General features: G+C 49.3%; 4 protein-coding genes across 16 annotated transcripts; 2 read left to right on the top strand and 2 right to left on the bottom strand.

Annotated features, from left to right (window-relative positions):
• Window positions 1–1,908: 1,908 nt before the first annotated feature.
• LOC137928662 (mitochondrial disaggregase-like) lies at window positions 1,909–9,173 on the bottom strand. Of its 6 annotated transcripts, none has more exons than XR_011108658.1 (7): window positions 8,662–9,104; window positions 8,159–8,210; window positions 6,178–7,060; window positions 5,929–6,100; window positions 5,115–5,415; window positions 2,247–4,867; window positions 1,909–2,089 (listed from the first exon to the last, which is right to left on the bottom strand). XR_011108658.1 is itself a non-coding variant. In XM_068771578.1 (7 exons), the coding sequence occupies exons 2-7, from the start codon at window positions 8,819–8,821 to the stop codon at window positions 4,666–4,668; spliced, it is 1,770 nt and encodes a 589-aa protein (XP_068627679.1). In that variant the 5' UTR covers window positions 8,822–8,858; window positions 9,145–9,173; the 3' UTR covers window positions 1,909–4,665. The 6 variants fall into 6 exon arrangements, 4 of the variants coding, with proteins under 4 accessions (XP_068627679.1, XP_068627678.1, XP_068627676.1 ...); XR_011108657.1 differs by having other exon boundaries at window positions 1,909–2,291; window positions 2,389–4,867; XM_068771578.1 differs by adding an exon at window positions 9,145–9,173 and having other exon boundaries at window positions 1,909–4,867; window positions 8,662–8,858.
• Window positions 9,174–9,442: 269 nt separating this feature from the next.
• Window positions 9,443–28,684, top strand: LOC137929024 (uncharacterized protein KIAA0930 homolog). Of its 5 annotated transcripts, XR_011108664.1 has the most exons (10): window positions 9,443–9,791; window positions 11,624–11,784; window positions 12,474–12,656; window positions 19,011–19,109; window positions 21,781–21,921; window positions 23,977–24,219; window positions 24,691–24,844; window positions 26,888–27,037; window positions 27,169–27,274; window positions 28,488–28,684. XR_011108664.1 is itself a non-coding variant. In XM_068772052.1 (9 exons), exons 1-9 carry the CDS (start codon window positions 9,683–9,685, stop codon window positions 27,207–27,209), a joined length of 1,281 nt encoding a protein of 426 aa, XP_068628153.1. In that variant the 5' UTR covers window positions 9,443–9,682; the 3' UTR covers window positions 27,210–28,684. The 5 variants fall into 5 exon arrangements, 3 of the variants coding, with proteins under 3 accessions (XP_068628153.1, XP_068628155.1, XP_068628154.1); XR_011108665.1 differs by lacking the exon at window positions 24,691–24,844; XM_068772052.1 differs by having other exon boundaries at window positions 27,169–28,684.
• On the bottom strand, window positions 11,201–56,054 carry LOC137929023 (phosphatidylcholine:ceramide cholinephosphotransferase 2-like). 3 transcript variants are annotated; one of them, XM_068772049.1, is made up of 2 exons: window positions 55,725–56,054; window positions 11,201–14,009 (listed from the first exon to the last, which is right to left on the bottom strand). In XM_068772049.1, the coding sequence occupies exons 1-2, from the start codon at window positions 55,804–55,806 to the stop codon at window positions 12,709–12,711; spliced, it is 1,383 nt and encodes a 460-aa protein (XP_068628150.1). In that variant the 5' UTR covers window positions 55,807–56,054; the 3' UTR covers window positions 11,201–12,708. The 3 variants fall into 3 exon arrangements, with proteins under 3 accessions (XP_068628150.1, XP_068628151.1, XP_068628152.1); XM_068772050.1 differs by lacking the exon at window positions 55,725–56,054 and adding an exon at window positions 43,009–43,131; XM_068772051.1 differs by lacking the exon at window positions 55,725–56,054 and adding an exon at window positions 14,412–15,601.
• On the top strand, window positions 32,384–40,843 carry fat-spondin (extracellular matrix protein f-spondin). Of its 2 annotated transcripts, none has more exons than XM_068772048.1 (15): window positions 32,384–32,686; window positions 32,964–33,155; window positions 33,410–33,662; window positions 34,079–34,202; window positions 34,297–34,451; window positions 34,662–34,840; window positions 35,034–35,164; window positions 35,598–35,820; window positions 35,900–36,071; window positions 37,420–37,610; window positions 37,806–38,060; window positions 38,282–38,452; window positions 39,695–39,796; window positions 40,006–40,115; window positions 40,670–40,843. In XM_068772048.1, the coding sequence occupies exons 2-15, from the start codon at window positions 32,990–32,992 to the stop codon at window positions 40,742–40,744; spliced, it is 2,307 nt and encodes a 768-aa protein (XP_068628149.1). In that variant the 5' UTR covers window positions 32,384–32,686; window positions 32,964–32,989; the 3' UTR covers window positions 40,745–40,843. The 2 variants fall into 2 exon arrangements, with proteins under 2 accessions (XP_068628149.1, XP_068628147.1); XM_068772046.1 differs by having other exon boundaries at window positions 32,385–32,686; window positions 32,977–33,155.
• Window positions 56,055–57,345: the final 1,291 nt, after the last annotated feature.

The following is a 57,345-nucleotide window of genomic DNA, read 5'->3' as shown; positions in this document are numbered from 1 at the left end:
TTTACTGTCTTGAACACTATGACCAAAAACTGAATGATTTCTATTGGTTTTTTGTTATTTTATTATTATACACTAACTGTGCTAATAGATAAAAAGTCAACAGTGTGAATAGCTTTTGCAATTTTTATTTAAAAAATTCGCAAATTAATTTATTTCTGAAAAACATGCAAAAAATATTATTTAAGCGCAGTTCAAACCTCTTGGGTATGAAAAAAATGTATGAATGTATGGGTGGCCAATAATTTTAAAATAATGTCGGTTTCATGTAGATTTTATAATGGTATAATTCATAAATGTATCTTCCATAAATAGTGACTTATTGCCATTAATGTAGAAAAGGAGAAAATTTGACTAAGTAACAAAATTTGTAATATGGGAACATTTTTTAAATTAAATTGTCTCTGATCATTGGGGATTAATAAAAACACATCAGGAGTTGATCATACATGAAAACAGCTATTTTTAAACAAATTGAAACCAAATTTTGTATTAGAAATTAACTTATTTCAATGTAATATAATAACCAATTTAAATGTTAAAATGGTTACTTTACCAGGGAGAAATGGGTCGTGTGACCTTCATATTTACTACCTGCTGTCTTTTGTACTTCGCATGTATTTATTTTGTTTCCGTTTGCGCGATTACTTAAATCAGTGTTAAAACAACCACGTGGCTATTTTACCGGACTATTCGTTTTGCTTACTGATTTGGACTTGTTTTGCGTTTGGTGACATTTGCGACGATTTGGCTTGTTTCTGGACTAAACTGGACTTTTGTGTACCTATCAAAATGCCACGTCATCAGTACACGGCACAAGAATATGCAAACATGCATTTTATTTATGGAGAATGCAGACGCAATGCAAATGCAGCCGCAGCTCTTTATAGAGAGAGGTGCCCCAATGCGCGCCACCCTGACTACGGCGAAGTCGAGCAACTCGAATGACGCACTAAGTCCTCTTTTACATTTAGCTCTTCTCTCTCCCTCTTACCCAATTCAGACCCCTCTTTGTCTAATAACACAAAAGACAGCAGGTAGTAAATATGAAGGTCACACGACCCATTTCACCCTGGTAAAGTAACCATTTTAACATTTAAATTGGTTATTTTTTTACATTGAAATAAGTTAATTTCTAATACTAAATTTGGTTTCAATTTGTTTAAAAATAGCTGTTTTCATGTATGATCAACTTCTGATGTGTTTTTATTAATCCCCAATGATCAGAGACAATTTAATTTAACAAATGTTCCCATATTACAAATTTTGTTACTTAGTCAAATTTTCTCCTTTTCTACATTAATGGCAATAAGTCACTATTTATGGAAGATACATTTATGAATTATACCATTATAAAATCTACATGAAACCGACATTATTTTAAAATTATTGGCCACCCATACATTCATACATTTTTTTCATACCTAAGAGGTTTGAACTGCGCTTAAATAATATTTTTTGCATGTTTTTCAGAAATAAATTAATTTGCGATTTTTTTTTAAATAAAAACTGCAAAGCTATTCACACTGTTGACTTTTTATCTATTAGCACAGTTAGTGTATAATAATAAAATAACAAAAAACCAATAGAAATCATTCATTTTTGGTCATAGTGTTCAAGACAGTAAAATAAGATAGAAAAAAAATCGACTTTTCCTTAAAAAAATATATCAAAGGTACTACTTGTGATATATTATGTTTCGTATTTTTTTCAAAACGGGCATAAGTTGTACTATAAGACATTTCAAGGTTATCCATTCATTACCGGACACCCTGTATATGTAAATATATATAGGTAGATACATCAAAATAATTTAAATATTCAAATAATACTGAATAAAATAAGGAGTTTAAAAAAAGCAAATTAGTTTTAAAATTTTAATATTGCAAGTTGATAATTCAAAATGAAAAATATTAACGACATCGGATTGTTTTCTTAGAACACGTTTATATTCTTTATTGCGTTTGATTGTAACAACACTTTACTATATCGTACCACGTCGTCTCGTCGCCGGAGCTGGCGTGGTGCTGGCGTGGTGCTGGCGTGGCGCTCGCGCGAGCCGCGGGACGCGTCGATGGCGTGAGCATATGAACTGCGATTCCAATAATTCCGTTATGGTACTCTTGGTTTGAAACGATATCGAGTATCGGGCAGGAAGCGGGCGAGCAAATCAATCTTTAGTAACCTGTGAAGGGGTTTCCCTTTCGAACGACTGGCGCTCTATTCGGGAAATTCGTTAAAATGCTTACCAAATGATGGCGCCGAGCCGCTAGATGAGGAAGCCACGGCAATATCTAAAGGGTAAAGCGCTAGCTGAGTCCTCAAGGGTAAACAAACTATTTTATTGTTTTTCACTTTATTTCACAAAGTATTTGACATTATCATGCTCACCTTCATGTTTTTTCACATAGCTCCCATTTACTTGAATTGGTGATTTCGACAAACCGAAAATATTGGCGCACTACATCTCCGTTGGTCTGAGGCATTTGTAACGCAATACAATATTACATTACTTATAGTCCGCCGTTGATGGCACCGTTTCAAAAAACAAAAACAAATCTGCAAATGCTCGCCGACTCCCGCTGCGCCAGAGCAGGAAACAAACATCAGGCGCTTATTGCGCCGGCGACTATTGACATAATTTATAATAATATAACTAATTAAATTCCGGTTCAGGCTTCAGCGGTTGGCGTGGTTTCGTACGGACCGCGCTCACTTCGATTCACACATTTGTTAGCGCTTATGCTTTGGTGTCCCCTTCGGAGGACTATCCCAGTCGACCGCTGAGGCTTTTTTTTACGAATCGCAAAAACTTCAATTGTCAATTGGGAAAACCGTTGAAAGGGTTTTTTTTATTGACCCCGTTATTGGGGACCTGTTCCTACCCCCGTCTGGTTTGGGAAAGAGTTATTTTTTACCTTTACTAATTTTTCAGTCTTTTTTATTTTCATTGTCAGCTCTGTCATTCTCCACATAGTCAATCATTCTTTCATTCTACAATTCGATCTGTCTTTCTCTTCCATTCTGATTTCCATTCGTTCATTACCTCATCCTTTTCACTCATTTATGTATATATTATTATATTTCCTTAGTTTTGAAAATAAAAATTTTACATTCGTTTTCTATTTTTACATACTATTAACATTATCACAGTATACCTATTTTCTAATTCATCACAGATTTTTGGGTTTTATGTTCTATTTTATTATCATTTAATACAAATTATTTCTGCATTTTGTTGTTTCTATAGTCCAATATTAATTTCATTTATTCATTTTTGTTACTTGTTTGACAATGGTTCCGCAAAACATTAGATATGCTAGCCTACCGTGTCCGTCATTCATTATTGAGGCGATGATTTCGTGGCTTATTTGAAAGCCCCACCGGCACTCGGTCTCGATTCGGGCCCTCCCGAATGCGGGACAGTCGGCGACCAGGTGGATCACTGTCTGGTGTGGACCGGTTCGTGCCCCGCGAAGAACCAAGACCGAGTCCGATGCTGCGGAGCACGCGATAGGTTGTGCGTCGTCAATGCCGTCGTACCTGCCATATACTTCCTAAGGGTTTTGAATGGAAAGCTTAGCTAATAGAATATCCAGCCCGATCTAGTCAGATCGTAAGAGTTCTTAATTGAGATGAAATATTGTAGCTTTTCGAAACCCGGGTAAAAATCCTCCAAAGGGATAGCGGGTTCGGTCCCTGGTATTGGACATAGAAATGAATAAAATCAGATTTGGTTGTTAATAACAGTACGCACATTACTAACCTTCAGCGTTATTTGAAATTCATCTTCTATCAAACAACTTGCCCATCGCATAAACGTATTCGAAGCCGGAACGGTGGAGCCCTCGCGAGGCGTCGCGTCCACCCCGAGGCTCGGACAAATGCGCACGTGCGCGCCGACACGCCTTATTTAATGTGTTACTTTATTTTATGCGAACGTCACTCGATAACTACACGCTGCGTGCAACATAACGGTGGCGTTTGATAGTTAATGGCAAAATAGTTAAATTTAATCCTCGAAGCAATGCCTGCATAGCACTGAGCGCCAGTGCACAGGCAGTGCCGTGTCGCGGGCCCGCACGCACGCCGCGGGGTGGCCGACTCGCTACTAATGTTAAATTTAATAATTAGTTAGGGAAACTCTCGTCGCAAATGGCAATGTCAACTTGTGATGAAATCTCATTTAATCTTAAATCTAAATATTTGTATCTGAATTGTTTTGATGTCAACGAAAAGGTTATTTATTTAAAAAAAAAACTGCCTAAAACTTTGTTTCGCTTGTTTTTATTTCAATCAATATGGGTGAACATACTAAAGAAATTTTAATATTTTGCTTCAAAAAAGTAAAAATGCGTCGCTAGCTGCTAAAAGAAATTGTCATATTTATAGACCTAAAATGGTAATGTCTGAATTTTGATATGAAAGGTGCGCCTGGCTCCGGGCGCGGGGTTACCATTTTTTAAAATTGAATCCAGATCACACATCGGTCACCACGTAACAGACGGCGTGTCTCCGGTGTCGCATGGAAGAGATTAGAAAAGGAAATTGATAGGGTACTTAGCTGGTGCTACTTTATTTGATACACCGAGAGCTTTGTTGCGTTGCGACCGAACGGTATCTAAGCTGATGCGCGGCGCTCCTGGGTCGGGCGCGGTGAGGGCGCGGTCAGAGCGCGGCGAGGTCGAGCGGCTCGTAGTCGTGGCCGCGGGCGGCGCGCACGGCCAGCTGCACGCGGCCGCCGCGCTCGCTGAGCAGCACGCCGCAGCCGCGCGCCAGCGCGCCGCGCTCGGCCGCCAGCGCGATCTGGTTGACGACGCGCCGCTCCACTTCGTGCTTGATGGAGCGCGCGCCGTAATGTACGTCGTACCTGCGACGCACGCGGCACCGGTCAGCGCCCACACGGGACCGATAATATTTTGATGGGAAAATGTATCCGAGTACCAACGAGCACCGAGTACCAACGAGCACCGAGTACCAACGAGCACCGAGTACCAACGAGCACCGAGTACCACCGGGCGCGCAGTCCCGTCGCCGTCGCCTGTACATTCGCGGCGGGTGTGGGAAGTGATGATGTACAAACTGCAGGCGCAAAGCCCAAAAGGTTCAGAGCTCACCCGTCGGCCAGAGCGCCGAGCACTCCCCCCTCCCAGCGGAGCTCCACGTCGTGCCGGCTCTTAGCCTTCTCCGCCCAGAGCTTGAGCTCCATGTTCACCAGCGTAAGTAGTTCTTGGCGCGAGAATGGCAGGAAGTAGACGATCTCGTTGATGCGACCCAGAAACTCGTCGCGGCCGAAGTGCTTCTTCAGGATGGGCCGCACCACACCGTCCTTGAAGTGGCGCGATACCTCTAACGTCTCCTCGGGGTCCTCGCGCTCGCCCTCCGAGTCGGCGGCGGGCGGCTTCTTGTCCACCTTTTCTGTTGCAGCAGACAGTCACTAATTAGGAATCGCACTGCGCAGCTCGCGAGGTTTGCCTCGGCACGCGTCACAATTGCAATATATTCGTGTACCGGACCGTACATTCTAAATGTATAAGACTTGTGCGATTTTTCTGTAGGACATAGAAAACAATGATACTGATTTTGGTTCATTTTTTATTGTTTCCTGATACTTTGAAGATCCTTATAAACCATGAGGACCACAAGGAAAAATAATGATACCAGAACTTGAAAAAAATCTAAAAACCTAATGCAAATGCACGGCCAGCTCGCACTGTGGATTCATTTTGACAAAGTTATTTCATTTATTTCACACTGAGTTGGTAACTAAAGATATCACCCTGAAATTTATTACACAAACCTATTTTTTTCCGTTGCGACAATGCAAAAGATCAATTAATTTTGGCGACACATAGCTGGCGTGACATTAAAATCAAAGCTAAGGGGAGAGGAGCTTGTTGGAATCATCCACTTATCAATGCGGGGAGGGACCTTTGGGCATGTCGGTCAGCTGCGGGCGCGTGCGGTGCGCGGCGCGCAGCTCGGCCTCGCGGCGCAGCTGCAACCCGTATTGCGCGATCTCGTCGGCCGCCAGGTTGGACGTCATCACGAAGATCGCGTTCTTGCATTCGATAAGCTTGCCCTTGCCGTCTGTCAGCCGGCCCTGGAAAGCCAGATTTCTCGATATCAACTCAACCGCCGGAGAGACTAAAGTGCGAGCGAAGCAAAGGTTCGGCGCACCTCGTCGAACAGCTGCAGCAGCACCGTGAGCACGTCGGGGTGCGCCTTGTCCACCTCGTCGAAGAGCACGACGGCGTCGGCGCGGCGGGCCAGCGCTCGCGTCAGCTGCCCGCCCTCCTCGTGGCCCACGTAGCCGGGCGGCGCGCCAATCAGCTTTGCCACCTCGTGCTTCTCCTGGTACTCGGACATGTCGAGGCGGATGAAAGCCGCGGGGTCGTCCCGATGCATGTAGCGCGCGAGCTGCTTGGCCAGCTCCGTCTTACCGATACCCGAACTGCCGAGGAAGAGGAAAACGAGCGGGTGCTCCTCGTCCGCCCAGCCGTTCTCCTTGCGGCGCACGGCGGCGGCGACGGTCTCGATGGCGACCTGCTGCCCCACTATGAACTGCTTGAGGCGCTGTTCGAGCGGGAAGCGGCGGCGCTCCTCGGCAGCGGCGGCGGCGGCGGCGTCCTCCCAGCGGCGCGTGTGCTCCAGGATGAGGTCGCGCGCCGGCGACGGGTCGCGCGCGTAATGCAGCGGTCGGCGGCCGGCGTGGTCGCGCGCCGTGGGGTCGGCGCCGTGCTCCAGCAGCTCGCGCGCGCACGACGCCGAGTCGGCCAGCGCGGCGTAGTGTAGCGCCGTCCAGCCCAAGAAGGAGGCGCGCGCGTTCATCGAGCCGCAGAACTCGTCCTCGCGGCGCTGCAGCGCCTCGAGCGGGTGCAGGCCGGCCAGCGAGGCGGCGGAAGAGGCGCCGGCATAGCGCTCGCGCATGTCGGGCCGCGCGCCCAGCCGCAGCAACTCGCGTACGGCGCCCGGTTGGTCGTTGGCCGCGGCCGCCATCAGCGCCGTCCAGCCTAGCGGGTGGCGCATGTCGGCCACGCCGTCGCCCGCTGCCTCGATCTGTCTAAAGTTTTAACATTTTCACGACTGAGGTATATAGATTGATTCATGCTTATGTCCACCTTTTTCCAGTTTCAACTATATTAGCAACAACGTACTGTTCTTCACTTTGTGCTCATTACCTGGGTAAACTCTCTGGATGTAAAATTCATCTACCTTAGTTTATAATTAATAAAGTAGATGCAAAAGCTTCTTCATTTATTTGCTTCACTTGTATTTGCCTTAACATGAAAACAGTCCATGGTTCAAATGTCAAGCGTTCGTGACATTTGGAACCATCAACTGTTTTCATGTCCGTTTCAATTTAGACGGATCTAATTCTTTTTAAAAGCTTTTAGGAATCATTATGTCATCCACTATGGCTTGTGTGCCAAGTGTTTCTTTCGACGACTAGAAGCATGACACTCTCTTCATGAAGTGCATTAATATCTGAGCAGACATATGTTTAGAATATAGTCTAACTTTCTATATAAAATAGACACTAGTAAAGTTAGTATCCATTGGATTGTATAAAAACACCAATAAAGCTTCTACCACAAACATAAAAAAGTACTTAAGATGAATAATAATATATTAGTTGTAGAATGTAATGAAATGTAAGATACAAGAGTTAAAACACAAAGCTAGGAAACAATAATGCAAGAAATAATCTGTGATACTTTAAATAGAGGAGAAGGATGAAAGGCGATGGTTGAATGACAATAATGCTTATGCAGTGAAAGATCTTATGACGGATGAAAGAAAGTAAAAGCATGAAAGATACTGTGAAGGAAGAAAGAAGACAAATGTTGACAAAGACAATGTATGTGAAGAACTTATTGTCTAAAATTGTAATGTCCCTATCCCACACCAAACAGGGTGAAGGATAATTAAATAAATTAAAAAAAAAGCTTTTATGTCTGTCCATAGTTCAAATATCTTTAGAAATGCCATGGTTTTGTGTATAACGTTGTCAAATGAAAGGACTATATAATGAGCAGCAGATGCAGGTAATATATCTGTTGTAGTCTTTTAAACCTTACTATAATTATTATACATGTTTATAAAATCACCACAGTGACAAATACTTTTAAAACCTAAAATTAACATTTCATACACATACTTGCGAATTTCCTGCACATTGCCTGTCTGAGCAGCTTTGAAGAATCTTTTTTCTGAAAAAACAAGGAAATCAGGTTGCTAGAGAGAATTGTGCTGTAGGCACAGCTTTCTGCCATTACTTACTTACAATGAACAATACCAGAATTAGGTAGAATTCAGTGTTTTTAGCTCAGTGACATTATTAATAAGAATTTTAATTAAACCCAAAATGAACATTTTATTGACCAATCAACATGGCAGTGTTACACTCCATGACAAACTACCACAAGGAGACCTGTCATCAGCAGGCTGTGTGCTTTGTGGAAACTACAGTTAGTTACATGTCAACTGTGAGATGTTGTAAATTCTAATAAACTTGACAACAGAAATATTAGTTGAACAAAGATCCAATTCAGAGTTATAAATGGCAAGTTTTTTTAACTTATTATATAATTTGCGAATGTGTGCGCGAATGTAATGTGTAATGCTTCCTTGCTTAACTCGAGTAAATGATAAATCACCAACCGTTAAAAACATAATCGGCTGCTAGCAAGGCTAAGCCTAGAGATGCCGCTCCGACGGCGTGCCGCAGCGGGCTGTAGCGTGCTGCCAGAGCCAGCTGTTCTAGCGCGCGACGGGAACCTGCACGTGCGACCGGCGCGCACACGACGCGAGTGGAGCCCATCACGAGCCGCACCCATCGATGAAATGATCTCGAACCTCTGAACATGACGACAAACTCAATTCTGGTATTTTTATTTCACTTGTTGAATTCAAAATTAAACAAAATTTTGAAGTTTTGAACGCTCATCGTCAATTTCTTTTCCTAACATTTTGCTTTAATAACTATCATATACATTGCGCAATTTATTTTTTTGGGTTTTCATTGCATCAGTATTGTTTACAATTTGTCATGAACGTATATGTCATGCCAAATATATCAACGCGAATGCTACCAGCTGTCTACAAGGAAGTTACTAACCACGATCACAAATTAAATTTACCCACTTGCATATTGAATTCTATAATAATTGACAGTATTTGGAGGAGTTAAATTACTAAAATATGATTTACAGATTTCTGCAAGGAATTTCTGGTTGCAAGTTTCAGAAAACTATTTTTTTTTTCAAGGCGGTTTTATCTCCTTAAAAATTCTCATTTCCGTTTTTATTACGTTTTTTACGTTTTTATAATGGTATGCCTTGGTAAAAGCAATAATTTCACTAACGATCACTCAACGTTAATAATGAATAATGTTTAATCTGTTCCAAGCCAAATTAAATTTTGACAGTTCATTGTATATTGAGGTGGAGATTTAGTCTCGACTTGTTTTAAGGTGAAAATAAATACAGTATAAGGATTCGAAAGCAAAATAAATAAAAGCTTCAGTCATTTGAAGTTCATAACTCTTTTTGTAATGAAACTGAATGGTAGAATCCAGTCATAATTGAGTGTTTGTCGGAGATCGCGGTGGTTTGAGGGCTGTGTTGATACATGAGCTGGTGGTGTGCGGCAGGAGTCCGGTGTGTTCGCTGCCTGTGCCGCAATGGCTCTAGGCGGTACGTCCTTCATAAAGGACGCCTCCGTGCTGGAGCAGCTTCTCGAGGAGATAAATTTTCAGAGAACCAAGGAAATGCGGCAACTAATGAAGGATGGTAAGTAACTTTTATTAATGGAATGCCTTGTGTCATAGATTAATTTAATGTTTTTTTTAAAATTAATTAGGCCTTAAAGGTATCACAATTTTTATTATTTTAAAAGATGATATAGGTTCTAAGCAAAGATTGAATGTTATTCCTGCCATCATGTCTAAATTATAAACAACAATAATAAGAGTGGAAGCTTCAGATTCATGTTCTGAGACAGCAATGTGTCAATATGTTTCCAAGTAGAATTAATTTTTTAACTTTTTAAGGAGCTTCATGTTTGTAATGAAGTCCTTTATATATTTGAAGCCACTGGTATTATATATATTTGAAACAGGCTGCTTTGGACAATTTTAAACAGAAGTGAAAGTTAAGAGAGTGTGTCAATACTTTCATGTTTCCTGTTAGAAGATAAAAGCTCTGGAAGGTTTACCTTTAGTAATATAAGGACAATACTGTGTAGCTGTTTAAAACCTGTTAGGGATAAGCTTCTGCAGTGCTTTTGGATATTACAGTAATTATTATAAATTCTTTAAATAATGAGAGGCAACACAATGTTCTTGGTGTAGTCATCTCCCTGTTTTTATTGTAAAAAGTTTCAAAGCTGTGGATGGTCAGTGTTGGTAGTATAATTATAGCACAATAAGTGTTGCTGCAGCTGTGCACATGTTTGTAGCCCCATACAAACTGTGTAATCTGTGTGCAAATACAGATTGCTGTATGCAGGGATATAAAAATATTATTGCATGTCCTCTCCAATCTTTCTTTTTTTCTGACTTGTGTGCACATTCTTAATTCAGTTCTAGAAATGATAAATGCACCAACCTCATGATGTATATGTACATATTTTTATGGTGGAAAAAGCTGTTTGTTTTTTACAAAAGGATGCCCTGATGTTGAGGGTTCCACTAGCCAACAAGCATTCTGTCTATTAATTTATAAGCAAGGCTTGCATGTGTATCTTTACATCAGATGATGGGCACCATTGCTCGCCAGGTGCTACCATGGTCCTAGGTGGTGGCATTAGGAAGTTTATTGGCAATGTGAGCAGTGACTGAAAATGAAAAATATTTTATGTGTGTGTGTTCATCATTCTTTTGTCATAAATTGTATTGGAATAAGAATTTGAACAGAAAGTATGGCATAAGAACACCACTGATTTTGTGTCCGGCACCTTAATTGTCAAGGGGCAGGGCAGGCCTTGCGTCTTTAGGTAATTCTGTTGCAAGGCAGATTTTAATGCACTAGCAGCAATGAAATATTTCAAATCATAAATTGTTTCTGAAGAAAATTGTTTTACATTACTTACAGGTTGCTTTTTAGGTTTCAATTACAAGTAGAGGTAAGGTTGCAATATAATAGATATGTTGATTTATTAACACTGGGAAAGAGTTTTGTGAGTGCATTAAATAAAAAGGTTCCCAGTTTCAAATTCAATATAATTAAACATCTGTGTACAAATAATATTACATGAAATGCAATGCACATATCATTTTATCAACAACTTATAACACATCTCATTGTACTGATGAAAGCCAAGGAAGTATTTCCATCAGCTGCTATTCACGAGCGGCAGCGTGCAGACACACAAATAGAGCCGTTTAAAATGCGGACAAAGAAGAGGGTGATCAATGAATCTTGGGAGAGTCAACAGCCAATAAAAATGCAAGGTTGCATAGACAACATAGTCATTAGAGCAAAGGGGAAGAATCTAGGATCGTGTCTCCGCACGCTGCGACCACTAGTCAAGTTTCCCGCAGTAAGGCACTTCACAATTCCTCTGTACGTCGCTGCGCCCGGTGGCCGGGGAGCACGCCTAAATATTTAAACAATTTTAACAGAGTCCGGCTTTGTGGTGCTGCAAGGAACGACGTACTGGACAGACTTGTTCGTGAGGCACTTTCTGTTTCAAGAGGAGCGCGCCGTCGACTGCGATGACCTGCTGTTCTTTGTGAGGAAGCGGCACGTCAAGGGCTCCTCGCGCTACCTGCCCAAATACGAGGTGCGTGGACCGAACGTGCTCGCTCGACGCTCATTCCGACTCGCGTTAACAGTCCAGAAATACACCTGCACTCGTATTTATAATTCATAATCACTACTGCCCAGCACTGCAACACGCGCAACGAGGACGAGCGCGGCCGGCATGAGCTCGCGGCTGCACACGATCGAACAAATCTTGTTGGACAAATTAAACCATACCATCAAAACATATACAACATCTCACAAGTTTGTCTTTAATGAACCACTATTATCCTTTTCACGAAAATGTTTTCGTTTCACCGCGCTCGTGCCTCCTCGTTTTCGAGCCAGTTTATAGATTTAGCACCATTCGGATTAGAGATCGGAGTTGCCTCGGACGAGTGGGGATACAAAAAGGTTTCGTATCGTAACAGCTGTACTTTATTGAAACATTATAAAAATAGTTTTTCTTAGCACACGTTCCTATTACAATTAGTATGTACCGAGCGGGCCGGCACGGGACGCGCACGAAACTAATCTCAGTACATTTTGTTAATAAATAGTATGTTCTCTGTTAGACTCCGAATTATACCTTCAATAACCACTTATAAAATATACAATACAATTTACAAAAACGAAAAGTCGTCGGGGAAATGAACCGTGCGTTGAATCGTACAACGAAAGCGAAGGTCCATCACGACGCCCAGACTCAGCGCCGCCGCTCCTTCACAGACGGACGTCGACGTGTTCCGCAAAGACTCGAAGAAGCTGCCCATCGGCGACCCGGAGATCGACTGGGAGGAGACCGTGTACCTCAACCTGATCGTGCACCAGTTCGACTACACGCTCACGCTGGCGATCTGCACGCGCACCAGCCCCAAGGAGCTGCAGGTGCTGAAGCGGCACTCGCAGAAGGTGAGCGTCAGACGCGCGCCGGAGGCGGGGCGGGCGGCGTGCGAGCGCGTCACTAGCTGAGCCGGCTGAACAGCTTGGTGCGTGGCCAGGGCAGTGGCCAGTCGTAGCGCCGCGGCACAGGCCCACGTACGTTGCGCTCCAGGTATGCGAACACCCAGTACCACCACTCGCGCTGTAGCATGTGCTGCCCGGAGCCGCCGCCGCGGTGCGGCGTCACCAACAGCGAGTGGAAGCTCCAGAACAGGCGCGTAGTCACGTAATACGCGATCACTACATCCACCGTGTAGTGCCCGTGCGCCAGCAGCACGAACGACACGCCCAGCAGCGCCGAGCCCCACATGGCCCAGTGTACTGGCCACAGCTTCTTGGGCGAATATTCCGCCACCACCAGGTAGCTCAGCACCAGCACCATGGTGTGCCCCGAGTAGATGTAGTCGCCGCAGTACGTGTGCTTCCCGTTGATGGACAGCCCGAAGCCGGAGATGAGGTAGAACATTCTTCTGATGACGAGCAGCGGCGTAGTGCCGTTGCTCTTCGGGCTGCAGTAGTAGGTGGTGCTAGAGACGGGCAGCACTGTTACGAACATGGTCACCGAACGGTACAGGTACAGCAGCCCGATTATGAAGAACATGCGCCGCGCCACGATGAAGCGGTGTTTGTGGAATACCACCACAAGCATCGCCACCGTCGTGGATATCATTATGAGGTACTCGGAGACGGCCAGGCCCCAGTCCCTCGCCGCCACGTTGTCGAGCACGATGTCGGTGAGCGGCGGCGTGGTGTCGCGATCGGGTAGCCGCTCGTGCACCAGTGACAGCGACATCATGTTGATGCATACGCAGACGAACAGGAAGAAGAAGGAGATTATTGTCTTCCATATCTCTTTGGGGTAGCGTTCCTCGCGCACAGCGCCCGCCGGTATCTCGAGCACAAAGTCGGCGGCGTGCCCACGCGTCGGTGAGTGCTCCTGGTCGGGGTCGGAGTCATCGGTGGCGGGCTGCGGCGCGTCGGGCTTGGGGGGGCGCGCGAGCAGCGGCTGGCGCTGCATCAACTCGGCCTGGCTGGGCATAGCGCGGCGCGATGCGTTGTTGTTCACGTCATGGCGCTGCAAGCGCGGTTCGAAGTTGATGCCCCGGATGTCTTCATGCGCTGTGTCGCCGCCTATATCCGCATGGCAGGCGGGCGGCGAGGCGCGCGGGGGCGGCGGCCGCTTTGCGCGCGGCTCGCGTGCAAGGTACGTGCGCACCGACTGCACCAGCGGCTCTGCGAACTCGATCTGCTGCGGCGGCGACTGCTCCTTGTCCGGGGAGCGGGCCGAGATCGTCATCCAATCACCATCGCTCCGGTTTGAACCTGGAATGGAAAGGAGAGCAGTGTGAGCATAAGTCTACCGCTGTCGGACACAACGCGCGGGGATTGGTCGATGTTCGCGGTCGTTGTGGCTCGTTCTCGACGCGTAATTAACAGCGGGCTGCGGCGCCGCGTGCGGTGGTCACGTCCATCGCGTTGCTCCCTGGCGGCACACCCGCGGCGCTAGTTGTTTATAGTAGGTATTATGGGAAAAAATCGAAGTGCCGGTGTACGGCGGTCGTTCCCGAGCTTTTGGTTTGTTTGAAGCGCTACACGATCCTTTGAAGCGAGCGTTTCGCTGAGGTAATCGCAAAGCAGCGGGCGGGCCGGCGCCGTGCAGTCGGGCCGCCGCTAGCCGCGCGGCGGATGTACGTTCCGACCGCGGCGGTGTCGTCGAGCACTTACCCGATCAATGCGCGAGCTGTCGGCGGGGCCGGCCGCGGCTTCGCATCGATTCGTCCCGTGCGCCCGATAGAGAGCCGGAGCGGCGACACCCGTCGGAGTCTCACGGTCGCCTAAACGAGGTCGCGCTGGGGCGGGCCGTCGGCCGTGGATCACTTCCGGCGCGCTAAACCACTTCACGGAATCGCCGATGCGTTCACTTCATCACGGCACTGCGCGTCGATTGCTTTCGGTGTTAATGTAATATTTTCGATCGGAGGTCGTCTAACGAGCGAGCCTGCGAAGCGGTGGCCGCGTACTAGAAACCGGAGGGGCACCGGTTGGCTTCGGTCGGCGGCGTTCGGTTGTGCTCGGCGCGAACTCGGCGCGCCGGCGCGACGGGTACGAGCGAGAGGCCTGTGACGTCAGTGCAGACGTCCCGCTCGCACGGTGCGGCTGCACTTGCAGGGCCCTACTACGCGACTCGTCGACTTCGAGCGTGACCGCCGTTTGAGATTAATTACCTTTTCAACTCGAAATTGTTGTCAACTTTACGATGTTTGGCTAAGATTATTTTATTGTTCCACACAATCGTCGCTATACACATTTAACAATTTAGTAAATGGTACGCTTTGCTGAAAAGTTGGTGCGCGAAGTGAAACGAACGGACCAGTTGCTTTATTTGCAATCACGGAAAAATGTTGTCGGAGACGATTGCGTGGGATAGACGCGCGGGGCGCGGGGCGCGGTACGGGGCGCGGGGTGAGGCGGGGGCCGTGGCGGGGTGAGGAGATCTGCCAGTTTGTCAACATTCGTTGTTGATGTCCATTATGTACAAATATTTGAATTGTCGACGAAAAAACTTCGGCCATGAGTCATTGTTTAGTGGATACAGGCGACCAGTTATGCGCGGGAGGTGTAGGTTAGCGGAACAATGGCGTTGTGATTTCTAGCGCGGCGCGGCGCGGCCCGGCGCGGTGCTGGCCGACGGATGATTCTTTGTAGGGGCGGCGACGCGTGTGCCGGCCCGGTGCGGCCGGTGCTCCGGTCGCTCGCAATCGTCACGAGTAGCGCCTCGCCTCATGGACTTTATTTAAAATTAATTTGTTTAAATGAATCATTAGCCGAGTCGTTACAAGGGCTCATTACAATATGAAAAGAAATACGACAACTGATGACTGATAACGGTATCCCTGGAGCGGTCACCAGATCGCAGGCGGGTGCGCGGCGCGCCGTGCGCCGTGCGTCGCGGGCGCCTGCAAAGCTTCCCGACCCCTGTGTTATCGCTTACCACCTACTACGGCGTGGCACCCGACATTTTTTTCGGCAACCCGTGATGAAAAGTGAAATAGAATGAGTTTGTTTGAATGACATAACTTATAAACATTACGGTCTTGTCGGCCGCTCTGTGATGACCTTGGCGTTCATGGCGCGCATTACTCAGTAAATAAAAGTAAAAAAAAAAACTATAAGTGGTATCTCGACGCTGCATCAGAAATATTGTGGCCTTCGCGTGGTGATGCGATCGGGGTTGTGTGCGTGTGTGGGGTGTAGTTATGCCGTCCGCGTCGCGCCGTGCATCGCGCTGCATCAATCTATTCAAGTAACCGGTGATCGCCCGGTGCTGCAATTGCCGACGCCCGGCCATTCAATGTTGAATCTGAAAGCTCCGCATTACAGACCAGTGGCTGAGCCGTTTCTGGCAGCAGGCAACAGCGCTCCGGCTCGAATAAGTTTCCATCTGGAACTGTGCCTTCATCGCTTTCACTTCCCTTGGCTTCGATAAGACTGTTTAATTCATCACTATGTGTATTTTTCCAGATGGAACTACTTCAAAATTACTGTTTCACGTTCTGTTGTTACTTCTACCTCTAGATATCAATATTGCTTCATTTAAATGTTTTCCATATTCTGGAGCATCGAGTTCTGCCCGTGCAATAAAACAGCGCTATCCGGAATAAGTTTCCCGAACGTGGGATTGTAACTGCGGCGCCGGGCGAGTTCGCTCTCCCTCGAGCGCTGTCGCGGAGCTGTGGGCCGGGCCGCGACCTCGCCGCGCCGCGCCGCGCCGCGCGCTTGCGGAGCGGTCGATGATAAGCCGCGCGTTCGCCGAGTCGCTCTTGTTGACGCCTTATCAATGTTATCGTCATCGGCGTCGGAAGCAAACGAAATTTTGAAGCGTTCGTTCGACGCGGCTTTCGTTTCCTTATCTGTTTATGCCGTTATTTTGGCCGAGGAAGAGAAGAGTGGCTCACGAGCACAAATAACCTAGCGGGCAGCGTATCGCGGTGCGCCACGCCCGCCTCTTTTTATTTAAAGAGACTTCCACTTCGAGTCCGGGCGCATTCGCCCAAGGCTGGGAGGTGGGAAGTGGAGCGAGATGGTCGCGCTCGCGGCGGGCTGAGGTAATTCAAATAAATAAAAATCCACAGCGAACGTTCTGGAGCGGCTTGCGAGCCGGTGCTTGCGCTTTGTGTGACGGCGGCCGCACCGTCCGTCCGTTACCCGAGCCGACTTTTCTCCAGTGACGTAATTCGGTGCGTTGTGTACAAAGACAAGCGTCCGGACCGAAGAGCCAAGTATTTTTTAGTATTTTTTGAGACAATCGTTTCGGAACAATTGTCAAATGTACGTCACATACATTTAAGCTGGCAAATAAAGTCCAGTCGAACACAACGAGTCTCACCGTTTGCAAGTCAGCCGACGCTGCGTACGCGCAGCGGGGCGCCGGCGGGCTGACGGCCACGTGCGCCGCGATACATTCACTTTGTGAAGGTCTTCGGTGAGGTGAAGCAACTGCTATTGTTTCGGACAGTTTCGATTCAGCTTCTATGATTATAAATGAAAACTAATCACGTTCAATGACAATTTTTACACGCCTCGCGTTGGCCTTTTGTTGGTATTGAGCGGGATCTGCCCGAGGCTCAATAATGCCACATCCTTCCACAATTCGACAACATTGTCTGCGGCATTCTTTTCCTCCGTGAAGTCTTCTAACAGCGCCTTGCACAGAGCCGACCCGCAGCATTTTATTTTCGAATGTTCCGTGAGTGTAAAGGCTCCCAGGTCCAACGTCGCGTGACGCAAGGCGTGGAGCGAAGCGTTAGTTACTGACGTTTGTGGAGACGTCGACGATCGGCGACGAGTCGAACGCGTGCCCGTCGGCGTGCCCGTCGGCGTGCCCGTCGGCGTGCCCGTCGGCGTGCCCGTCGGCGTGCGGGAAGCGCGCGGCGCGACTGCGGCAGGTCGCGGCAGGTTGCGGCCAATGATCAAAGGTCAATTTTGCCACTTAATAAACCAGCGGCGTGAGTGCCCCGCGCCACCGATGTTGAATAATCCAATGAAATGAAAAAATAAATTTAAACATTCATATAATAATAAAAGCATGTGCTGCAAATACATTTAAATGCCCAGTAAAATGTACAATGAGTGTCATAAAATAACCCATAAAGTATTTATTAATAAGGTGCTTTAGGCGGCGTCGTGCGAGGCGTGCGGGGCGTGCGGGTCGCACGGACGTCGCTGGGGGCGAGTGTTATCGAGCGATTTAGCCGGCGCCAACTGCGCACAGGGAGTAGCGCCGGACACTGAACGCTGCCGGCCTTTTGCAGCGGTTGGCTGCGTCGGTGCACGCGAAGCCGTGCGACGCAGCTTAAATGCAAAGCAGTAGCGTGTCCTGACAGCGAGTTATTGCACGCGGAAAAGCTTCGGCATTGAAGTCGTCCTACCGACACCGACCTTATCTCACGCGTGCTTCCGACGTCGAGCGCGTCGTCGCGCGCTGCCGAGTACGAAATGAGGGCACAGACAGCCACGCAGCGCTGACGTCGCAGGTTGGGTATATATGGGATATAAATGGGCACTCCCGGCATTCCCGCACAAACACGTTCCGAGCAGCCGAGCTCCCGGCGCGGACTTGTTCTTGCGCGGAATTTCAATTAGGTCGGTCGTTTAAATACCGTCGAAGGAATTTCACCAATTACCAAAGTGGAAACAATTTTTGAGGTCGAATTGTTCGCTTCGAGTTGCCTATTAGTCAGTACTCGTCGCGCGCACTGCGTCCTCGGTGATACTCGTTATACCTGCAGCGGCGCCATCCGATCGTCCGGCTGCCCCGCGCGTGTCGACACTTTGCGGGACTGCGGTTTTGGTACTTACCAGTCAGAATACAATTGTAGGAGTTAGGTTAGCTCCAATGTTGATGAATGTGCACATGGAACGAAGTACGAAGAGGATTTCTCCCAATTTAGATTAATCCCCTGCAGGCTCTTGCAGCAACACTCCACTTGGACTTGCGTTTGCGTAGTTTAAGTAGATCTTATATTCATCGAGCGAGTGCATAGTTCTCCTTGGGTACATAAATGAAATCGTCGGCGCGGGTGCGCTCTGCATTTTGGTTGCTTTAAGTAGAAGGACGCACTTGATCGAGGAGTTCAGTTTCATAGCCGTTCCTATCAAACCGGGCTCTTCCGGCCTTGTTCTCAAGAGTTACTCCAGGGACAACTATGAACGCAAGGTGCAGAATATTGTAAATAAATGTATAGACGGGTGGTGGTCGCCGACACTCGGCTCGTGAACCGCGTGCGCGGTGTGTGTAACGTATAGGAGTGTGTGTGTGTGCAGGTGTACGCGTCGCCCAGCCGCCGTAAGATGGACACCAAGGGCGAGGGCGAGGAGATGACCTACCCGCACATCTGCTTCATGGTCGACAACTTTGACGAGGTACGTTGTGAACGCTGGCTGCGCCTTTACACCATGGCCTGATGAGAATCTACGCACAAAAGGTCGCCTCCGAGTTCTTATGCGTAAATATATAACGAAACAGTGAGGGAAAGTGAGGGAAAATTTGTTTGTTTGTGATAGCACATCCTCTCTTTATTTTTGCAAGTGTAATCAGTGGTATGACGCGGGCTCGTCGCGAGCCTTGCGTCGGTGACGCTTGTACTGGATTCAGAGCGAACGGCATTTGTCACTGCAGCTGCGCGCGTGCGTACAGACATGCATCGGTACCGACGCGTGATGTTCTGGAACAATGTTACGCCGGTAGGTAAAGAGCGAGCTTGCAAAGAGCGAGTGTTTATCACGAGCACGCGCGGGTCGCGAGCTGCTCGGAGGAGCTGTTTGCTTGCCGCCGCGTGAGGGGCCTTCACGTCGACGACGACCACGTACACAGGTCGCGCGAAAAGCACTCCCGAGTCCATATAAAATTCACTAAAATATCGAAACCTTTTGCTGCTGCTGGTGAAGTTGTTTTTATCGTAATAGGTGTTTACAGAAACGTGTGGGATGTCAAATGTGCCCTATGCTTGCTGTAGCTGGAGATTTCGTCGAATGTAATCTAATTACGTCTAAAAAATCGCCCCCCCCCCTCCACAAGGCACCGCGCGCGGCGACCTGCGAGCCGGAGCTAGCTGGCAAATTTTCTTTTCGCTTATTTATCGGATCATTAACAGACTTAATTCCTCGACAAATAATATAACTTGGAGATAGGATTAAGTATAATATATAAATAGAAAATAAGCGGCTACAAACAAAACCTGTATATTTAGTGAAGTTTTTCAAATGAATCCGTTCACTGTAGTGTCCTGTACACAAATTATTTATGAATAAAAGTGCGAGTATGTCTAAAAATTGAGATAGGGCGTGAAGATGCCTCGTTGCCGTTCGCTATTGAACGACGCGCTCGCGGCGCGACGAGTTGCCTAACCAACTTTAAGTGGCTGAGGCTGCTTAGCGACGACTAAAGAGGTCGTCACTGCGATAACCAAATGGAAATTGATGTCCACACCGCCGTCCGTGTTATTTGATTTACTGACACGCCACAACGAGTCACAGGGTCGCGCGTCGGCTGACGGGCGTGACGCCTCCCAGCGCACAGACTTACACAGGCACTTCCCTGACCGAGCGTTAACAAGCGGCCACATTGGACGCTTAGTTAAGCCACTTCGCTGAGGCAGCCGCTTACGTAATTAAAAACAGCATCTAACCGGTGTCGCGTCCACGAACAGCTCGAGCTGCAAGTGTTTGTACGCGTGTAATTGAGATTTTGTTTTAGGAAGTCTAGAATTTGCAATTTTATTAGCATCTGTTCGAAAAAAAAAACGAACACGACGATAAGATACGCAGATGCGCCGGTGCTCAAACTTGCAGCTGGTGCAGGCGTATCGGAGCATGAATGCTTTGAAAAGTAATAGTACCGTATAGAAAAAACGCAATTTTCGAACTTGTGCTGTAGTTGGGGCAGGGATGACCAGTCCTTACGGAAGCTATTATAGGAAATAAAGAATCGGTCGGTTCTTCGCAATACAATGAATAGTTAAGGATCCTTGATTCGGTGCACGCACAATTCGGCCTCGTGTCTCGTGGGATGGGTGGACCAATCCGATGAGCGGATTGTGTGCAGGCGATGAGTTTTATAATGACGGAAGAGCTCAAAAAGGTAGGCTAAAGAGACCTGTGGACATAACTCGTCGGATCCTTGACCAAGGCTTTCCCGGATGGGCGCGACCTTCAGCAATGAAGATAAAGACCAAGAAGAGGCTTTAAAGGGTAGATATTCGGGCAGCACTTATTGAGAAAGCGAAAAGGAAGGTTATGAAGGCGTAGAACGGGTAATTTGCGCCAACGTACTTTCCAACTCTCTTTCGTTAAGGCAATCGAATTTTTCAGCGAATCCGATGCTTTGCCTCTGAATCATATTTGGAAATGGTCGCAGGTCGCAGCGCACGTCTGCAAACGAAAGAAACTTGAAGAGCGGCGGCGGGCCGATCAGTTTCGCAGAACGAACTTCAATCCTGGTTTATTCTTTGTCCAGATTCTCGAAGGTAGCCGCGCGCTTCGGCGTGGCGTCGCTAAAGCCACTGCTATCGCGCGCATTTTTTGGTTATCGTCGCGTTTCCGTCACGTTGTCCCTGCTTTATCGGAACGCTATCGCAGCATTATCGCGACGTTATCGCGATGTTATCGTTGCATTATCGTTCCTTTCGATAATTCCATTTTCAAATTTAAAATTTACAGTCGAACGATTTCGAGGGTATCGTAAATGATGAAGTCGTGGTTTTTGGAACTAGTTATGCCCTCACCGCGCTGGGACTTCGCTGCAGCATTTTTCACTTTTCGTAGAGCCCGATTATTGGTAGAGCGCGGTCGACAAAGAAAGATAAATGATTTTGGGATGAATGCAGCTAATGTATATACAATGCGTGACCTTTCAACAGGAAAGGCTCTTCAGCCTGTTTAATTTTTTCCTAAAACGTTGAAATTGTGCAGGGGAGGCAACCAAAACTAAATTATTAAAATGTGCTCGTGTGACGGATTGCATCACCGGCCCTATGTTTCTCGGGCTTATCCATGCCAAGCGCGTGCTTCGTTGTGATGCGGGTGTCTGTTGCAGGTGTTCTGCGACATGGTGGTGCGCGACGGCGAGATGGTGTGCGTGGAGCTGGTGGCGCGCGGGCGGGGCGGCGAGCCCTGCGCGGTCATCTTCTTGGGTTCCATCCGCTACGACGCGCTCACGCGCGTCTACGACGCCAGGGTGAGCAGCCGCTACGCTTGTTGTTCTTGCTCAGGGTTCAGTTTTGTCTGTTTTGTTTTGTTCGTCGTCCAGTCGCATACAGTTAAAGGGCTGCCTCGCCCGGCAAAACAGTTGACGGCAAGTGATCCCGGCGTCTCCGCGATCCGTCTCCGCTGCGCCGCCCCGCGCCCCCCACCGCCTCACGGAAGCGGTCCGGCACGCTACACCTCGGTGTGGTCGCTGGCCGATTGCCGTTGCCGATGCCGTTGTCGTCGGAAGTCGCGTTATACTTGGACGATACAATTGACCATGGGAAACATTTGTCCGAAGATTATTAGTTCTTAACCAGCATAGGAAACGAACCTTCGATTGTAGTTGTCGAGCACGAGCGGTGGCCGACGCCTGGAATAACCAGACTGTTTTCATTTTCTCAAATACTTTAATAACCGCCAATGATTGCTGTATTCATTAATACGGCATTACAGTGGACAGATTGGTGGATTCCAAGTGGATCCTTGCGTCTAGTAAGCAGCGCCAGCAGCGAAAGCGCTTTCAAAGTGAACCCACTTTTCACTACTCACCAAGGTCGCGACGGTCGCTCTAACGTCACTGCCAATTTAAACCACACCGCCGCTGTGTGGATAGTGAAATTTTTGCTCTAGGTTTTACAGCTTCCTAAGTATGAAACTATTTCATTTCGCGGGGACAGCGATGAGGCCGCACATGACAGCTCGGGCGCGCACCCGTCAGATAATGTAGTCGGGGTCGAGATCATGCTAAGTAAACATTGGGAGCGAGATGTCTGCCCCGCTGCCCCGTTGCCCCGCCACCCTGCCGCCCCGCCACCCTGCCGCCCCGCCACCCTGCCGCTTCGTCGAGCTGTCGCCCGGCATCTCCATTGACGTCGGCGCGCACAATGGCGAAGCAAAAACGGGGTTAACGAGTTGTGCGACGGGGCGGCGGGGCGGCGCGAACTTGGCCCCGTGCGATGTGGGTCAAACGCGTCAAATCTTCAAAATCTTCCCCGGAAATGCATTTTGTTAAAAACTCTCTAGAAATATTAACTCTCGGCCGAAGTGCGTGCTATTGACTGTTCATTTTGCTAATAGAACCAGGCGTTACTACAATTGAGTGTCGCTGGAGCTGTCGCCGCGTCCTCGCGTGTTAACTGTCGGCGCGGCGGTTTCCCGATTCGGTGTCGCGTGGTGATGCCGCGATAAAAAATAATATTTATTGAAAGCCTTCGTATGAGCGCAATGTAATACGTCCGTCCGTCTCGTATTACAATCAGTTCTTAGCCGTAGCTCGACAATTATCGGCATGGATTAGAAACCTGGCGCTTGCAAGACTTCCTGCGGGGGTGGCGGTGGCGAGGAGTGGGGGGGGGGTTATACACGGGGGCTGGTATAACAAGTTAACCCCGAGCGCGTTATTAATGTACTGGTTTTCGGTAGACCTCCGTCGCATGTCAAACCGAGAGGTAACCTGTGGCTACAGGGAAGACGGACTCTTCTCTGTCATTCCGCGAGTCTTAGCTAGCTAACGCCGCAGCGGCCGCCGGTACCTGCGCCCTGCGGGCGGGGGCGGGGGGACGCGCGCCACCCCGATGCCGCGGTCGACGCCCCCGCTCCTTAACCGCCCCGACGCTCCTCGTTGAACAAAGTAGTACAATTATGTTTGCCATTTGTCTGCGCTCGGATTTCCATGAATTATTCGTTGTTTTAAAAACGTTATTGGTTCCAATAGAAACGCGGCGCTAAAGATTGCACGTCGCATGCCCACACCGCGCAGCCGCCCACACAGCGAAACTCGATTAAAACCAATTTTTTATTAAGTTCAATTTTAATTAAAAATATTAAAAAAAACATGTAAATAGTATTCTATATTAATAAACTCTAAAATGTTTGAGGTATGACGAGAGATCATGATAAATATCTGAACTGTTTATTTGCAAAGACAATGGGTTATAAAGAGTTGATAGACGGTGCTCTGTCGGGGCGTCGCGGCGTCGCGGCGTCGCGGCGTCCGGTGCGCCGACCGGCGTCGACGCGAGTAACTTTGGGTGCGTTCGCGCAGCAATCGTCGCTGTCGACGAAGGTGGCGCAACGCATGTCTTTCGGGCTGCTGGGCGGCGCGGGAGCGCGCGGCGCGCTTCGCTGCGAGTTCGTGCGCATGAAGGGCCCAGGCGGCAAGGGCCACGCCGAGGTGGCCGTGTCGCGGCCGCGCGGCGCCGCCTCGCCGGGTTCCGCGCCGGGGCTCGCGGCGCCCTGGCCCGACGACGTGGACGACCCCGACGAGCTCTTCCTCTACCGGCACCAGGTACGACACGTCCTTTTCACTCATTGCCGAAATGCACTCGCAGCGCCCACGCCCGTCGCTGCTGAAGGTTCAGGTGGAGAGTCTAGCATTTCCTTAATGTCAGTGATTTGTACCTGTCTTGGCGACGGCCTATTAATATCATTTCATTTTTATATATAATTGATCGCCAACAAAATTTGCAAAGTTACGTACGAGTACTAATCATTGGAGAACATACAGGACATTGCAAATCCAGCGATAGGCACACAACGTGACAAATGTAACAAAAAAATTGGAAAAATTTAGTAGATTAATACTATTAATCTATTAAATTTTTCCAATTTTAAATTCTGTATGAATATGTTGTCCTCTGCTCGGAGAGGGACAAGGAATCGTGACAGATGCGTAGAGTGTTCATTTCGATCGCAACGGAACGGCGCTACGCCTGAGCGTTAAGTGAAACCGGGCTGCGAGTGTGTGCGTGCGTTGCAGCGCCGGCTGAGCGACCCCAGCGCCAACGTGGCGCGCTTCGTGCGCGGCGGGTGGCGCGCGCGCGACCCCTCCGACCACAGCCGCTCCGAGAACGACGGGCTCGACGCGCTCGCCGACGGCCTGGCCGAGGTCGAGGCCGGCGACCTGCGCGATGGTGAGTGCCTCCCGCACCCCTGCGCGCACTGCAGCACCGTGCCGTGCGACGCGCACTCCGACCTCACTGAGGCACCTTCACGAATGCGGGCAGAGTGCTGCGTCTGCTGCGATGTTCCCGTGCGAGCACGTCGGTGCTGTCTGTTTAAAACAAATTGACGACACGTAGTGACGCTTACACTCAAAAGTGTCGCGATTCAAATTGCGGACCCGCCCGCAATCCGCAGCGGACCCTCCCGGCGTGCGGCGACACTTGTACCTGGGGGTACGGCCTAGGTGCCCCTTCGCTTCCATGCACTGTACATTGTCGACACTGTACAGTGTGACGCGCGCCGGGTGCGACAGTGCTTGGCTGGTTTGGTCGCGATTGCTCCCCAGTCGCGTCCCAGTTGCGTCCGCTACTGAATGTGCAGTTCTCTTCCTACCGCAGCTTTTCTATCAACGAACACTTTATATATGTTATTTATATAGCATTAGAGTAAACCAGATTTAATATACGTAGTTAGTAAAGTTTGTGAGTGTTGTCATCCACGTAGCTAGTCCATAATGCATCCACCTTCACGTGCATCACCATCTGTCAGCAGCGTCGCCAACGCGTCGCTTGTCGCTTCATCTGTGTGTGCACGCACGCGTGCGGGGCGCGGGGAGCGGGGCGCGGAGGAAGCCGGCCGAAAGCATCGCCTTTAATACCTTTAATTACATTTCCGACCCGAACGCGCAGATCCTTATCGACATTCAGTCGTAGCCGTATGTTCACAGTTGTCATGTCCCTTTGTGTCTGGTTTGAATATTTTACACGAGCGCCGAGCGCAACTTGCTTAGTTCACCTTAAATAGTTACTGTATCATTCAAACTTTACTTGAAAGATCGCGTGAAACTGACACTCAAGTGAAAAACGTGTTGGCGGCTGAGGCGACGCCGACGCGCTTTGGCCGCGGCGGTAGCGCGTGTAGGGCGCCTCGCAGCGCGTGCGCGTCCATGTTTACTGTACAATGAAACAACAACCCCATGAGCGGGACGCGTCATAGGTTGCTCGGAATTGCACAGTAAACATGTGCGAGCGAGCAGGTGCGTTCCGACGCGGCCTGACGCCTATCGTCTGTCCGTAGCGCGGCGCGGGTCTCAGGCTTCCTCCGCGCGCTGGAGCTGCTGTGCGGGTGTCGGGGGCGGGGGCTGCACTGCGGGGCGCATGCGCGAGGTGTACGCGCGAGAAGCGCGCGACACGGCCACGCCGGCTTGCCTGCGCGAGGTGGCGTCGCCCGCGCGCGCGCCCCGCCGCGGCGTGCCCGCAGCGCCGCCGCTGCGCCCGCTTCCGCGTCCGCGCCGCCGCGCCGCGCCGCCCGCTGCTCCCGCGCTGGACGACGACTGCGAGGTCGCGCACGACGCCGCGCTAGACTGCGACGCAGGCCCGGTGGCGAGTGGCGCGGAGAGGGCTACGGCGTGGAGCACGGGCGCGCGCGCTTACGTGACGCTCCCGCGGCGGCAGCGCGGTGTGGCGGCGGCCCTGTTCCGGCGCGCGCGCCTGCCGCCGCGGCGCAGCACGCCCGACGGCACCGACATCTACTACTGGTGCGACCTGCCGCCGCGCGCCACACACGGTACCGCCCCGCCCCGCCCCACCCGCCCCACCCCCCGCGCGCACCGCACCACCCGCTCCGCACCTCACTGCTTTAGTCCCGCGCATGTGCCGCCGCTTGCTCAGGTGTAAAGCAATATGAGTGATGCACTCCAGAGATGAAATTTTAACTTTCTGTAATCATCCAATGAATAATAACGGACACGTCTACTCATCAAAACTAAACTTGCGCGCACTTGTTTTACATTGCACGGAGCGCACGCGCAGCGCAGCCCGCGTTTTTGCTTCCACCGGCGATCTTATTTAGTAATCAATAAAATAAAGTTTCAAAAGGCACTATGTACGAAAGATAAGACAAAATACAAAGGCATTAAACTCAGAGAATGTACATTTTACAACGTTAGTAACGTACATGGAGAGTATTTCCCACGCGTGCCGTGTCGTGCCGTGACGTGCGACGTGTTGCAGAGCTGGACGACGGCGCGTACAACCCGCTGTGGGCGATGCGCGGCTTCACGCAGACCTTTCACCTGTGGAAGGAGGGCAAGCGCCAGCAGTCCGCGCCGCTCAACGCCTACCTCACCTACGTCACTCTGCCGTGGTGGAGCATCGCCAAGGGTGGGCACCTTTTGCTTTTTGTTTCATTTTTACAGACATCCCGTCCCGCCGGCCATGTCGTAGTGGCGTTGTGCTGAACAAGTGAACTATTGGCAATAGTTTATATTTATGAATATCTCGTAATGTTTCAGACATCCTGGACCACCGCGAGGAGCCGATCCTGACTTTCTGAGTGGCCGCCCCCCCGGGCGGGCGCTGCGGTGACCCCGGCCCCCCCTCTCAACAGAACCTAGTCAAGTTTAGTTTGCGTCGCTGCGATTTGTTTTCGGGAGTGCTGTGTGATGAGTTTAGGCTTAGTGTGAAGATCTCTTGTAATTTTAGGTGAAAAAAAAACCCGCCCTCGAGCGCACTGTCATGCCTCGGGAATTTCTCGACTCGTCTCAGTCGTGGTCTTGAATTTCGTTACTTTTGTACAACACCGGCAACATATTTATTTGTAAAATGTAACGGCTCCGACGTACGCTCGGACCCCGACCCTGTCCGCCCCTCTCCGCCCGCGCCTGCCTCGCGCTGCAGTTGTATTTTCGTTACGCGTCTAGTCACGAGCACCGTGTACACAACACTCTGAATTGCTTTAACGATCTTTAATTATGTTTTAATTTGTGTCAGTAACATCTTCATACTGATTGGTAACTCTGTACGTGGAAATGTTGTGGAAGGTTTATTTGTTTATTTTTATCTTACGTCAGCCGGTGGCAAAGGAGCGCACGTCGCAGACGATGCGACTACTCGCCGACTAGGGAACGTAAGCCGCCATCTAATACCGCCAATAAGCGGTCACGTGCGCCCGTCATTGTTCCGCTGATTGGACCGGACTGCGGCCACATGTATCAACTGCAGCGTAAGTGGGGGAGCGCGTCGCAGAAATTCGGAACAAGAGTGACACCACCTCGGAATTCAAAACGACCCGGTTTCGTCTTTTGGAAGATTCTCAAATACCTCAACGAGGAGACCTGCTCAACTGTGCCGCCCCTTACGCACTCGAACAATCCGACTTCTGCCTTCCTGGATAAGGAGAGAACAGCCCAGAGGAGCAACGATCTCCAGTCTTCCACCCGTGAGTTGGAACTACCTACTAAAGGTGTACCGTGAAGACGAGAAGCGGTCCCAGGAGTCGTTACGCCCAGACCTGGTGCGTGCATGCCATGAAGTGCGCGCCAATACTAGCGAGCGTACGTCGCGACGGTGCGAGCGGCGGCGCGCTCAATGTCCCGCTCGTCACAAATACTAAAAAAAAAAACTTAAACTCTACAATAAAAGCAGCAGAATGACGGGCGATAAGAGCGGACCCAGCGACGACCCGGCGACGACTAGGCGACGACCGCGCGTTTGGTTCATATAACTAACTGTACGTGTTTTTGTTGACAAATGCATAAAAAAGTATCGGCAGGAAACATGACGGCGACGCTTCGGGACTCGGGCCGGGTACATAACTCCGATGCTCACTCAGGTCCGGGGTGCGCGGGAGGCGGGGAGGGGGTGGAGTGCCGTGTTGCGTGTGTGAGCTGCGCGCTGCCCGGAGCTTCTGTAGGCGTCGAGACAGCAGCGTGCGTGCAGCGTGCGTGCAGCGTGCGTGCAGCGTGCCGCTGCGGCGGCCCCGGGCAGCGCGCTGCGTCTTATTTGACTGAATAAACTGGTGCAGCTGGCGTGGGCTCGTTTTATTTGCTCGGCGCGCTCTTTCGAGTGCCGGAGTCGAGTGTTAGTTTAAGTTAGCTCATAGTATAACTTTACCTCCTACCTAAAATTACTTTAAATGCTAGCAGAGGTCCTCCGATATAATCCATGCATACGTGTACATCGACTAACTACAGGAAAAATTATAACACCGTCCGGGCTAGCAATTAGTTGAACAGCGCCCGCGGGCAGCACCTCGCAGACCATCCCGGCCTCAGCCCGGCCTCAGCCCGGCCTCAGCCCGGGCGTTGCGTTTGCGACGGCCGCGTTTGGTTTCGGCCGCGTCGACAAGTTTGCTTCGCTTGCCTAGTTCTCACGTGATGTAATGCTGTACGTGTGATGGGCGGAAGAGGAGAAATAAACAAAAGAAATAACTGAAAAAAATTAATAAACGAATAGAGTCCCTGCCCCACCCAAAATAGGGGTGAACGAGAGGAGTTGTTAGATGTGGGAAGAGAGAAGTGTTGAGTTGTTATTGGCTCCTAGTCGAACTCTATTATTTTGCTCGTGTGTAATCACCTGCAACTGCAAGTGGTCCGTGCAAATGAACAAGCAGTGCGACGGGCCGCGCGTGCTCCGGTGCGACCGCACTCGAGGGCTCCGCGCGGGCGGGCTCCAAGCGACTTACGGTCCGATCGTCCTGTACTTACAAATGTCATTGGTTGAAACGAAATAATATTTATTTACTTTGTATTATAGGCTTCTCGAGTGCTATAGTAAAACCGGCATCCGCCGGCTTCTGACACGTGCGTGCAATGGTCAATCCACTTTAAGAATAATTTACTAGGCAGTGTCTGACGTGTGAATGTGATCGGAGACGCCATCTAAACGTAGTAAGTGTTTGCACTGGCGTGTCGGTGAACGTGCGTTCGGCATCGAACTCTCTGCCGACGGTTCGAGAGGAAGACTTGGGCGCGGTGCTTCACAGTAAACTAACCTTTAAGATGAAATTAGAGTAAAATATTTAAAAAGCTGGGGCTCATCATCAAACGCGGCGCGGTTTTAAATCTTAAACGAGCGAACGTGACATTGTATCATTAATATCGCGATGCAGGAAGATCGCGGCCTGAACACACCGCCGCAGCTCGCGACTCTCAGGGCGAGGTGTGTATCGACCGTATGGAACCAACACGAAACAAATTTGTTAACTGCTTCAGCGTGAGTCACATTGAGATGGCTGCGCGGACGCCTTTATTAAGTAGTATTGGAATGAGTGGCAGATGTGTCCCGGATGTGGATTTCACATGAATTTATGGTACGGGCCCGCAACACTGCTGTAAAAGATTCAAATGAACAGGTTTAGGTTTTTAGTTAAAGTTAGTAGGTACGTGCCACACCCGGGTGCAGCCTGTCCTGCGTTGTCCTTGTCTTTAGACCAGAACGCAGTGCTTAACGATGCCGAACATCGAGCAGCAACATCGCCACGCAGCGCCGCCCGCCGGCCCCCGGCGACCGGCGACAAATAAAACTTGCTTCTGTTTTGCCGACGACGCTGCGTGATGTAAACTGGACTGGTGTTATGTCTAAATTATTTGTGTTTTCTTATTTATGTTAATATTTCTATCCTGTACCTTAATGAAATAAATATAAAATCAAAGTAAATGACGAGGAGGATATAACGAGAGCAGAGGTTTTCTTCAAAGAAAATGTCCGGTAAGGAAAGGTATTGGTGTAAGCGGCTCGCACGCGAAATGACTATGTTGTAACGAGGTGCGCCAGAACGAAGCCGGAGACGCCGCCGCCCCGTCTGCCGGAGCGGGCAGGTTTCATTCGGTTTTACTGTTGCTGAGATCCAGCGTAACGTTGCATGTTAGCGTCCCATACGTCTCAATTAAAATTTTAACAAAAATAATATTTGAACACAAGAAATGTCATATAATTTGGTAATACAATACAAAATATTTGAACAGTTGGAGGGGCACGGTACATCTCAAGTGGCGTGGGATCGTGGATGCGAGCTATCGGCTCAACCTACCTTTGTTCTTATAACAAATATTCCAATGCGCCCGCGCGCCAGCCACTGCAGTTGGGACCCATTGCCCGGGAGAAAGCCCGTGGCCTCGGTCGCGTGCACAAGTCGCCGGCGCTAATTCGAATGCACGTTATAAACTCTCGTCTCGGTCTCGGTCTTCAACTTCATTCTCGATATAAACATTGTTTATATCATTTAAATCAATGTTATATTATATATTAAACAAAACCATCGGTCACTGAGGTGGAATCTATTCGTACGCTACTGCCGGCGCTCCCCGCTCCGACCCGCTGTCGCCTGACCAGTCCCGGGAAATCGTGTGGTTGCTTACCACCACCATCATGGGAGTACCGAGCTGCGGTGTCAAATCGGACCAGGCCTTTAGCCCACTACCCTTTTAATTAAAATATTTTTTTCTTCTGTTACCGTGTCCGCTGTTTCTTTTTAACTTCCCCACCTTGGGCAGGCTATAAATAAGGATTCGGTACACCATTGGTGACCTCTAGGTTAAGAAGGCAGTGAGGATCTCCGTTACTAACGCAGCCGGAGGTCTAGTGACTCTGTACTTTGGCAACAAGTTTTAAGATGGTGCAACTCGAGAACGCACGGCTCCCGCCTCTGTTCTGCGCGCGTTTACAAAGGTAGTCACAAGTAAACGCGGCGGAGGTTTCTGCTGAGCAGTGCTGGCCCTGCGGCAGAGGACTGCTACTTGCGGTCGTAGCTCGCAGGTTGCAATCTTACATAATTCACACTTTGTGCATTAATCATATAGAATTGCCGCTGATCACCAGTTTCAAGAGTGACTAGCAACGTCCTCTGCGTCTCATATTAAATTATATAATAGAGTACATATGCGGATGTAATTATATATATAAATATCTAAGGTAATTTGAAAATCAAAATCGGAAAAAATAAATCAAAAATCCTATCCGTCTACACTTCGGCACGGACGCAGCGCGGACGGCTCGGAGTAGAGAATCGGAATGAGGCACTTTTAAATTGTCTTGTTGATAACTACGGCTGCAACGTCTCTCTACTTTAATAGGCGAAAAGTTATTGTTATGAGCAGATGTTTAGTGGGCCCACGCGTGGGCAGAGAAACGCGCGTGGGGCGGGCACGCGCCGCCGGAAGCGCCACTTGCGCGCTCTGTCCGCGGCTCATTAGGCGAGGCGCGGCGGAAGGTGAGCACTATTTCGTCTTCTCTAAGGAATGTTGTCCGTGTTTCGTCTGCGCCGACGGCGGTCGTTTCCTCGCGGCCAAGTCCTGCAGTCGCTCGTTACAACGAACACCGGTAGTGTAGTCTGGTAGTTATGCAAGTGTTTGTTGCAGCGGCGGGGTCCCTTGTGTTGACGAGGTGTCGGTCCGCTCCTTAAATTCGATCTTATGTAGCGGACGTGACACAACTTGCAGTTAATTATGGTCATAAAAGTGAATTCATTTAGATCTGCAATTAAAAGCCGACGCCTCGCGGGGAACAGGTCACCGTCCGCTGACGTTTTACTGTAACATGTATAGTATTCTGGTATCGAAGAAAAAAGACGGCGGGAGACTGTTCGGGCAGTGCTAGGAACTGGTAGACAACGTACCGCCGCGCGGCGTCGCGTTGGCCGCAATTACAAATCAAATGTTTTAGTGAGCCGGCGCTATCGGTTGCGCAGCCAGCAGTGCGGGTCGCGCGCGTCTCCGCCGACCCCGCGATTAAGTTGTTTATCTCGAGCCAGCGGCTGCGCCCGCGCTGTCCTTTGTCGACATTGCTGCGCGAGAGTCCGACGACCTGCGCGCAAAGCAAAAGGAGCGGAAATATCCCAGGACGTTAGGGCAGTTGTGAATTGCGTGCTTTACGAAATTCCGGGAGCGGCTGCTTCTCGGAACGAGTGGGCGCTTGCGGCCGGCTGACACTTGACACTCGACCTTTGCGCCGTTATCTGGGCCCGCGGCCCGCGCCGCCCGGGCCGCCCGCGCCGCCCGCGCCGGACACACTCGGCGGTCGGGCTGTCGTTCGGTGAGTTGCTCTGCACGCATTTTGTTTTAATAATTAATTATTACGTAATTCCCTGCGCTGGTTACTGGGGTACAGCCAGCATGGAAGTGCTTTCTTGGACACAAAACAGACCAAATGATGTAGACACGGTGCTCCCAAACGATCGTCTACAAACATTAAGGGTAATTTTTTAACGACTCATTAGCGCGCCGCAGCGGCGGAAATGTTATCTGGAGCGACGAATATTTAGCTGAATTGCTGGACGAACCAAGTCTGGGATCATAATGTTGAAGTGCAGGCCCCGTTTGCAGTTGCAGCTCAAGAATGCGTGCGACGCTGGTGGTGTGGCTTGTGGCGCTTTCGGGCGCAGCGCTCGGTTGCGAGCTGACGCCCGGGCGCGGCGGCGCCGGCAAGTCTCCCGGAGACAATTTCTACCGGCTGCTGCTCAACGGGCAGGTGGAGCGCTACGCGCCGGGCAAGCGTTACGTCGGTGAGTGAAGCTGACGAGGTGAGGCTAAGCACGGCATGTGGCCGGCCCGCGTGGCAGATGAGTTCAAACGAACGTGGCCGCGCTGCCCGCTACCGGGGAACGATAAGCGCACGCGACGCCGCACGCGACCTGATTAACGATCAGCGACCCGTGCGGGATTTCGTTTTACGCACAAAACATTTTATTTGATAGCACTATGAATGAAGAATAAATTATACATGAAAGCGCAGCTCACACCTGTCCGAACTTTGCAGTGACGCTTGTGGGATCGCGCACACACGACGTGGTGCAGCAGTTCACGCGGTTCAAGCTAGTCCTCGACCCTCTGGACCCGGCCGTCGCCCGGACGCCTAGCAAGCAGGGACAATTCCAGCTTTTTGCAGACACCCTAACTAAGTTTGACGAGGAATGTGTAAACTCTGTGGTCGAAGCCGATGATCTTCCCAAGACCGAGATTCAGGTCATGTGGAAGGCGCCGCCGGCTGGTTCCGGATGCGTGCTTTTGAAGTAAGTGACTTTAACGGTCAAGTCATTTATTTATTACATATTTCATCAATAAGTTCTTAATTATTATTATTTTTCAATGAAGAAAAGGGATCATGATGAATATCTAAACTGTTTATTTGCAAAGACAATGGGTTATAAAGAGTTGATAGAGAAGAGACCGGCGAGTGTCTTCCCATGTCGGTGCGAAAGCGACGGAGCGGTGCCAAGGGGCCGTTTCTGATTTACTGGGAGATGACACCGTGTATCTCGTGCCTGCAGGTCACGAGAGCAGACGTGGCACTGGCGCAACTTGGTCGTTCGGTGCATGAACACGTGACCCGTTAGTTGTCGGGCGCGGGCGCCATGTCAAGTGATTAATGTCCTGGTGTCCGCTACATAAAGTGCGAACACGCTTATAAAGCGCGAGTGTCCGACAGGGCCATGGTGTACGAGAACGCGAGCCGCTGGTTCGCGGAGGACGGGCAGCTGAGCCGGCGCGTCTGCGAGGACACCGCGCTGGCCGCGCCCGATTGCTGCGCCTGTGACGACGCCAAGTACAAGGTGCCGCCGTCGCCGCCGCCGCCGCCGTCACAACCCGCCCACCTGGCTGCTTCGTGGCACTCGGCGTTAAGCGTTTCTTTTTGTTTTGGTGCAGATGGTATTCGAAGGGCTGTGGTCGCCGCAGACGCACCCGAAGGACTTCCCGGTGCAGGCGCTGTGGCTGACGCACTTCTCGGACGTCATCGGCGCCACGCACCCTAAGAACTTCTCTTTCTGGGGCGAGGGGCAGATCGCTACTGACGGATTTAGGTGGTTAATTTGTTTTGAGTTACAATCTTAACCCGGGCTCGACGCGTCAAAGCCTGACCTGATATTACTAATTGAGTTTATAACTAAGACGATAACATTTCTCTAGGCCTTGCCAACTGCTTGTACGATTGTGTAAAAATAACATTATTAGCCAATGAATTGAATAAGTCTTCCGAGCCGGTGAGTAATAAGCGTGGTTGGGTTGCGCAGGTCGCTGGCGGAGTGGGGTTCAGTGGGTCTGCTGGAGCGCGAGCTGCGGCAGCAGGGCCGCCTGCTGCGCTCCGTGGTTAAAGCGCAGGGACTGTGGCACCCGCGCGTCAACACCAACACCTCCGCGGTCTTTACAGTCGACCGGAGGCGGCATTACGTCTCGCTCGCCTCCATGTTCGGTGCGTGCAGCCTTGCCTACCTACCTTTGTCCACCTATGACATGTATTGTCGCGGCATAGTCCAATACACCGTTCGACCAGTACTGATACAGCGGCGAGTGCTGATCAGAAATCGCGGAACTGTGCAAACTGTGTCCAGGCTGTGTTCTTGGTGCATATTCTCTTTTTATAAAAACACCGTTTGTGCGCCCAGGTCCGTCGCCCGACTGGGTGGTGGGCGTGAACGGGCTGGAACTGTGCAACAAAGACTGCAGCTGGGCGGAGTCCAAGATCATCGACCTGTTCCCATACGACGCCGGCACCGACAACGGCATCTCCTACATGGTAACCCGCGTGCAGCTCTCTCTGCGTCGCCATACCGACGCAGTTTCTGCTGCTTATTATTCAATAGAATACAGAACATCAGCCTCTTTCACAAACAACTTAACTCTGTACTCGAAATGCCTTGCTTGAGCTAGATGTCGGCTCTGATTTCGTAAGCGATACGCATATGTGTGCGTTGTTTGTGCGTTGCTGCAGATGTGTATTCTGCGCAGTCCGGCGCCGCTGGAATACGTTCCAGTTTAAAGCAATATATTATTTCAACGAGACATTCCATCGAATGTTTCTGGGTATCCCGTAGTTCAGTGAAACATTTTATGTTTCAAAATATTCGCACAGTGTCACTGCTCGAAGGTGAAGGCTATGTGCTTTTACTTCTCTATGGATTTTTGTGTATCAGTTAATTTGAGAGGAAAGGTTGTTTCTATATTTGCAGTCAGCGAACGCGGAGACGGTCCCGCGGGAGAAGATGTACCGTATCACAACTATGTACCCGGAGGACCCGCGCGCTCCCTTCTACAACCCCGGCGCCACGGAGATGAAGCCCCTGGCGCGGCTGTACCTCACCCGCGACAAGCTCATCCCGCGCGCCTGCGACGAGGAGACCCTGCAGTCCATGGTCGTGGAGGAGGCGGAGAACACGCAGGCGGCAGACCGGCGTAAGGTTCACTCGGTTTGTTGGTCGAGTGGGAGCGCGTGCGCGGCGGCCGCCTCTCATGCGCTGACCGCGTGTTGCAGCGGAGTGCGGCGTGTCGGCGTGGGGCGCGTGGTCAGCGTGCTCGGTGACGTGCGGCAAGGGGCTGCGCATGCGCACGCGCGACTACCGCGCGCCGCAGAAGGCCGCCATGTTCTCCTGCGACCGACAGCTCGTCTCCAAGGAGATGTGCGTCGCCGACGTGCCCGAGTGCCCGTGAGTGTCGCCCCCGCTTGCGTGCCGCATTTGTAGCTTTTGCTACCGGCACATCCGTATGTTTTTTCATTTAAATCTACCTCCGCAGACATTGTATGTCCGGGCTCTTTTCAGGGAGAGACGGCGATTTAATTCATGTTTTACTTAGTATTTAAGATTTTTAATAGTCATCTTACGATCTACTATGTGGTCCTGGGTCTGCCGCCAGTCAATTTACGTAATAAGTTTTTTTCTCTTTTTTTATACTTTAATATTACACCTATTAATAGTATTATACTTTTTTTTCTCTCTCCATTTGTTTCTTTTTTATTATTTTCGTGTATTTTTAGATGTTTTATCTTTTTTAATGTATTGCAGTGGTTTATAAATGTTAACCTACATAACATGCCGGCGTTACAACTGGCACTTATTTTCTGGTATTTTGTCTCATGCTATGGCTGTGTGTGGCTTTAATGCATATTTTTGAGTTATGTACTAATATTGTCTCCATCGGCCGGCAGATGAAATAGCTTATCGCGTCGTCGGCGTCGTCTGTGTATTAGACACAAATGTGTATCGTGTGTGTGTGTGTGTGTTTGTTTCGTGGCCGCGACCTCTGCGCGCGACTCGTTTTCATGGCTTCGGAGCTTGGCAAGTTTTTGTTGCAAGTTGCTTGAGAGAGTCCGTACCAGGGAGGTGCATGAGTCTGTTTGTAAGTATCCTGTTCTTTGAGTTGGTGTCGCCGAAGCCGACAATCGATGGAATGGCGGTTGAACCGTTTCCGCGTGAGCAATTGCTTCGTCGGATTTTCTCGCGAGTGCGAAGAATAGCGATCTGGTGGCCCCGTTCTCAATGATGGCGCGGAGAGACGACTGGCTAAGCCGTTGTCATAGAGTGTTTTAGCTCCGGTCGCTTCTAGTCAAATATTGGGTTTCAGCTACAGCGTGAAATGTCGTTAAGATTGAATCGGAACAGACACGACACGCCGCGCAGCCCCCGCGACCCACAGTAGCCCTGCTGCCGCCTCCCTATTGTTTGTTCGCGTATCTGTCTTCTGTGATTGACGTGTGATTTTGGACTCTATTATAGGCATGCCCGTAATGATGTAGTGCGCAGTGCACTGGTATTGTTTGACCAGTGGAACCTTCGCAAGTCACGTGTAACGAGCGGATAGTTTCCAATTGTGTGCTTATTTAATTGACTGATACTGCTCTACACTGATGCAGCCAGCGCATCGTCTACTCTTGCGGTAGCTAATTTCTGTATCTTTTTGTGTATACGATGGTTATTTGTGGTGTTTCAAGAGCGGCGGACGAGAGGGGGCTGGCTGCTTTGGGCAAAATGCAATTGTAAAAATCGTTACCGCCAGGGAGCAAGCCGCTGCCGTAGACGATGAGGAATCCAACGCGACACCGATCGAGGACGTGAGCGGGGTGTGCAAGACGACGGAGTGGGGGCCGTGGAGCGAGTGCTCCGTCACTTGCGGCATCGGCGTCAGCACCAGGAGGCGCACCTTCCTCAACCACATGGGCTTCAAGAAGTGCCCACTCGTGTCCACAGGTATGCGACCGCGGCTTGCTCTGCACTCTCTACACTTTATTCAGTAAGGATTCCTGGAGCTGTAATGCTCGCGTACAAGCAGCGTGTACCACGCGTCAGGATATAACGGGTATCCAGTTCGTTAATGTGAAAGTGTCAAAGCGAGCGGCGCGACCGTTGCTTGGTTTGGCTAAGGGATGGTCTTGTCGGGTACAGAGGAGAACCGCAAGTGCATGGAGCCGCAATGCGCGGAGCAGGAGAGCGCCATCTCGGACCCCGCGTGCCCCGCCACCGAGTGGTCGGGCTGGTCGCCGTGCACCGCCACCTGCGGGCGCGGCGTGCGCTTCCGCACGCGCCTGCTGCTCGTGCCGCCCGAGCGCCAGCAGGACTGCTCGTCCCGGGTCGAGCTCATGCAGCAGCGGCCTTGCCAAGAGCGCGCCGACTGCACCATCGACATGCCCACCGCCAAACGTGAGTACACTCTTTTGTCGTACAAAGATTGTCAAATGCATTGAAGAATACCATCGCCCCAAAAACAGAAGTCGGCCAGCGCGCCGCGAAAACGTTCTTTCAAAAATTAAACTGAAAGTATTAGCACCCGCACGCCATGCACCCGGTGAACAGTTTCACAAGTAAATAAAAAGCTTTCCCGCGTGATTTGTAACTTGTTCTTTTACATTTGGAACGCGAAGGCATCTGTATGGAGCCGCCGGAGCAGGGCCCGTGCCGCGGGCTATACCAGCGCTGGGCGTTCGTGGCCATGAAAGGCATGTGCATCCCATTCAACTTCGGCGGCTGTCGCGGCAACCAGAACAACTTTATCACCCGCGAGGACTGCATGGACACCTGCAAGGTGCTGCTCGGTACGTGCGTTCGCTAGTGGAGCTATTGTTTTGGGTCGACCGCACCGCCGGGACGGTCCGGGCGCATGCGGACTGCGACGTCACTGGTTGGGGGGCGTTACATAATTATATTTTACATTATCATTATATTATTATATCTTACGTTTGACATAATTATATTTCCAAAGCCGCAGGTCTGCAGTGCAGTAAGCGACTCGGCACTAAAAGAGGCGTGAATGTCCGCGTACCTTATTTTTTACGTTCGTTTTAAAAATGATATTTTGTCGGTACGGCGCCATTCGCGAGTCCAAAATTCTAATCAGTGGTTGGAGGCGCTGCCAATTTTATGAAATTCGTGCAGCAGAATGTGATGGATCGCAGTCTCGTGCGCAGTTCAAGTGCGTGTGGACGAGGCCCACACAACAGCGCCGGGTGCTTGTGCAGAACGTTATGAACACTTTTCGATCCAATACGCAGGAGGAGCACCGGCTCCTCACATTCTACAAGATTTTGTTCAATGATATTTTTACTTGGAATCTTCCGCAATAGCAGTTAAAGGACGACCAATTCTTTTTTGGTCCTTCGAATTGAATCGACCGTTCTTAAAGTCCTTATGTCAGCGGAACAAAGTCGCTTTAGAAAGCGCCTTCAAAAGTAGGTGGAAGTCGATTAAATGATTCATTAGTTTTCGAGTTGGACTCGAAGTCGTAAAAATTCTTTGTACCAAAAAAATTTTCCCTACGCTGTTAATCTTTAATCACATAGTGTCGGTAAAGAACTGAAAGAAATGCGTAAAGGCAAGAAAAAACTTTTAAAATATCGAATAACCAAAATTAACGACGACCTAGCGGGCCGCGGGTTGCTCACGCAAAAGCCTTCCCGTCGGAGTTGTGAGCGGATTATTTGACAGACGCGCGTCAGCCAAGATCCGAGTAAGATCTTGTAATCCGTATAAATCCAGCCGCTGGTCTCACGCGTGACGTCACGCGTGTCGAGCTGTCCGATACAGAGTCCCTGTATACACACGTCTGTTACTTAAGCGACAACCGCAACACTTGCACTCTATGCCTCTACATCAAGAAACCGTATTTAGGAGGGAGCTGGCGGTGCTGGGGTGCAGCGATGCGGCTCAAGCCTAGCTGCACCCTCACACGTGGCTTGTTATGTGATCGTTGGTGTGTCGTATACACGTCGACGGCGAACCGCGTGCCGCTTGTAACAACTCGACAATTGTGAACAATACCGACGTGTGGTGCTGTGCAGGTGCAGGCGGCGCGGGCCCGGCGGCCGCTGCCCCCGCGGCCGACGGCGCCGCCCTCGTCACCGGCGCCAGCTCCAACGCCCCATTGCCACCGAGTTTAAATGGTAAATAGTTTTCTTTTTTGTAACTCAACACTCATAGCGGCCAGGCCGGTTGCATTTAAAAGCGACGAGAGGGAGGCAGCGGGCGACAGAGCGAAGTTTAATGTACATCTAGACGCGAGGCTTTGGGTTCAAGCTTTGCTTCTTTATCGCACGGAATACAACCAGCCAGCCGTTCCGCGGAGTGGACTTGCAAAAGTGACTTCTTTTAGGGCTGGCGGTGCCCGCGGTCCGCGAGTGTCAGCTGAGCGCCTGGAGCGACTGGAGCCGCTGCAGCGTCACCTGCGGCGTCGGCTACCAGGAGCGCACCAGGACCGTGCTCGTGAGTCCTTCGCGTACAAGTTTAATTTTTCAGTTTAAAATATCTTTGAAGCATGTTGAACTTGACCCACGCGCCGTTCGTGGCGTTGCGGCCGCTTCGTCTCCACGAGATCGATACGGGGCAGCGGGCGACGGCGGCGCGGCTGTTGTCACGGTGACGCCGTGACGACGACGGTGGCGCGACCGGCGCAGACCGCCGCCCGTGACGCGGCGCACTGGCGGGCACGAGCGACGGTGCCCGCTCCGTCTGCTCGGTCTGTCCGGTCTGTCCGGTCTGCCCGGTCTGCCCGGTCTGCGCGGTCAAGGTCTATACTTTGAAAGGATTGTGAACATTTCATATTATCCGAAGTCTAATGTAATCACCATTAATGTCGAAAATTATTCCTTCTCTCGATAGTCAATATTTATTTGAATCCAGTTGTCTGGCGTTGCGCTAATATCTATATAACAATGGGTATAATCGCTAACACGGAAAGTACTGGTGCGTTTACACTGTCACGTGCTGTGCGCCGGCGCACGCGGGTGACTTTTTTAATGACGAAGTTGCGTGCGCAGGTGCCGCCGGGCGCGGGCGCTGCACCGTGCTCGCCGCGCCTCAGCCGCCGGCGGCGCTGCTCGCGGCTCTGCTAGCGCGCAGGCTTCTCCTTCCTCTACACATCGGCGTGAACCCTCACACCCTGTTGTATCACTACTTATACACGATACTTAAATATATTGCATTTGGAGAATAGTTACCGCGAGCCATCACCAAAAGTCTTTCACTAATAACATGAAGTGTGGCCCCCGCGCGTTGGCTCGCGCCTGCGGGGCGCGGGGCGCGGGGCGTGCGGCACCCGCGTGCGTCGCCGGGGTGTGCTCGTCAATTATGATTACTTATCGGGACTTGTATCTTTTAGTTTCTAAATAAAAACATTTGCATTTTTCCTGGTTTTCACATTATTGATGTAACTTTCTGCCTATACTTTTAGAAATACCGCAAAAAATTAGCTGCTATGTTTGCGCCTACGAAGCGTTCTAGATCTGGTGCGGTGAAGGTAATCTATGATATATATCAAGAGAAAGATACTGTACAAAAATAAAAAGAGAATTGAAAAAATTATTGCCCCAACAAAACTCTGTTCCCAACAAAATAGGGGGTAAAAAAAATCTTTGTTATTAGCTACAAAAGTCCTGGAGATTTATTTACTTAGAATAAACTCTACGATGCATTCGAACCCGACGGGCCTGCGTGCGGCGTGCGGCGTGCACGCGCGTAGCACGAGAACCAATTCCTAAACTCTTATCGAGGCATTATGAGAGGTCGCAAAAGCGCGGGCTGCGGAAGGCAAGAGGACTTGCCACGCGACCAGTGTCCGTGACAAAGACGACAGGACGAGCAGGATCCGGACCCTCCCGCTGTAAAACCGGCAATCGCAGCGCAGGCCAGTGCTTGTCCCCTGTTAAGTAATCAAGGCTTGTAAATATACCTTGCCTGCCAACTGGTACACCCTGCAGCTTTAGAAAGTTTAAGTGGCGACTCTGCAAGCACGCCCTGCACACTCTGATGTGTAGCAAAGCCTCTTGCCTGCCGCAGCCCGCGCTTTTGCGACCGTCAAGGTGATTCTGATTAAGGACGCAGTTGTTGGTAATCATAGTTTTGTTTGTTGTCCACCTCATTAAACCTTTTGCGAACAACAACCGAAACCTTCGCTAACGAACCCGGGGACAACACTACGTTTTTAACGTATTAGTTAGCGGTTTATTTTTATACGTTTTAGACAGGCCCGGGGACTGTACGTACATATATTTTTATACATCGGTCGTCCTATCTACTCAGACTGACTGTAATGATACACATCAGTTTTATTTCATGAATGAGAATTGTTTAAATGTAATGGGGGCGCACAGGCGACAAATCTCCCGTCAATCAGAGGAAATCCACTCACTCCGCCCCCAACGCCGGAGGGAGCTGATGGATAGTGAGGGTATTGTGTAAATAAAACTTTGAAAGCGTCGTAGCTCATGTCGTGCGCTGCATCGAGCCAGCAGAGATACGCGGACGCGACCGTGCGACACGCGCAGCGGAGCTAGAGGCGGCATGCGCAGCCGAGCTGGAGGCGGCACGCTGCGCATGCGCTCGCGTCGTGAGCCGTCCGCAGCGTCCGAGTCTTTGCGATGAGTTGCTGTCAGAATATAAATGAGGAACGTTTTCTTCGCCGGCGTCGGAATCGTAAGCGGGCTTAAATTACCTAGGATGTGTACGTCGTAAACTTCGTGCGTTGCGGCGCGCGGGGGGAGGCGCGCGGGGGGGCGGCGACGCGTGTGCCGCGGGATTTTCCGCTGTAGTGGCAGCGAGGGGCGAGAGGAGGGGGGGGAGCGGTATATGCCCCCATGCGCTCTGATTGTTCTCTGATGCGCAATCAGTCATTCGTCTTTGTTACTCTAACCGATTCAAAAGCATCGGTCCGTCGAGAGCGCGCCTCGCGGCTCTTTAGGGATATTTGTATGTTGAAAGTTTATAGCTGAATGAAATGGGTTTGTCCATTGGATACACATCGTGCTGTATTATTTCGCGACTTGTATCGGAACTTTTAGTTGTTATTATAACGTAATTTTCGTTAAAACGAAAATAAAACACGTACTGAGCTTGCCCGGCTAAGAACTTGCGACATTAAGTCCGCAAGCCGACTAACTCCTTAGGAGATCGAAAACTGCACAACTCGGCAACTGCCGCCCGCAAACTTTCAGAGTTCGCGCAGTGAACGTCGACGCCCGACATCGCAATAAGCTGCGCCGTCGCAGTCCGCCGCCGCTGCCGGGCGCGAGCGCCGATCGGAGCTCACTTTTCATGTTCTATCTTTTTTACTGCCGTCTATTTCACGAACAATTTCAAGGTGCATCGCAAGCAGACTCACACATGTCAAGTCGTGGCCGAGGCGAAGAGTCAACAGAACGCAGGTAACACGGCTTTACACAGATCTCCGCCTGTGACGACAATGATCCCTTTCACGCATCCATCGAATAAGTGCACCGAGTACCTGAAACCAAAAAACGTATCTTTAAATAAAAAAGAAAGCCATAGACGCATGTAAACGAGCAGCGATCGATTTGCCCGCGATGTACGAGTATCTGCTTCCGCGTTGAGCGCGAGCCCGCCTGCACGCCGCTTCACATTTTTAACATTATGACCCACTCAGGATGATGTTCAGTGAATCGCGTGACGTGTGGCGTTAGAGCTTTGTTTGGTAGAAACTAGAATTTAGAATTGAGCTTGCCCGAGAGGCACTCTTCAACCTAAAGCTACGAGGGTGCCCAGCGCGCCCGGATTTAAGAAGTGTTCGCGACCGACTCGATCGGGTATTTCTTTCTTGCGATTCATCTCCGCGCCACTACTAAACAAAAATTTCCCAGCGACAGTAATTGAAAGGCGCTATCTATAAATGTAGCGAGGAATTATTTACAAGGTCAAGTCGCCCGTCGCCACTCCGTCGGCACAGCTAAAGCAACGGGCGACCTGAAAATTAAAAAGTTACGTAAAAAAAAAGGCAGATACAAGTTGGCGTGCAAGGCGCGGGCTCGCCGCTGACCTCGGTCACAGAAAATGGGTTTGCTCTTGAACTTTTCGTGTCGCACGGTGACGTCACCGGCATGTCGTCATCTCCCGTTTATAGACGCATCCGCAGTTACCGCAGACCGCACACCCAACCTGCGCAACGAGGACGGAGTCCTGTCTCGGTAGTGCTCCTCTGTGCCAGTGGAACTAATTGAGAGGCAGATTAAGACAGTGCGCCCGGGGCGTGTCACTCGCCGCTCCAGCGAGTTGTGTGTCGGTCAGCTGTCGGCGCCTCGGCCCGCGCTATAAACATTTTTGTCACAAAGTAGGCCATCGCAACCACTGTTAATGGGAAGCTATGAACGTGCACGCTTTTCTCCCCTCCCCTCTCCTCCGGAATCCTAGTCGTTGTGGTTGCGGGCTCAATGAGAATAGAGCACATCACACCACCCTGTGGGAGAAACTCTTTCTATTATCTGCAAGGAAAAACTTACACAATTCGATATCGTGAATTTCCACTCGGTGTTTTTTAAAAGCAAAAGCTTCAAATGGGCGTATGTGCAACTCATTATTATTGTTATACATACAACTCAAAATTAATGTTTTCCGAAATAGCAAATAATGTAATGATGATTTACTAAGAAAATTCGTTTCCAAAATTTGGATTACTACGTACTGAAATTAATTTACTATCACTTTGTATCTGTCGCCGCAAACTTTTCACTGCCAGGAGAACTTGGACTGTCGTGTTCCAATAGAAAAAGATAAAATGTAACATATTGCAAAATGAACACTTTATACAGGATGATTGCAAACAGATGTAAAAGTTCATGCTGACTAACGAGCAACACATTCCTTCGCCGCGTATGTGAAAAGAACACACACACTTGAATTTCAAAACAATGACTTATTGAAAATCCCAAGAACCTGTAAATTTTAGAGAGGAAATCAAGTCAGCGCCATTTGATCACCCAGAGGCGCCATCTATAAATTAATTAGAGACCTTTGTTGTGTTGTTAAACCGATTCTTGTGTTGTTGACTGATTTTTTAAGGAGACGAATCTTATTTGTAAGGAAAAACTGGGACAGGTTGTCGGCGCACCCGTCTATTGAACATTGTCACGTTAATGATATCATTGGACTGACTTTGAGCGCAGCGAGGCCAGATCGGCGCGGGAGTGCGCCAGTCGTTAATTAACCTCTAAATTAAAACGCCTCCGCGCCGCCGGAGCCTCGCGCGCCCGCGGGCTCGGAGCGGCGGCAGAGTCGGAATTTCAATTAAAATTCAATCACATATTTGAGAAGTTATGTCATTATTAAACGTGACGTTACTACAAGCAGCATTCGCCCGCGCACGCGCACGTCACGAGCTCGTGGAGCTGTCGCCGTGTAATTGATGAACCAGCCATCAACAATACTGACCAAACATCGAGATGGCGCCAACCCATCATACATTATGATCCCTTGAATTGTAATAAAATGCCTCTTGAGCGTAAATACGAGATGTTCCAACAGTGCTCAGGACTGAGCAGCTGGAAGCTATGATGTAACTTTTCCGACGGCACAGGGGGTCGCTGTGCGATGAATCATCGGCAGTCTGGCGCGCTACAACCACACCTTACCCTGATTTATCATCCATATTAATAATTTATTGGACCTTCCCCCCCGGCCAAACTGATAATTATTCTGCTCATTGAATGGTGTATTTGTTAATTTCTAATGCTCAGGGCTACGAGCGGCGGGCGGGCGCGGCGGGCGGGCGCGGCGCGCGTATGCGGGCCCACCCTTCGGTCAAGGTCGCCCCGCAGCGCGACGGAGCCCGCAATTTGTTACGGACGCGTTCACGCGCACAATCGTGTCTCAGTAGCAACAGACGCGTCACGTGTGCTCACTCCATAACCTGATATATAACAAAGTATAAGTTTTTCGCAAAGTTCTTTATGGCGGAACAACCTATAAGCGGCTTAGATCCTGACTACAGCCAAGATAAAAACACGTCATGTTGTACAATCGCGTTGGAATGTGGCTCTTATTCCTGAAGCAAGAGAACTCGTCATAGGCACCGCGGTGACAACAAAGCAACGCGCACAAACGCGGCCGCGCGCGCGTCGCCGCTGCCGCACCGTTCTTGTGCGTGTGCCAATGCAACGGCGCAGTGCGCGCGTGCAGGCGTCAAGCGGACAGTATTGTTGCCGCGTTATTGGACAGGTTTTACGAAGTCGAATGAATTGAATGACCAAATCTCTTGTGGAAACCTTTTCGAGTTTATTGGGCTGCAGGTTTCCTTTGCCTCGACGTCCCGCGCGAGCCCAGTTATTGGACAAATGTCGGGATGCACTCTTCTGTCTCAGGAATGTGCAGCTCTTCTAACGCGCGTGAATACGCGACCGCTTGCCTGCCGTCGATGTCTTGCGCGACGGTTATAGTTTTCAGAGACCACCTTAGTATTTGACAGTATCCTTAGAATTAATTGAGTATTTTAAGCATTTTCACATTAAGAGCTCTTTTGGTATCTAAAGTCGTGAGCCAGTTGTTTCCCCGCGCGTACGATCAATTTTTTCTTCGTGTTAGACTTTTTTATAATGCAAATAGTAAATCTTAAATGTTATGCCACCTATAAAATAACACAACAGAACCATTATTGATACGGAAACAGTTAATGTATCCTTAACTCACGTGTACCTAAATAAATAAATAAAAGTCGATTCTTCTGGCACATGGTCACCGAGGACACGCCCGATTCCATTCACTCGAAACTAGTTCCGCGGCCGCCACGTTTGCTGCGCTCATGTGCACAGAGCATGTAACGCATCGCCCGCGCGTATAGCTCGACATCGTTTTGTAGTGTCCGGGGGGAATGTTGAGTGATTCTAGTACCGTGTCGATTTTTTACTTCGTTATCTTACGGCGGGAAAAAAAGATATACTTTTTTAACTTTAATTCCTTGATCTTATATTATATCTCGTCACCGTGTCAAGTTGCTTTCATTTTTAATTTTAACAAGGAAAACATTCAGCGCTTAGTGTCGATTACGGGTTTGGAAACGAGTGGGCGAACGCACTCAGACGTGATGCGGTGCATTGCGCCGACGACACTGTTCACTGGCGACGATGTTGCTCTCACAGAGTTCCCATCGGTCGACGACGTTTTGGAATAGCTTCAGAATATTTTTCAGTAAATATTGTAACATTCGTCATAATCATCTAATTAAGTATATCTATAACAAAGTAAAATCTCCAGCACATAAACAAGGCCCGACCTCGGCGGTCAACCATTCGTGACTCCGCGCTGTAATTGCTAGGATCGTATCGACGGCCGGCTATGGCGATAATTGCGCGTGAGCACGCGGCGGCTCACTTCCGGCCACCGGGCGCTGCGCACGCGACGCTGACCATCACTTCTGTTTAACGGTTCCAAAATTTACAATTTCAGAGGCCGTAGATGTCGGTGGCTCTGATCATTATTCCTCAGTAAGAACGCACAACTCCGTTGCGCTTTTTATTAACTATATTTTATTTTTTTGTATTGATGCGCATTGTTGAAAGCTAATAAGCGTTGAAGTCGGCATCTGCACGCCAATTCACGTACACAGAGGAATAAATAAACAAAAGATTATTATAACAAGGCTAGCGATGGCCGCTGTGTGCGCTAAGTGGTCACGCATTGCGCGTTGCTCCGGCGGCCCGCTGCGCGGCCGTTCGTCTCGTGCGCGGAATGTAATCCAATATCGCTGTGTTCGCTGCGCAGCGGCAAGGACGACGCTCCGCGGGCCGCGCGCCGCGCCGGTGCCCGCACCCGTTTATATATAAACCGCTTTGTACTTACACCGGGTACGTACACGTTATTACGCGGCCAAATAACAAACGCATTGCGGAAGCAGCGGTGCCGGCTTCATGGCACGCCAGCCGCGGGTCGAGCGTTGGCGGTCGTGATAGGAGACAGAGGACACTTTGATTCAGAGAAACGCAATAAAAATTCGAGCGACATGTTTACTGGCGACAACTTATGGACACTAGGCTGGGGTTTTGATAACGCGTCGCTTTCACACAAGCGCCGTGTGGTATACGCATTATATATATATATATATATGTATATATATATATATATATATATATATATATACATACATATATATATATATATGTATGTATGTATTAATATAAACTATATATACGTTTATATAAATATATATATAAACAACACGCCCTCCTTTCTTCGAATGCAAAATAAATGTTTGAACAAATAAATCATGATCCGGAGCTCTCTGTTTGTTCTTAGTACACTCAAAAAGTATAGGTATAGCTTTCAGTAATGGTATTAATGGCCTTTCTTCTTATGACGGCAGAATAACACTCACTGCCGTGGAAGAATAACACACACTCTATGTTGCCGTGGCGCCTCTGAGACGGCGGCGGCTGTGTGCGTTGCGCACCCGTCACTATAGGTTAAGCCAGCCCCTGGTCGGCGCTCCGTGCCGGGGCTGAGCGGGACGTTGGCGATGCTATCGCACGCGAAAGGAATACATTGAACCGCACTCAGGAAGTACTCAGGCTCAAGCGATGACAAACGTCACTCGTATAGAGAAGTGAACGTGTTCGTTGCGGTGAACATAAATGTTCAGATATACTTAATGTTCGTGGCAAAAGAACAAGGCTTTTTATAACGATAGCTTATTTACGAAATGAGGTAATTTCACCAGGTCAGATTACTGGACTGATATCCCTTCGTGTTCCAATACGAAGATCGCGCACGTGGTTTCCAAAGCCAGCTAAAGGCAACGGGTTAAAGAAGTAGCGCCGTGACCGCCAGGCCCTGCCGTCGCTGCAGAAAATTTCCTTCGATGCGGCAAAACGGACAACAAAGACTAAGAGACTCGTGTCCGGGGACAATTAGATTGGCCCGTCACTCGCGCAGGTGCACGTGGACGTCTATAAAACATTTTGAGTTACATGTTAAAATTCAGGTGTTTTTGTATCACTGATAGCACTCCCGTCCTTAAAAGTACAGCCATAAGGTTCAGAAAGCGCTGCGCCGGCCGGAGCTGTTTACTCAGGTGTTTGATGTAAAATCATAATTCAATGCTAAGCAGGTCCGCGCGCATGCCGCCGGGGGGTGCAGCCGGGGGGTGCCGTCGCATGGATGTCGTCGCTGATGAGCATCGGCGCGGCGCACGTCTTCATTGTTGTAGTTAGATGTTACACTTCTTTAATAGCTGCAGACGCGAGGACATCTCTCAAGGAGAATTTCCAGATTTTGGGTTGATCTGTATTGATGCACGCCAGGTACCTAAACAATTTTCAACTCGTCGACAACGGGTTTTTGATGATATTATTTCCTTATGTATGACCAGCGCTACCGCATTTTGACTCAGAGTGAGCTTGTCTACAAGCGCAAAACGCAATGCGGGTATTCGAGTTTTTGGATCACATAGGCAGAAAAGACGGTGATAGCTTAGAAAACCTTTTGAACGCCGGAAAACCGCAGCCCTATGCTGTCGGCGAGACACGATACGATCGCTAGTGCCCTATTTTGTTAGGTGGAGAGAAATCTTATGAATATGTACAAGATAATGGGAATCCTTGGGAAGATACGCGGGGCGCCGGAAAGCTGAATCTCCCCCAACGCCCTGGTTGTGCCGCAACAACACGAGATTACTGGATTGGAATTGTCTCGGTGATTTCCAGCTGCTACGTATCTTCCTCACGTAAATAAAAACCACGGGGAGACCAGATGTACGAAGCTGAACATCAACTTTTAATGAGCGCAGCGCTTCAACCTGACTTGCTTGTTAGCTAGTGACGAAGCGGACGGTGTCCGGTGAAAGCAGAGCCGACCACAGTGCGGTGGTGCATGGGCTGCAGCAGCACACCACCCTGGGCAGCGCCGCTCCTGTAGTCACTGTTAAACATTAGACAGCGACTGGCAATATCACAAACAGCGCTTCGACAAACGGGTCCCAATTGCGCTTCTATTTGGTGGCAGATGCAGACGCTGCACGCGCAGCGAACAGAGTATCTCTCGCAAGGGACGTGCAACCTGCAAGGATAAGTCGAGAGCTATTTTCTATAAGTTATTGTTATTAGTGGTTCTCGGCCGCGTTCCCGATGCGTGATGCCCCCCGCGCTAAACCGCACAGACAGATTTAATGGCAGCCCTCCGATGCAGCGACCATAATGCGCCGCTCTCATTGTCAACGTGCGCTTCCGGAGTGCGGAAGAAAGCTAAGGCAGCGCGGGGCCACGAAACCGCGCTTGTTTTATTTCTTGACGTCGCTGATACGAAAAATTTATATTTGTTGCATATGTAATACCTAATCACTAAATATGCATCGTGACCATCACCTGGACACGTCCACAGTTCACGTCGCGGTCGCTCGTGGCCGGTCGGCCCGCGCGGCGCATGCGTCACGATCGTTGCTGCGCGGATTGCACGCACGACTCTGAGGAGCCGGCGCTTATTCCAGCCTGAGATCCTTAATCTGGTAAACTATGAGGCAGCGTGTATATCCTTCTTCCCTAACCTTAAATACTTCGCGTTTTATCGTCAACATTATTATGAGTATTATCGTTTTAATTCATTTATTACTTAATGATCCAGCGCCCTACTTTCTCTGTACATACGATCAAGGCTATCGACTCTAATGCTAATAAAACTTCGTGCTTTTTTGTTTGCATTGATAATTAAAAAATGAACAATACATCAAAATAAATTTTGTAGCTGCGACGTAGCCAACAGGAGTGAGATTGAGTTTAATTAAAACAAATTTCCAAGGAAATCTTACGGCTCATATTTCAAGACTAGCTTTTTTCCGATCCGTGTTTTTTCTAAAACGGTGTGAATTTTATTTGGTCTGAATATCCAGTGAATAATTAAATTTATGAACGAACACGCTCGACCGTTTCGTGGCCCAGCGCTGGGAAAGCCGGCTGTGCCGCACACGCCGCACGCCGCACGAACGCCGCGGGGCCAAATCGCCGATTTGGTGAAAGTATGCCGTCTTTTTGTGTAATGTGACTTAACATGTGCTCCGCGCTGCGGCACGAGCGGATACACGCTGCCTTATTGTATCATATCGCGAAGGCGGACGGAAGTCATTCACCGGAATATTACGTATGGGTTTAAATCAACCGTTTGTAGCAAAACAAAAAATGAAGTGAACGGAAGTTTACAATCTTTTTCTGCATCGGCTTGGCAATTCTGCTGGGCCGCAGCAACTTGGAGCCTAAAAAAATGTCTCGTCTTTATGTTAGAGAAAGCTATTGAAATCCACAGAGCTGTCCCAAGAATACAAAAAGGTGTCCCGTCACTCCCCGGCAGACTCTGTGCAACCAGTCCCGAGGCCGATGATGTCCGCGGCATCATGATGCAGCAATAAAGACAATCAAAGGCAGACATTGAGGACTTTACTGCTTTTTGAATGCCTTCACCTTAAATTGAATTTCCTGAACCAATAACAACATTAGCCGTGTCCATCGCCTACTTTTGATAGTTAGGTAAGGCTAGGCCGTTATACTTTCAAAGTATTAGCGGTGAGATATTATGTTGGAGTGCGGTCGGCGGCGCTGTCGGGGCGGCCGGGCCCGGCCAGGTCGTACGGCCGCGCCGCCGCCGCGACCCACTTGCGATCCGGGCCGAAAGTTCACGCGCCGTCCTTGCCCGAATTTCGGCGCGCGGCTGTAAAGAAGCCCTTCCCCATACCGAGTATACGTTTTGACGGAACGTCCAGTACAAATGTCAAAAAGTATTTTCTACTTTGTATTTGTGCTCTTTTATTTATTCCGATGTCCCCGAGCCAACTGCTGTGCAAACGCTTAGCTTGCACAGCTTTGTAACGCTGTGAGGGCGCTCACAAAAGAATCGCATTAACGCGGTGGACTTCTCATATATCTAAACGGATATGAACTAGTCAAGGTCAAATTTGATTGTAGTTTCCATCAATCCACCAATTGGACTATTTTTCTTAAGACCTACACAATGTATATATATATATATATATATATATATGTATATATATATATATGTATATATATATATATATATACTTATTATCTGCACCACTAGCAGGTCAAGTCTCCGATGCCGCCGCCATCAACACTAACCACTGTGCGGACACGTACCGTCTACTGTCCCGCCGAGCGGTCGGTGAGCGTCGTCATTCGTTCGAAAAGCACGGACTCGGGGGAGCTTCGGCGCCCTGAACCGCGGATCCCGTTTCGCATTAAAACAACCAATTGACATTTTTACTTTCGTTGAAATACTCAGTCGTTGACAGCGGAACGCAACGGTACCACCGCAATGTCACGCGGACACAGTCATCGATTGGGAGCAGGGCACAACGGCGCGCGAGCACATCCGGGTCCACGGCGTTTGAGCACCGACTATCCAAAAGGTTGCCAGCGCTGTTTCGCTTGCGCTTCTATACGTCTACTATCCAATGTCAACAACAAACAAGCGCTCTTTGCGCTAATTTGGTGAAAGAATTACATTTGACAATATAACACACCACACAACACGGCCCAGCGCTGGAGATATATGAGTCAGATAGTGCGGCTTTGGAGATTTGTGATGTGCTATGTACATTGCGTAGCGCAAGGCATTTGCCGTGCACGATGTACAAAGCGTCATCAGACAAACATTAGTAAGCGTCCTCTGTTCTTAAATTCCGCGCGTCTAGTTCGTTTCGTTCGGTGTCGATGTGTTTTTTCTTTGCCTCTATTTTTGGGGCCTCTCGTTCAACCCCTGTCATGGATGGAAAAGGTCTTTATTTACATTATTATTTTTTGAATAATTTTAATTAATTTTCATATTAGTCTTTCGCATTTTCCCCTAATTTCCTTTAAAATATCTTGCATTCCTTTCCATACTTCCCTTCTATACAACTACTTACCTTCTTCGCCTTCCTTCTACAGTTCTACAATTTTACGTTTCTTATTTGTTTATGTACGTTTGTGTCAAATGCCATCGTCATCATTTTGCTCCTAAGATGTTTACTGCTGGACATAGACCAGAGGCTTCTGAGATCCGCGTCCCGCGACCGTGACGCGATGACACGCGCCGCCGCAGGCCGCCGCCCACCGGCGTGCTGAACTGTGACCCGAGACGCTGCTCGCGAGCTCAATTGCTACAAGACAAACTGTTCTGCCAGCCTTGCGTTTAACTGACGGAGCAGCTCGACAACTCGGCTCGGCTTCCCACAGACGCGCGGGATGTTACTTATTTATGTGTATGCCCCATGTGTGCGTGTATGTATGATAAGTTTTTCACTAGACTAAAGTGACAAATAAACGAAAGACAATGTACACAGAGCTAGCGCCAAAAACAAAAGCGTCCTCGTTATACATTTCTCTAACCTGCTTCAATTTAGTAACTCCTTCATAGGCGCGCGCGCGTGTGTGTGTATTACATTTAACCTGTTTTTCATAAATACTTCACCATTAACCTGCTGTAAATTAAACAAGTTTATCCAACGAAAAATGATAAAAAATCCTTATACAACATAAAATATTGTGAAGAGACCGCTTGGGAAATAATTGCTCTAAAATAGTAGTGTAACCATGATTGTGAGTAATAAAAAACAACTCGACCGAGTGTTGCGGGGTTTAGTTTGGAATTTCCATAGATCTATCTTAAGCCCGGTGTTCATGAAATTGCGCTCTTCTCTTCATGATTCAAACTTGATTATGATTGTGATTTAAAGTGAAACATGACACGACTAAATGTATCACATACGATAAATAGTAACCTTTCTACCGTTACAAATAAAGCCCCGTGATCCTCGCTTTATCAGTTTTGCGATGGGCGCGACAGATGAGCGTTCCCACGGGATCGTTAGCGAATCTGTGCATGTGAACTCTTTCTGAGATGAGAAATGCCGCGCATCCGTTGGCTTTCACCTCCTATGGTGAAAATTGCTCTGCCAAAGCTTAGAGGCAAAAGGCAAGAACACAGTCTGACCGCATTGCCGCCAAAAGCGGAAAAGCGTTCGTCAACAGTACAGTCGTTGAAGAACACCATTTAATTTTTAAATCATGAACCTCCTATAGCAAGAAGACTTAGATGCGACTGCAGATTCTGATGAGAAACTGCTAGGGGCTTGACTCTGCCATCGTATGGACATCAGTGCCCGTGCAGCTGCGTGTCCGCGGCAGTATTGTGCCGCGTATTGGTGTCAATAGGTCTGAGTTCGAGTGGGGTAATCAGTAACGAGGACACGAGCGTCGAGTGCTGCTGCGCCTATTTTTAGTGAGGTCCAAAACCAGAGCAATGATTGCTTTAAGGAATTATTTTCATTGTCGTAAATAAACCGTGACCTGTTATAGTATAGGTTGCAGATTCAATTTCAGTATATAAAATCCACCGAAACCGCGCTATGCGAGAGAAGACCCGCGCCGTCACAGTGACAACGTGCCCGGGGAATCACAAACGAATGACATCATCACCACCATCAAAGAGGTCCCCGCAGTGAGCACCTGCCAATCGCCCAGTGTCCTGTCTAGTAATCTATTTGTCAGCGCTTTTGAGAGTTCGTCCGATCGCCGTCTTCTGCCTCGAGCCGAGAGAAACAATTTGCGTAGCTTTCTTCTAAAATATCGTTAAGTGGGTCACTTCCAACGCAATAATAATTCAAAGTACGGGTACTAAGTCACAACGAGTTCGCTGACCGGTGATGGTGCGTAACCAATGCCGTACGCCAGCAAGTCGTGGTCAGTGGTTTTACCGCGTTGACGTCATTCGCCGCTGCGGAATTCACTACGAGGAGCGTACACAGGGCGCTTATGGTTTTGTTGGTCGAAAGCGCGCTATGCGAGAGTGCAATTACAGTTTTACTGCACCCAGGACACAGTTCTCTTTCCCGTATCGAGCCGGTTTCAAAATACGAGCCAATGTTGGCCAGTCAGCTTGCACGGGCTGTTGACATCTTTCCAGAACAGCGCTTTTAGATCCGTGAAGCGACTGGGAACCAGGCGATGACGCCCGTGAGTGCTCTTTGCTGTCTCCATTTACTAGGAAATGACGTACTTCACGCCAGTAGGCTCAGTTTTAGATCAAAGGCTGTTTTGATGTAACCGTTACGGAATTTTGATGTTGCCGCTGAAAACAACGATGGTTAGATTCGATAGAAACTAAATGAGCAATTGTTTACGTTGGCCGTGCAGCCGCGGCTGAAACGAATCCGCGCGAGTGAAACGAATTCAGCGATAACACGAACTGTTCAATTATTTTTAAAATCATGACACTGTCGGTAGACCTGCGGCCGGAGAGGTGAATGGAAAAAAGTATCCATTCATCTGCACTCAAGGTCACATTACAACTGTCAACAAATTGAGACTGTGTGTGTGTGTGTGTATTACATATTCGTAAGAAATAATGCAGACTTACAGTCGCCATGGCTCATTTGTATGACAAGGTATATGTGAGGATTAATAAAGTTGTTAAAAACAAATCCAATGAAGGAAGGAACCGTCAGCTGATGAGCACTCTATTCGGGAACATTTAAACGTTACACTTGTGAAGTGGTAGTGATGGCAGCCCGCAACAGCAACCCTTCAAGTCGAGGTTCACCCGTTGACCTTCTCGCGTACTCTTGAATAGGAATGCTAAAGGCATGTTGCGTCTCAAAATGTCATCGGAGCACAGTGTTTCCAATACAATTACTGGACGAGACGGTTAGCGGGTCCTAGGTCGGGCATGAAAACCTCTGGACGAATTGTTTATGTCAGCTTAAATGAAAAAATCATTTGTTTGTAACTGTGCCGTCATATTCCTGCTGCCTTCCGCGTGAGGTATGGGTTGAGTGGATTTTATACATCTTTGCAATCCCAAGAGCTGTGGGTTTGTGAGTCGGAGCAATATTTGATAGTTGAAACTTGCGGCTTCTGTGCCTGAACTGCATTCATAACTAGTCCATGAAACACTTGAGCTCAGTGATCTCCGAATCCGGGAAAATAAAAAAATATAACGTTAGGAGTCGAAGGTTCTGAGGAAATCTTGGAGTCTACTTACTAAAGAGCTTTAAGCTAGGCGCCTTTAATTTGCAGAATCCGTAAATGCCAGAAAGAGAAACAAAAAGATGTTAACCTTTTGTGTTGAGCTGTGTGCGCAGGCGCACCATGTCCCTGGGGCGGGTGCGCGCGGGCGTGCGCCGGGGCGAGCGCGCCATGGCGGCCACGCGCTCACATCGCGCGCAAAGTTTGTTTACCAATACAAGTGCGCGCCCACGGACGTCGACGAGCACCGAGTCCTTCACTAATGTCTCAATCCGTTAGCAGACCTTCGAAAAGGATCGATACTTTGAAATGAAAGTAAAATAAATTTAATATTATGGAATGATTCCGCACACAATTCACAGCAGTTCGACAGCGATCGCGCTCGGTCGAAGGGAGTGTCGAGTCGTGGCACGAGCGCCGCGGACCGGGCGCGGCGCGGCACTGACGACGCGCCGCGCGCTGATAACGCGATAACGCACCTGTTGCGGCCGCCCGCGCCCGCGCCCGCACCCGCGCCCGCGTCCGAGCCCGAGCAGAGCTGACCCCTGACGCCGCCGATGCAATGATTTCATCGCGGAAGGTTGGGCAAATACACATCAACTTCACAAAGAAACGATTGCAATCGAATTTTGTTTACAGAATTAGTTATAGGTACAAAAGATTCCAAAGATTCAATGTAATAATTCAGTTACTGTCAATTAGACCCCGTCCGGAAATCATGGCCTGTGAAATAATAAAAATAGGATTTGTTTTGGTTCAGAGCTCGGACATTACCAATTTACTTACTATGCATATTGTACATTAAAGCTAATTGTTTTTCACTGACGGTCCCCGCAGACTGAACTGCCAGAAGATATCAATCGGTCGCATTCCAACAGAAAAAATAAATGAATGCAACTTACTTTTGCACCTATAGCCGTTGACCTTGTACACAGACAGTAAAAAATGTGAATAAACGTTGGGTGATATCACATGAGACGTCAGTCACAGCAGTTTTTATAAGTGGACGTCTGCGAAACAGATTACAGATAAATCTGATTATGATCTGATATTCTTTGCTCCACTCGGATGGAGATGTAACATCAATGTTCTAGGTCTCAACTTGATTGAAGTTTTTGTTCAGTTGGGCTTTTCTGTTATTATTTTCCTGATGCAATAATGGGAAATAATCCATCAGTTCACACGGATGCTATTGCAACTTGTATGCTATAAACACAACGAACTGTCCGACTTGTTGTCTATGACTATGTCCACAGAATTCGGTGCTAGCGGACCAGGTTGCGGCTGCGGGCGCGAGTGCGGACGAGGGCGCAGGGGCGCGCGGCCGCGGCGCCCTTGTGCGCTGCGCGAGCGATGCCGACGTCAATGTGAAATCGTTTGGGAACCCAGCGGTGAAGGCCACCTGCGCGAATTAAATACAATAAAGCCTAAATAGCCTCGCGCTTGCCGTTTAACTTTATTTGATTAGTTTATCGTATGTTACTACTCCTTCCCACCAAGGCCCCGCTGAATAAGAGGTCGCCGCCTCCAGCAGTGCGTCTCGGTGATAACGAGCCCCTGTCGAGCCGCATTCAAAACATCACCACCTCAAGAGCCGACAATCAATTCTGGCGCACATACAGAATACATTTTACTGGCGCTAACGTGATTTTGAAATAAACGTTGAATGTAGTTACGAAACTTGAAATCTATTTTAGTCTTTGTTGTTGACA

This window comes from Battus philenor, unplaced genomic scaffold (assembly GCF_028537555.1).
Source record: "Battus philenor isolate CCGP_79_NKW_IND1 unplaced genomic scaffold, ilBatPhil1.0.hap1 SCAF_4, whole genome shotgun sequence".
Lineage (NCBI taxonomy): Eukaryota > Metazoa > Arthropoda > Insecta > Lepidoptera > Papilionidae > Battus > Battus philenor.
Note: the sequence above shows the minus strand (reverse complement) of the source record. Positions and strands in the feature narration are given on the sequence as shown.

Coding starts and splice junctions, on each gene's coding strand:
- LOC137929024 (XM_068772052.1), top strand. CDS start 9,683: ATGGCTCTAGGCGGTACGTCCTTCATAAAGGACGCCTCCGTGCTGGAG. Junction 9,792..11,623: donor GCGGCAACTAATGAAGGATG/GTAAGTAACTTT, acceptor CAATTTTAACAG/AGTCCGGCTTTGTGGTGCTG. Junction 21,922..23,976: donor CGCGCGTCTACGACGCCAGG/GTGAGCAGCCGC, acceptor GCGTTCGCGCAG/CAATCGTCGCTGTCGACGAA.
- LOC137928662 (XM_068771575.1), bottom strand. CDS start 8,866: ATGTTCAGAGGTTCGAGATCATTTCATCGATGGGTGCGGCTCGTGATG. Junction 7,061..8,158: donor AATGTGCAGGAAATTCGCAA/GTATGTGTATGA, acceptor TTAAAACTTTAG/ACAGATCGAGGCAGCGGGCG. Junction 5,416..5,928: donor GCTGACCGACATGCCCAAAG/GTCCCTCCCCGC, acceptor CTGCTGCAACAG/AAAAGGTGGACAAGAAGCCG.
- LOC137929023 (XM_068772049.1), bottom strand. CDS start 55,806: ATGGCGCGCTCGCCCCGGCGCACGCCCGCGCGCACCCGCCCCAGGGAC. Junction 14,010..55,724: donor CACACAGCTCAACACAAAAG/GTTAACATCTTT, acceptor TTTCCATTCCAG/GTTCAAACCGGAGCGATGGT.
- fat-spondin (XM_068772048.1), top strand. CDS start 32,990: ATGCGTGCGACGCTGGTGGTGTGGCTTGTGGCGCTTTCGGGCGCAGCG. Junction 36,072..37,419: donor GCCGACGTGCCCGAGTGCCC/GTGAGTGTCGCC, acceptor CGTTACCGCCAG/GGAGCAAGCCGCTGCCGTAG. Junction 39,797..40,005: donor ATTGCCACCGAGTTTAAATG/GTAAATAGTTTT, acceptor GACTTCTTTTAG/GGCTGGCGGTGCCCGCGGTC.